Source organism: Nicotiana tabacum, chromosome 8, assembly GCF_000715075.1.
Source record: "Nicotiana tabacum cultivar K326 chromosome 8, ASM71507v2, whole genome shotgun sequence".
Taxonomy (NCBI): domain Eukaryota; kingdom Viridiplantae; phylum Streptophyta; class Magnoliopsida; order Solanales; family Solanaceae; genus Nicotiana; species Nicotiana tabacum.
This window is the reverse complement of record NC_134087.1, coordinates 24,053,508-24,125,596: the sequence shown is the minus strand read 5'-3', so window position 1 is coordinate 24,125,596 and position 72,089 is coordinate 24,053,508. Positions and strand designations below refer to the sequence as shown.

The 72,089-nt window shown below is 37.2% G+C and overlaps 5 protein-coding genes and 1 long non-coding RNA gene across 6 annotated transcripts; 2 read left to right on the top strand and 4 right to left on the bottom strand.

The window, feature by feature from the left end:
- Positions 1–1,362: 1,362 nt before the first annotated feature.
- LOC107759244 (uncharacterized) lies at positions 1,363–5,056 on the bottom strand. The gene is made up of 5 exons (XR_001642134.2): positions 4,779–5,056; positions 4,126–4,319; positions 3,403–3,523; positions 1,914–1,997; positions 1,363–1,832 (listed from the first exon to the last, which is right to left on the bottom strand). It is a non-coding gene; the product is annotated as an uncharacterized LOC107759244 (long non-coding RNA).
- Positions 5,057–6,428: 1,372 nt separating this feature from the next.
- On the bottom strand, positions 6,429–7,389 carry LOC107759245 (uncharacterized). Its single transcript, XM_016577132.2, has one exon. It carries the CDS (start codon positions 7,264–7,266, stop codon positions 6,550–6,552), a length of 717 nt encoding a protein of 238 aa, XP_016432618.1. The 5' UTR covers positions 7,267–7,389; the 3' UTR covers positions 6,429–6,549.
- A 589-nt stretch (positions 7,390–7,978) lies between these two features.
- LOC107759242 (serine/threonine-protein kinase MHK-like) lies at positions 7,979–15,553 on the bottom strand. Its single transcript, XM_016577130.2, has 19 exons — positions 15,415–15,553; positions 14,192–14,406; positions 14,025–14,104; positions 13,850–13,928; positions 13,127–13,195; positions 12,886–12,975; positions 12,562–12,700; positions 12,381–12,483; positions 12,234–12,286; positions 11,102–11,168; positions 10,753–10,861; positions 10,572–10,637; positions 10,408–10,476; positions 10,248–10,308; positions 10,071–10,175; positions 9,466–9,512; positions 9,300–9,345; positions 8,969–9,041; positions 7,979–8,472 (listed from the first exon to the last, which is right to left on the bottom strand). Exons 3-19 carry the CDS (start codon positions 14,030–14,032, stop codon positions 8,343–8,345), a joined length of 1,314 nt encoding a protein of 437 aa, XP_016432616.1. The 5' UTR covers positions 14,033–14,104; positions 14,192–14,406; positions 15,415–15,553; the 3' UTR covers positions 7,979–8,342.
- Positions 15,554–20,453: 4,900 nt separating this feature from the next.
- On the top strand, positions 20,454–22,248 carry LOC107759243 (pentatricopeptide repeat-containing protein At3g25210, mitochondrial-like). The gene has a single exon (XM_016577131.2). It carries the CDS (start codon positions 20,606–20,608, stop codon positions 21,746–21,748), a length of 1,143 nt encoding a protein of 380 aa, XP_016432617.1. The 5' UTR covers positions 20,454–20,605; the 3' UTR covers positions 21,749–22,248.
- An 8,455-nt stretch (positions 22,249–30,703) lies between these two features.
- LOC142163003 (uncharacterized) lies at positions 30,704–32,458 on the top strand. Its single transcript, XM_075220247.1, has one exon. It carries the CDS (start codon positions 30,704–30,706, stop codon positions 32,456–32,458), a length of 1,755 nt encoding a protein of 584 aa, XP_075076348.1.
- A 10,267-nt stretch (positions 32,459–42,725) lies between these two features.
- LOC142163002 (secreted RxLR effector protein 161-like) lies at positions 42,726–43,418 on the bottom strand. The gene is made up of 2 exons (XM_075220246.1): positions 43,130–43,418; positions 42,726–43,069 (listed from the first exon to the last, which is right to left on the bottom strand). The coding sequence occupies exons 1-2, from the start codon at positions 43,416–43,418 to the stop codon at positions 42,726–42,728; spliced, it is 633 nt and encodes a 210-aa protein (XP_075076347.1).
- Between the last annotated feature and the right edge of the window lie 28,671 nt (positions 43,419–72,089).

Genomic DNA, 72,089 nt, shown 5'->3' with positions numbered 1-72,089 from the left:
CTATATGCCTTTATTTATATTTTTCCGTCCTACAAAGTGAATATAAATGACTTATTCAATTAGAGATTAGCATAAAGCACAATCACAATTAAACCTAAAATTAACATAGGGCATTAAATATTATTTTGGCCAAAACTCATAAAATTAATCAATCATCCCAGAGTAATACATCATGAGTAAACTATATAAAAAACTCTTTAAAAACTATAAGTTAATATAGTTAGACAGACGCAACATGGGGTTTTAATATATAGGGGAATATAGTTCACGGGGGTTTTGGAGATACCAGATAGTTTAAGTAGGTAACTAACAAAATGGTGAAAGTTTAGGCGGGTTCTAGGCTATGTTGAATAGCCACGTGTAGTGCTACAAGGCACGTTTTTTAAATAATTAGGAGAGTGTACTACACACGCCTCTAAGAATGCAATAAGGGATTTTTAATATGAAGGGCAATATAGTTCAGGGGGGTTTTGGGGACACTAAATAGTTTAAGTAGGAAACTGACAAAAACATGATAGTTTAGGGGGATTTTAGGGTATTAACTCTTCTCTAATTAATAAGGTTACGTTTCACTTGGAAAAAATTACACTTATAGGAACTTTGAACTGTTCTTCAGATGTTGTTTAACTGAATTAAGAATTATTTTTACCAACTTGATTTATAGCCTGTTTGGCCAAGCTTCTTTTTGGCCAAAAGTACCTTTTTTTGCCTAAAGCACTTTTGGCCAAAAATTAAGGTGTTTGGCCAAACTTTTGGAAGGAAAAAAAGTGTTTTTGAGGAGAAGCAGAAACAGCTTTGGAGAAGCTTGACCAAACACTAATTGCTGCTCAGAAGTGTTTTTCAAACTAATTAGCCAAACACAAACTGTTTTTCACCAAAAGTACTTTTGAAAAAAAAACACTTCAAAAAAAAAGCTGATTTTTGTAGCTTGGCCAAACGGGCTATTAATAAGATGAAAATCCAGTTAGCTCCATGCGAATAATTTTATTCTCCCTCCGTTCACTTTTAATTGTCCACTTTTCGCGACTCTTAAGAAATAATATATAAAATATATATTTTTTAATTTTACCCTAATGATAGCATTTTTAAAAGTCTTGGAAAATGATTTAGGAAATGAGTAGTTAATGATAAAGGTAAAACGGAAAAAAAAGATTCTCTTTCTCTTGATTTCGTATAGTAGACAAGTAATAGTGAAAATATATTTTTGGTATTATGAACAAGTAAAAGTGAATGGAGAAAGTAGTAAATTACATAAATACTAGGAAAAGCACCAGTTAATTAACACTCGTAACCATGGGCAGAGCTAGAGGAGCATTAACCCCTTCGTCGAAAAATTACATTCACCAAATTATTTTTTATTTATATATAGTATATACTAGTAAATGCTGAAACCCCTTGGCTTCATCACATATTTACTTTTTAGATTTTCAACCCCTTAGTGAAAATCTTATCTCCGCCACTCCTCATAGTTATCAACTTTACAAATGAATGTCAGTTGTCCTAGTAAGAGAATCATTGCTGATAAGTCCTATACATGCAAGAAGAGAGTTCTACTGCTGCTGTTTATACAGAGAGAACATTGCATTTGGGGAACATAACAGCTATAGACAAATGCATCAACCTCATTACATCCGAGCTCATCAGTGAACATCGCCACACAGTAAGTGTCGAATTGCACGCCAAATTGCAACCCACTGTATGTTTACATCTGATTGAGACGTCTCATTGTGAAGATCGCAAACAGAATCAACACCATTTGCATGACCACCTATGTTTACATGTGGTTGCAATACCTCAGGACCAACAACAGTTGCATTCCAGTCTATGTTTACCTGTGATTACAATGCCTATAAAATGCGAACACAAAATCAACCATAGTTGCATTATAATCTATGTTTTACGTGTGATCATACCTCAGGGTTACAGAATCAACCGTGCCTATGAAAATGAAAATCCATCAAGATCAGCACCACTCCCACAAATATTAATAGAGTTGCCTGTGTCAGTAGATGTAAAAGCATCTTATTCAAGGCACCCTAAAAGAGAGAATTGTAACCTGATTTGAAAATGCACGATAAGCAGTAATTTATACTGAAGAGCACATGTAGATGCAGGGTATGGTACAATTTAGAATAAGCACGAATCAAATTTCATCTGTAAACTATGAATACGTGCATTGTACCTTTTCAATATCTGTTATAACGCCAGCTGAATGCTATACCTAAAATGAATTATGCAATATAATAACTGGATCTTATAGCCTGTTTCGCCAAGCTTCAAAAATCAGCTTATTTTGAGATGTGCTTTTTCTCAAAAGTAATTTTGGAGAGAAGTAGTTTGTGTTTAGTAATTATTTTGAAAAGCACTTCTGAGCGGTAATTAGTATTTGGCCAAGTTTTTAAAAAGTGCTTCTAAATATATTTTTCTCAAAAGTGCTTTTGGGGAGAAGCTACTATTTTCTGCTTCTCCAAAACTGCTTCTGCTTCTACTCAAAAGCATTTTTTTTCTTCTAAAAGCTTGGTCAAACAGTTCAACTATGGAAAAAAGTGCTTTTGGCATTGGAAAAGCTTGGTCAAACAGGCTATTAGTAGGGCTGTCAATATTGAGCCGTAACGTGTAAGCCATCCAAATTTAACAGGTTAGGCGGGTGACAGTCATCTAAGTGGCAAAATAGGAGCAACAGACTCGGCTATAGCTAATCATTACAGAATTTTGTAAAATAATAGATGATTACAACTATTTCTCAATAAAACAAGTTGGGGTCGGAAAATACTAGAGGACTCGAAAAAAGAAAAGGACAGTCAATTTCTTTTGCCTATAGTAGTTTACTTACTGCCGAGTGAATGATTTTTAGCAACTCAACTGTATAGCTACAGAAAGAAAAGAAACAAAAGTGAGTTCTAGTTGAACGGCTTGGACTACGACTCACTCCTCAACCCTTTCTGACCCAAATAAACTTGGAAACATGCAACAGGATCCTTTATCTACTCAACCCTTTGAAACTCGCCTAAGTTCGACACAACCCAAACATGTGACACCCTGAATCTCTGTAGCAGTAGCCATAACGTGGTAACTCTTGCCAATAAGCAAAGCGTACAAGTGAAAAATGACCAACATCAAAGGCTGTGTAAAATTATGCACTACTGCTACAATATTTAACTAAATTGATTGTTCCAAGAGACTGTAGCTAGAAGGATGAAGTGTGGACTGAATATTTGATCTAGGAAATGTCCATCAACTGATGGTGCAAACATGATGATGATGGCATGTACGCCGTACAAGTTTTAACCTGTCTTTACAGACAAAGGAACTTTAAATTTTAAAAAGCCCCTAACAAAGAAATGAAACCACCTAAACAAGAATCAACCATGTAAAATTAAGTTCCTCTAACAATAATCTCACCTTGCTACTAAATGGGCCTTTGGCAGGTAGATCTTTTTGAAGGGTAGGTTTTTATCAGTGTGCTCAAGGCAATAACGATGCATGTTGAGTATAGTCCACTTAGTTCCTAAATCATCACTTTCTGCAAACACATGACGAAAAAAAAGGGGGGGGGGGGGGATGAGAGATTTACTTCAACTTAAAGAAATTCATGTAATAGTCTTCGGATGGATACTGAGCAGCTGTCCCAAATACATGCGGACGCGCGTACAATCAGAAAGGAAAAGTAAATCACCATGTGTGAGCACAACAACAGGCTTGTCACCTGAGATGGCGAGAGTGAGCAAATTAAAAGAACCGTAGTATGCTCCAACAATGAGGAAGAGAACATGGGATGATTAGATACTGAAATAAGTGATAAACTTAGTATCAGTCTGACGCTTGTTATTGAATGGGCTAAAGATTTCCTCTTTTCTTTTCTTTTTCTTATGACTATCAGTGTTATTTGATCCAAGGTGAACTCCCCCATATTCTGATCAAGGAACTCCTCAAATAGAGACTTTTTAAACATCTAGATTTTACAACTGAGATGCTGTCCCTCCTATCATTAAAGCACGTATTGTTTCTATCTACACATTTTTTAGTACTCACAAAATGCATATAATATACAACAACTACACTGCTCTTAAGAGGATAAAAGACAGATTGAAGTGATAAAAAAGTTAAAAGAAAGTGAATTAATACCTTTGAGTGACAAGAGAGGGCTGTTGAAAGTTGTAGCAACAGCTTGAGTTTGTTGCCTCTCTGTTTCATCGTCACTATCCATTAAGTGCAGAATTGGACCGCACTGACAACAAATATGACAAAATTAACCACCTTGGTCTCAGTGGCAACTATTTCGGTGAGCTTTAGATGTCAGATGTGCATCATCAGAATCCCTGCCAAAAGGAGCATTTCAGAAAATCCGGGTAGCCCCCAACTAAGGTTTTGTTTGAGGAAATTCAAAAATAATCATATAGACCCCATTACTTGCTCCCCATGACAAACACCCTTTGTCATCCATTGCTTCACCATTTTCTTATTTTCAATTAAATCATCTGACAAACTACGTGTGTCATACAAACAGAAAGAACTTGTGGCCAAAGAGCTTGCACAGCATGCTAGTAGTCAACCGCCACTGTTGTCGTCAGGCAGTTCTCCTGGTCCAGATGAGACAACTGGAAGGGCAGACTCTACGCCTGAAAACCTACCTACTAGCTCTGTAATTGAGAGCTTTTCCATAGAGTCCAGGATTGGTGACAGCAAGCACAATAATAATAGGCAAGGAAAAGCACATGGAGTGTGGAGGCAAAGGGGTTTCAGCAGACTTGGCATTGGACACCAGCAAGAACACTTACTCTGGATCACACCAGCAAGAACACTTATAAGACTCTGGATCACACTCGATCTTTGAAGCCTGATGGAGATTCTGCGAAATCTGATTCGAAGTGGTCGAGTGAGTTCGATGTATCAGATGGTTGGAACATGCCTTTCTGGTGTAAAAGGATCATCCTCAAACACCCTCAAAATCTTGTTAACAAGACTACTTTTTCCAGATCCTCTAGGACCAATCAAGAGGAGTGTCATCTTTTTTGGTATATTATAATCGCTCATTTCATGCCACCCGCAACCTCAATCCATGATATGGGGGGGGGGGGGGGTACCTGACCCTGTTTATTATGTGTATCTCAACAGATGCATATTATTTACAAGTAACCCAAGACAAAAATTCCTTAAATAAATATGTTGAACAAATTTGAGGAGCATTATTAAATTGGTATATCTAGTTACTTATTCCTCCAGAGAAAGAGAACTAAGACAGAAAACAAATGGACTACAAATTACGGCACCTCAACATTTTATTTTTGGCTTCCTTCAAATGGTCCTTGTGAAACTGCAGTTTATCATAGCTCTTGAGAACTTCCAGATAAACATTCCTTAAACGTTTTTTATTAACCTCATCCATAGAATTTGAAGAAGCTCGAACGGATTCCTCCAAATCCATAGAACCTACTCCAACTTCTTCATTCCCCACTTCTGATCCAAAATGATCACCACCACTGCACACATTCCAATTTCCAACCACTAGTATTACATAATGTACACAGAGAGAGAGAGCCTGTAGAGAGTCCATCTTTATAGGAAAAGCAGGAACAGTAAATACCTGAGAAAAGTTGGCGAGCCTAGTGGATTTTCAAGGAAGTTTTGTTCAAGAGACGGCGTTTCTCAAGTACCAAAAATTCAATCTTTTTCATTTTTTTCAGTACAAAGAGTCTAGTTCTTTACAACAACAACAAACCCAGTATATTCCCACAAGTGGGGTCTGGGGAGGGTAGTGCGTACGCAGACCTTACCCCTACCTAGTGAAGGTAGAGAGGCTATTTCCAATAGACCCTCGGCTTAGAAAAAGATTCTAGTTCTTTAAATAAATAAAATTTATGGAAGACACGAGAATCAATCAATCAATCAACTAGTCTTAGTTCCAAATCAATTCCGTTGGGCTACTCCCTCTGTTCCATTGTACAGGGCACTCTCTTCTTTCTAGTCTATTCCAAAAAGAGCAACATTTCTTTACCACTGGAAATTTATTAGCTTTAAACTTCCAAATTTCCAATTTTAATTTTACTGACATGTTGTTATAACCATAAAAATGTCACGGCATGTTAGAAAATCACAATTTCAAGTTCAAAAGGTACCTTTTGGTATATGATAGTAGTCTTTCTTTTCTTCTTAAACTTTATGCCCAATCAAACACCTTCATATAAAATAAAACAAAATCACCATCTAATATAAAATTGAAGATTATATGAGTAGAACTATTTTTTACCTAACTGTCAACCTACTGCAACGCTTCATTCTGTACATAGGCAAAATTATGCAAGAAATGTGAATACATACAACAACAAAAAAAAAAAAATGAGAGCTATAAAGAAAAATTCATATAATGTACCCATAGCTGCAAACCCTTTAATTTTATTTTCTTTTTGTGGTCGGGGGGGGGGGGGGGGAGAGGTTCAGAAAAAAACAAACATTATATTAACTTAAAGTAGTAGATATACAAGGAAAGAACCATAGCTGGGTCATTACAAAAGGGGAACGTTGCACAATAATAATGATAAACCTAAATACTCATTCATCCAACTGCTCTTCATTTTCAGTAATATCTTCAACTACCAAATACTGAAGAGCAATGGAGTATTTTGCAGTTTTAGCCCTAGCAAAATTGTTGCTGCTACTCCTAATAAGATATGATCCAAAACCATCCGCTTTAATTGTGTAAATAGAGGAAACCCATCTCTTGTAAATGTATAGCAATCTCGGGGAGTCACTATGATAATGAGTATCAGAGAGTAAAAGCTGACATGGCAATGACCCCTTTTGATTAGCATACATCATTGCATTTTTACATAGTGCTAATACTCGAACCATAGCCAAATCTTTTCCTCGATTATTATTGTATTTCTCTTGGCATTTTCCTTCATTAAAAAAATCAGCAAAATCATCAATAATAACTGAAACTGGAGCAGGATTATTATGCATATGAAATGCAGCAAAGTATTTCTTAATTCCTTCTTCGTCCTCTATATACTTCATCTGAATACGTTCAAAAATAGTACTATCAGAGAATGGATCAATTCCCTGAGCCAGATAAGGGGGTTTTGTTTCCAGCTTACGACGGTTGCAAATGAAGACCACATTACCCTCCCTACTCTCTGTTGCTGAGTTAATAGCGAACTGGAAAAGTAAAGAGGTTTTTCCTGATGAAGGTGGACCAGAAAGGAGGAGAACTGGGTCACTACTGCGAAGACTATTGAATCGCCCAACAGGTAAGAATTTCTCCACCATTTTTGTTGGAACTTTGAATAAGAATACTTCTGTGATTTTTTGGGTTTTTAAAACTAAAAAACTCTCTCCCACGTGTCAACTGATTATGGTTAATTGTCATCTGATTATGGTTTTTCAAATTCCAGTTCTATTATGGTTTCTCTAATTAATGAGGTTACGTTTCAGTTAAAAAGTAGTACTCTGTCCATTTCAATTTAGCCGATGAAGATTGACTTGTACAAAGTTTAAGGAAAAAAAAAAATATTTTTTGAAGCATGTGATCCTAAAAGGGCAAAAGTTTATTATTTTCAAATATATATATTATTCTTTTCTAAATGAACTAATAAGCAAAATATGTTATTTAAATTGAAGCACAGGAACTACGGAAGTTAGACACTTCGATGTTGCAGAAGAAAAAAAAGACACTTGGATAACATGTTCTCATTTTGAACCTAAAATAAAAGAATAAACAAATTTACCCTTGCATTAAGCTCAATCGATATAAAAGGATAGCTCGGTGGATTAAGTTTCCCCACGTGCAGGGTCAGGGAAAGGCCAGACCATAAGAGTCTATTGTAGGCAGCCTTACCCTGTATTTCTGCAAAAGACTATTTCTACCCGTAACCTCTTGGTCATATGACAATAAATTCACCAATTACGCCAAGGCTCCCCTTCAATCCATCTAAGTAACACAAAACAAATAACAGAACACAATAAATGACATGTGACATTGTTAGATAAGAGGGATTTGTAAATTACTTCGAGAAAGGTAGAGATATTTTTTTAAAAAAAACTATGAAACAATGCAAGTTCTATCTTTCTCCCAGTTTATGATGGTATAATAATTACAACAGTATTGACTTTCACTCATCTCCTACAGAGATGTTCCCACAAGGACACCAACTATACCACGTAAAAGGGGCGTGGGTGACTCTTCAGCTTTAGAAGAAAATCTTCCGAGAATGAAAGAAAGGGCTTATCGACTTATCATAGTCCTCGTGAATAAATATTAATCTATGATGATAATGACATTTACAAATTACAAGTAATTCCTACTAATCTCTTATTTACTCAGAGTTCGCCGTTGAATCAGTAGCTCAAAGGCATTGTCTCTGCTGGAAGGAGGATGACATAGCCAGAAAGGGTCGCTCCAAGAAGTTAGACTGCAGAGATGTCATGCCAAAACCAGTGGACTGTGGAACTCCAATATTTGAGTGTGGAATTGTGCTGCAGAGAAAAGCAAATCTTAATTTCATGCCTTCATACCGATTAACAGTTAAGTTCAATTTACTATACCAAGCACACTAATATAAACATAAGGCATCATTCCACAAGCAGCTTCAGTTAATAGTTTCATGCAAAATAAACAATTATATTTCTGATAACAGAAACAGATGAGCCCACTTGCATTCCCAGTTACTGACTTGCAAAGTGCGACACACTTGGGTCTTTTTGGTGTTTGGTTTTCTCGAGGACATGTTTTTGAGGCTACCTGTTTAGCGGGGGGATGGAGAGTCGGAAGATTAAGTTACGTTCAACCTCTAATAAGAGTAAAGACATTATAATGATTCAGATGTGTAATGAAATTCTGGGTAGAGAAATTTGTTGCGGAAACTGGATAGCAGGATGATCCCATTTCTAATCTCCACAGGGAAATATAATACTCAACAACCCACCAAAACTTATGTCATTAACAGAGCAAATTTGATAAATGGATACTGACCTGAATGATAATGATAATGAGGAGTCCACTGGAGTAGATATTTGGTGATCAGGAGGAAACAATGACCAGAAAACTGAAAAGGAGTAATCAAAACAAGCCATGACACCTTTAGGTAATAATATAGAAGATAAAGATTTCAACTAACTATATAAAATACCCAGAAAGAACATAATATGCCTGACAAACCTTTCAGTATTCTAGGTTTCGAGAGTCTAACACAAGGCAATTATAGAACCCACCCACCCCAGAACAAAAAGAAAAAGAACTATAAAATTGCAGAAATGGTTAATACAACAACATATTACACTAAAAGGAAAAGTATATGAGCTACCTGATTGTTGTGAGTGATCCTGGTAACCAGGGCAGAACAGCATATCCTGCCAATGTTACCAAAACCATTTTGGAATAATATAGCCAAATCAGAAGTCTTATGAATAGAAATCTCTGAAAACAGTGACCCAAAATCTAAAAAGAAAAGAAAACCTGAGACAACTCACCGTTCCTGTACCTTGACTTTTACTTGCCATCTTTGCAGGAAATAGATCTACATAATGAGATAAAGGTAAATTGTTTCAGAAAACTACCACAGAAAAACAAGATCTTACAACAACAAAACAATAACTTGAAAAATTAAAGCAAGACATATATCAGGCAAGGACGTTTGTCTCATGTTCTCAAAACAAAAGTGATACTATGAATAAATGGTTTTTTGCGTTAAGAGTGTTTCATATGTAAGATCTAAGTGTCAGGCATGCTGTCTTTAGAACTCTGTTTCCCTGGGCATATTTGAGACGTGTTTACACTTGGATTACCACCATATCAAGAATATAGATTTCCATCTTGGTGGATACAGAGGCGTAGGTATTGCTTCTATGAAACAAGATAGAGGAAGACATTAAGACAAACATGTCAGTTGTCACAAGAGCCACAATTTGCATGAACAAAAAGCAATTGTTGCAACAGTTCTTTGATTGTTGCAACAAATTGAACCATAGACAATAGTCTATTGCAATCTAAAGTGGTTTACATATATATTACCACAGGAGACGAAAATAGGAAGCATGATGCGTGGTGAAATAATCAAAAACTTAAAAATTCATACCCAGGCAAGAGGGACTCGGGTTCACAGCCAAAGTCAAACCAAGATAGCAGTCATCCTTTACTGTCCCAAAATCCCACAGGTTCAACTCAAGATTAGGCTCAGGTCCTGCACAACAGGCCAGCTTCATGACTAAAAGCGAATAACGACACATGGTAAAAGTACTTTACGAGTTCTTACCAACATTACTCAAATCCATCTGCAATGGATCCCCTAGAGGACGAGGAATCCACATATCAACCTATTCATTAGCAAGTGGTCAATTATTCAAATCTCTACGGAAGGATGCCAATTACAATTATAAGTTGAAGCAAAAAACAAATGACAGAAAATAGTTTACATGAAAAAATGGGTGCTGCAAGCATTGGTCAGCAGTTGGCCTCCTCAATGGGTCCCACGAACAGAGTTGCTATGGCAGGAAGGGAGGGATTGATCAGCTAAAAACCATTTCCTATTTCGTGCATAAAATATGCCAACAATGTAAAGAAGCAGCTATAACAATACCTTGATCAAATCGATAGCTTCCAAGCTAGCACTTGGAATGACATCAGACAGATTGGCTGGTTTAATCTATCAGAAACAAAAGGAAATAATAAAATAACTGAATACATGATCACTCGCATGTCCGTGATAAAGGTCAAAAGAAATTGGCAGGAAACTAACAAGAAGTTCATGCTGGACTCACATCAAGACAACTAAAATCAAACAACCGTGAAGCACTTCTCAGTTCTGGGAAGCTAGTCCAGTCTGGCGGTCCAAGAATACAGCATATCTTATACAACTGATCAATTTCACTGGACAAAGAAAAAGGAAGATTATTCTCAAAGAAATAGTTCTCTAAATAATTCAACTTAAGACTGATGCGAGTCAAGTTTCAATTTTCCACAGAATCCGGACAATATGCTCCCCAAGCTCTTGGAAATAACTACATCATCCAACTGTCAGTTCCATTTGAGGTCAAAGCAGTCTAGGTTCCAAGCTAGAAGAAGATAGTAGATCTTTTTCATGTAAGACAATCTGGGATGTGAAATCACCTTTCACCAGGGAAAATTGGGCAAAGAGTGAAAAGTTCAGCAAGTACCGCACCAACTGCCCACATATCTGTGTTCATCCATAAATATGTTAAAGCAGCTGATAGTAAAGAAAAATAGGATATAAGCAAGATTATGAAATAAAAAAAATACTATTCAAAATAAACAACTATGTATAATAATAGTTGGCTGTTTCTGCACTCATTTGTAGACCTTATTCTCATGACTCGTGAGTCAAGAAACAGATTACTTAACTAACAAAAACAAACATGAAAGTTTATCCAAGAGTTCTTTGACGCATTGAAGAATTTCAAAATTAAGGCCATCAAGCTTAAGACTGAGAACTTCTAAACAACACCAGTGAAAAGAGATATACTTTTTTGGATAGACCATAGAAGAACCAATTAAAGATCCAAAATAAAGAAATCTCACAAATGCAGTGGAAAAATAAAATAAAATTGACAAAGCCAAGCATGTGAAGTAGTAGACTAATACCGAATAAACATATGATAATTTTAAGAATGAAAAAAAAAACAAGTTATATTGGTCAACAATTTTCTAGTAACCCAAAGTTTTTTTTGTACATACATTTATCATGCTAGACAAATATGGACAACACCTAAGGAAATTCGAAGTTTCTAGCAGGAGAACAGCGGTAATGGTCTTCTCTCTAGTTTTACTATTGAATCAAGCCAACAGTTTTGAAGTCAATACTTTGAGGCATGTGTTAGCATGGTGAACTTGGTCCAAGGCAATTCCTGTCACTCTCCTGTTTTCTTTCACACAACTTTCATAGAATCCATTCAAGGTTATAGTACCTTCAAAGAGCCAAGGCTAACCCTCAAAATTAACAGAAAACATTTCAAGAAAGTTAGATTGTTTTTCCAGCATAAAATATCAACAAACACGAAACATACTGCTCAGCTATGTACTTAGATTAATAAGTTTATTAGGACAAGTAGAAAACTAGCTGCGACAGTCGTCGAGATTCAAGAACAAAATTCAGGATTAGGTAATTCTTATCAAATCCTAGCTTCTAAACATACAGCAACTTATTGGTGTCAAATGAAAAATGATCCATTGTGTCCACACAAGAAAGCTTCTGAAATTGTAAGAACGTATTGATGGTGCATACCGATAGCAGGTGTGTATGATGAAGATTGCAACAAAACTTCTGGTGCTCGATACCTTTTAAAGACATTAGAACATCCCTCCATCAAAGGCAAATTTTTCACAAGCACGTGGAGACAAATGATGCACCAAACAAGAGAAGACAACTCACCAACGAGTTGAAACATAATCAGTGAAAGGAGGTAATGAAGACACTTCTCTAGCCAACCCAAAGTCAGCAATTTTAATTATGTCGTTTGTCACCAGCAAATTCTCTGGGGCAGAACATGTGCAACATTAGTTTGCACTGCCATAAACAAAGATAGTAAACAAACCACATGACATTTCAATACCAGGTTTCAGGTCCCGATGAAAGTAACCATTTTTATGCATGTGGGCAAGTCCTTGCAACACCTGAGACATCAATCCTCGAATCTCTTCCTCAAGAAAAGGTCTTTGTCGTTCTTTCATTAGTTGGTACAAGTTACGTTCCTAGACACATTTAAAAGGAGATAATTTGAAGGTTCACCTTGATATAGTATATATTCTCAAACTAAAAGCAGTAATTGCCAGAGTGGCACAGATATACACTATGTTAACTGAATTAAAGATTCTACTGCACAGACAACGAGAAAGGTGCCATCAAAGAGATCTAGCCAAAAGTCTTAAACTTGTACCATGTACTCGAGTATGAAGAATAGCTCATTGTTCTCCCTGACAATCTCCTTCAGTTTGATGATGTTAGTATGATTCAATTTACGGAGGGACTGCACAGAGAAGATTGGAAAACTTAGCTCGCGCCAAGTTATAAATGCACAAGCAACTCAATTCTAACATGGTAATTTTTTCTGAATCAATGTGTTGAAATTTTTCCTTTTAGACCATCAAATGTGAGAAAAAATAAGAGGAAACCCACACCTTTACTTCACGTAGATTAACACATTCTTCCCAAAAATAGAACTTCCTCTTCATTTTCTTTACTGCAACCTGCAACACATGAAATAAATCTATAAGTACAATCTCAGAGAAGAATCAACATCCTATGAGATGTCCAAGCACTGAGAAAAAAATAAAATGAGTCTTCCAGTCAACTCCCTCCAAAGGAAACAAAGAAGAAAGTGAAAAGGTCAAATTTTATTATTCTTTATTTCTTGTAATAGCATAGGCGTGATTAAACACTAATCTCATGTCTCGCCTCAATGTGGCATGGATCTTTAACATGGTTCTCACAAATTATTACTTATGGGACTAAACACAACATGCCCCCAGTCAACTCCCAAAAGGAACTTTTGGTTAGCTAGAGTCTACTTGAGATTTTTGGCAGATATTATTACTGTTGTGTAAGAAAGGCGCCAGTAACTTTCCATTGCAAAGGAAACCAAGGAGCAAATCCAAGCATTACCATGTTGAGCTCTGGTACTTAGAACTAAAAGAGTTTATTAATTCAGATGCGCAACTCTTCAAACATGCAGCAGATCAAAATCTTTTCTGCTGCTGCCAAACACAAGCTTCCTACTCAAGTCATAAATTTTGTAAACAGGATTTTGGAATGTCTCTTTATATCAACTAAATGAAAATAGCTGAAAAACATGTGTGGATATATAAAACATAACAAATTCGGAAACAAAGACAATTACTTACAATTTCAGATGTTTCTGTATTAATGGCCTTATATACATTACCACAAGTTCCATCTCCAAGCTCCTTCAATATTCTATATCTGGAATTATAATGTCCCACCAAGAAGCACATAAGTTAGGATCATCAAAAGGAAAACCACCTTTTAATATCCAGATAGGGTTTCAATAAGACTTACTTTTCCATTTTCGATTTACAATGACTGGCAGACCAACAATTTCTCAATGGACCTCTAACCTCCTGATAGAGGTTTCTACTCTGTAAAAACAGTGCTCTTTATGTGGTTGTTGACATATATCACTCTTTATGTGCAGCATACGATACGGTAAATGGTAAAAAATCCACCTCTCATCACTAAAAAAACTGAAAATCAACTGAAAGACTATCAACATGCTTAAATGCAGCCTTCACGAGCTGCAATCAGTAGTTATCATCTAAAAGGCAGCCACTGATTTCTGTCAAATACTTGCTATATTGTGGATAAAATAAGAGTCGGCCATGTCAACAAGATATCAAACCGGCAGCACGTCTCTTTTCCTTGAGCTTCAGTTATGTTTTATCTGTCAAAAAGTTTCAGAAAAAGTCAGAGACAACTGTAGAACATGAATAGCGCGTGCTACCTTCCGTGCTTTAAAGTATTGAACAATCTGGATTGAAAATATAAATGGAAAAACATTAAAAGCAGAAAGCTCTCTGAGCTATGTGTCAAACAACCAGAAACGGATCAAGGATTTTAACTTGATGGATCCAATCTTTTTGTTTTTATCACTGATTCATTGCACATTCAAAATTATGGGTTCAAAATGTAATATTTATTGAAATTTTGGTGATCTTTTACCCACACAGACACACACGTATATATATATATAAGGTTCAGTTGAACCCGTAGCCTGTTAGCTATATCCGCCTTTGCAAACAGCCACCGAGAGAGAGGAGACACAGGATGAGATAAAAAGATCCAAAAATAGCTAACAGCATACGCAGGCTGCTATTCTGTGGAAGAGCAATCTCCATTCACTTTCTTATTTTGTCAATACCTATGGCTTTATATTCATGAACTATGTAGCAATTGGCTTCACCTTTTTCTTGCTATAATTATAATTTCTATATGACATCTGTATCTAAACTGGAAACTGATTCAGCTTTAATTAATTTAATAAATCCCAATTTTCCTTTTTTTTCATATTTGTTTCAACAAAGAAAAGTGTTTCAACGGAGAATAACAAATCATAGACTATTTAGCATAAGCGCCAAACCAAGGACATGGTAAATTTACTACATGAATACATAAGTACATAAATACGCATCAATGTTATGATCAAATCAAACAGCAATTTTGACCAAAATATTAATTTTTTTTCCAGTAACTCTTCTAGTACCAATTCAAATCAATAGCACAAAAAGAAAATTGAATTTGAAGCAACAGGAGAATAATGCGATTGAATTTATTCGTGATTTACTGAGAAAAGCAACAGAAATTGATTCTCCAGCTACTAGAAAAAAAACGTAAAATAAGAACAATATAAGAGTAAATACAGAGAAATTTGAAGAAAAAAAATCGAGCTCACCGGTTAATGCTGGAGAAACAGTCAAACAATAAACATCTCTCGAGAGAAAAAGGAGGATTTATAGAGAGCAAATGAATGTGCCGATCGATAATGTAACAGCAAAATCATATGAAGAAGCGTTGGAGAAGAAACCAAATAGTATATTTTTCGAAATATACAAAGTAATAAAATATTAAAATAGTTTTTTAAAGATAAACAAGAGGAATTAAAAACTAGCAAAAGATTAAAGGAAATTAAATATTGCGAAAGATGCTTGGTGGTGGGAAAAAGGGAGTGGTCCTCTTTTAAGTAAGTTTACATAAAAGCCCTTCCGCCAACTTGTTTTTTTCAACTTATCCTTGGTCGTTTGTTTTATGACAACTTTACCCTCCAATAGCTCGTAAATTTACCATCCTTTGCCATTTGGGCTTCTCATGGGATGTGCTTGTGCTGCAAAAGGCTTCAATTGTGATCTGATCAAATTTGACTTGGGCTTGAGCGTGGACTGGGCTCGAAATAAGAAGTTAGGGGTTTTTTCATAAAACACCATCTTTTAGGTCTAATTAGCCATTTATAGATACCCTTTGCTATATTACGTGTTATAGATACCTTTTATGTTTTTATACAATGTATTTCATGTATTTAAGCTGTTGTATTCATTAATACAACCAAAAAATAGGCGTAAAAACTGGAATTCCAGCTAAGTTTGACATGTATTTAGTTGTATTCAAGCGACATTAACGTTAAATACAGTAACGTATCTGCGCAAAATCTGGAAGGTTAAATTGGTTAAAAACAGAAGGAAATCAAATTACATGATATTCTCCTAATTTAACTCAACGGACTAAAACGATCCCTCGTTAATCTGTATTTGAAAGATACATAATAAAGATTATAGCTGAATAAAGAGAAATACATATGAATAATACAGTTGAGTAGAACTGTATACAGTTGAATACAACAAAATACAACTTAATTCATTTGAATAAAACACTTGAATACAATAAAATACAAATGAATAAAACTCTTGAATACATGTGAATATATAAATGAATGCTACTGAATACATGTGAATACAATTGAAATATACATTCGAATACAATTGAATACAAATAGGCGATTTTGGCAATCTAGAGAGAGAAACAGCCTTATGGCTTCGCCGGCCGGCGGCCAGCCATTAATTCCGGCTGGTCAGGCCCCTAACACATCTGAGATATATTAGTAGTTCACAACACTGGTAGAAGGCCAAAAAAGGATTCTCTACCATTAATGGTGCCTATGTCCATCAACTTAGTTCACTTCTCCATACTATAGACCAGCTATGGGCAAGTTTGTTGCAATAAACAAGGTGAGAAAAGGGCAATCAACAAAGGATATCTTCTTAAACAGGCGATCAAATCGGCCTTGCTGATCTTCACATCGTGATCTGTATCAAACAAGGTGAAAAGTTCGTGGATCTGCGATGGTCAAGATAATGGAGTGATAATGGAAGAGAACTAGAGAATTTGGTGGGAGAAGAGGTATGAATCGTGGGTTGAGGGAGAAAGAGTAAAGTGTATGCAAAAAGAGAGAGAGAACGTGGTTAGTCAATTTTACTGTGATTATGTGAGAGAAAAGACTAAAAAGGAGAGAGAAAAATATTATTTAGCATATATGGTGCCTTAAATGTAGGATGTAACTATAATTAGATATTTGGCTATAAAGTATAAAAGGTATCTATAGGATGTAATATTTTAAAATGGTATTTATTTAAAATAAATAGGGTACTAAGGTTTTCTATAGGGTGTAAAAATTCCTTGAATAAACATATGAAGAAAGGAAATGATTATAGTACGCGAAGCGGACATTAGGCCGTTAACGGCCATGCTAATAGTATTTCTACAAAATATAGATAATTCATTAAATAAGGAATAATTATAGTTGTAGGTTTCCTTATTTAGGCGCGCTAAAATTGGGGAATTAAATATTCTTCCAGATCTTCAACAACGCAAATCACGCACATTCATAATTATCGTCGGATTCATTTTAAATTTTCCTTACTCTATTTTTGCGATACACTCTGGTTCAACCTTTTTTCTGATTTCACAAATCAAAAACGACTAAATCTTCTACAATTCTTCTGCAACAAACGCAATTATGTCCAAATTTCAGTAATACAAAGCAAAGGAAAAGAGAGCAGCAATTCCACCATTGACAGTCATTAAAAAGCTTTGAAACTTTGAATCCAAATTTGGGTTTTCAAAAATCATTATTTGTTTGGATTGGGTATTGTTGAAAATAATTAGGAACATGGTTTTGGAGTTTATATTTCAATTTTGAGGGGTTTTGGTGAAGATTATACTTGGTTTTGGCTGAATTTCGGATTGAAACTCGAAGAAGAAGAAGAAGAAGAAGAAGAAGAAGAAGAAGAAGAAGAAGAAGAAGAAGAAGAAGAAGAAGAAGAAGAAGAAGAAGAAGACATGGCATACATTACATTGCATAAATTGTAGAAAAATTGTAAAAAAATTGTAGAAAATTGTAGACTGTTGTTTATTTATTTTTCTTTTATTCATTTACATATTGTATGAAAGTCGAACAACATTGTATAAAAATTATATTTAAGTGGTATTATATTGTAGTTGTATATAACTTAGTAGAAATAATGTACGAAAATTGTAGATAATTTGTAGATAAGTTGTATAATATATAATTAGTTGTATGAAAATTATTTTTACTATGTATAAATCAGATACAAAATATACAAAAGACATATTGTATAAATTTTGTATAAAATTTGTATGTAAGTTTTATGTTATTGTAGTTGTATTTAACTGGGTGAAAATAATGTGTGAAAGTTGTAAAAAATTGTAGATAGGTTGTATTCCTCTATAACGGGAGATGTTGCCATATCAAGTAACTTTAGTGTTCCATACGAACATGCATGAAAATAAAGATAAATTCTGTTATGAAATTTTGTAGATAATTTGTAGAAACATTGAAATTCTGTATTTTCGTATTAATTTTTCAAATGATATGTAGTTTTATTGTAGAATAAATGTAGAAAACAAGCCATTGTGAGTCTTATTTGACTCATTCCTCACATTCAACCTATTCTACAAATTCACGCCTCTTTAAATACAATACAACCATACTTTCTTGAATTTAAAGGTATAACAATATATATAACCTAAAAAACATCTTCTCATTTGCACAAGTTAGCTCCAAAACAGACGAAGTGGAATAACAAGCTCCCATCAAAACTTTTAACACAAAAACACAAAGCTCAAATTTTATGTTATTGTTGTTGTATTTAACTGAGTGAAAATAATGTATAAAAGTTGTAGAGAACTGTAGATAAGTTGTATTCCTCTATAACGGGAGATGTTGGCATATCAAGTAACTTTAGTGTTCCAGACGAACATACATAAATAAAGATAAATTATGTTATGAATAGTTTGTAAAAATTTTGTAGATAATTTGTAGAAACAATCAAATTTGTATTTTTATATTAATTTTTCAAATGATATGTAGTTTTGTTGTAGATTAAATGTAGAAAACAAGTCATTGTGAGTCTTATTTGACTCATTCCTCCTATTCAACCTATTCTATAAATTCACGTCTCTTTAATTACAATACAACCATACTTTCTTGAATTTAAAAGTATAGCAATATATATAACTTAAAAAGACATCTTATCTTCTGCACAAGTTAGCTCCAAAACAGACGAAGTGGAATAACAAGTTCCTATCAAAATTTTTAACACAAAAATACAAAGCTCAAAAATAAACAAACAACAGTCTACAGTTTTTCTACAATTTCTGCAATAGAATGTATGTCATGTCTTCTTCTTCTTTTTCTTCAAGTTTCAATCTGAAATTCAGCCAAAACCAAGTCTGATCTTCACCAAAAACTCTCAAAATTGAGATATAAACTCCAAACCATATTCCCAATTATTTACAACAACACTCAATCCAAACAAATAATGATTTTTGAAAACTCAAATTTGAATTCAAAGCTTCAAAGCTTTTTAATGGCTGTCAATGGAGGAATTGTTGCTCTATTTTTCTTTCCTCTTATATTACTGAAATTTGGGATTGCGAGATAGAGAGAGACATAAAGAGAATTCTCAATTCTTTGCAACAACATCCAATCCAAACAAACAATGTCTTTTGAAAATCCAAATTCGAATTCAAAGCTTCAAAGCTTTTTAATGGTTGTTAATGATGGAGGGGTTATAGATTTTCGTTGGTTTTAAAAGAAGAAATCGTGGGTGTTTGAAGAGAAAATCGTGGGGATTTGGAGAGAGAAACTTGGGGGAGTGGGAATATACGGTTGAGTAAAATTAGGAGACTAATTAATACCATTAAAATCCTAAAATGGTACATATAGTAATTAGGTATATAGAAGGTAATTATATTAAAAGTTAAGCATGGAGGGTAATATAGTTTACTATATGGCATAGGAATGTAAAAATTACTATTACTTTTAGCCCGTCAGAAATTATTTATATTCGGTAATCAATAAATTGTATAAAATTTGTATAACATATAAAAAATATATTTTTTCGGATATTATTTTGAGAGCGGCTATACAATGTCATTTTCTCAAGTAATTATCCACATGATCTGTTTGGACAACATTTGGTTGGAAGTTAATGAAATGAGTATTTAACGTTGAGGTTGAAAAAGAATATTTGCAGTTAAAATTGTATTTGGACTTCGAGCTTTCTACTTTAAGTTGAAGAGGAAAACTTGTAACATAAATAATTACTCTCAAATACTATATTTCATTGTTTGCAAACAATATGTTTGTCCAAACTTTACGAAATGTTTCGAAAGAACTCGCTTTTGCAATTGGCCATTAAAAATATAGCTCAACCGAAATGTGGCCTAACCTAGCCTCCAACCGTCACTAAGTTAAGAAGTTAGTTAAGAAGAATTAATCTAAGTAGTCCACTATTCAATCGCTTAACTAATAGCTAATAATAATCATAAAATATATAATATATGTATAATCTATATTATGTATATAACCATATATAAGTGGTAAACCAAGTATACTGGTTTAAAAGCCAAACAGTAAATTAAGTCGGCTATTTGTGTAAAGATCCCTACTGTTAATTGTCTTAGGCCCGAGTATGAATGATCCATGTTCTAAAGGTACCCCGGCAATCTGAACATCTCATATCAGCTTCAACCAAACACACCTTTGTCGCTTCTCTCCGGTACTGAAAATGCGGGTGTCCGTACGCCGGCCGATAATCACCTCTCTCTTCTCCTCCCTATCTCTCCGCCCTATCTCCAGCTCCTCCGCCGCCGATCACCTTCCAGAAACCCTAACATCTCAACCGCCGTCCTCCTCCGATGAATTCACAAACCCTACCCCTCGAACCCGAACCCGAACTCCATTGGAAAAACAGTTCGAATCGTGGATTAACAATCTCAAACCCGGGTTCACACCAGCTGACGTAAACGAAGCCTTGAGAGCTCAATCCGACCCGGACCTCGCCCTTGATATCTTCCGGTGGACCGGCCAACAGCGGAACTACAAGCACAACCACGTCACTTACTTAACAATGATTAACATCGCAGTCTCAAGTAAGCGTTACCGCGTCGGAGAAACACTAGTCGAGGAAGTCCTCGCCGGCGCTTGCCCGCCGAGCCTCCCACTGTACAATTCCATGATTAAATTTTGCTGCGGCCGTAAATTCTTGTTTAACCGCGCATTTGACATTTACAAGAAAATGACAAAATGTGAAGAAGCTAAGCCTTCATTAGAGACTTATAATTTGTTACTGAATGCCCTTCTCAGTAAATTTAATAAGCTACATGTCTGTTACGTGTATTTACATTCTGTTCGATCATTAGCTAAGCAAATGAAGTCCTTTGGTGTGATTCCAGATACATTTGCTTTGAATATGATAATCAAGGCTTACTCTAAGTGTCTTGAGGTTGATGAGGCGATTCGTGTTTATCGTGAAATGGGGTTGTATGGATGTGAGCCGGATGCATTTACCTATGGTTATATAGCCAAAGGGTTGTGTGAGAAGGGAAGAGTGAATCAGGGACTAGAGTTTTTCAAGGAAATGAGGGATAAAGGATTTGTTCCGAAAGGAAGTACTTATATGATATTGGTTTGCAGTCTTGCTTTGGAGCGTCGATTTGAGGATGCTATTGAGGTGGTTTTTGATATGTTGGATAATTCGTTGTCGCCTGATCAGCTTACTTATAAAACTGTGTTGGAAGAATTATGTAGAGAAGGCAGAGGAAGTTATGCATTTGAAATTCTTGATGAATTTAAGAAGAGGGATAGCTTAATGAATGAGAAGACTTACAAGTCTTTGTTGAATGGTTTATATTTTCTTAATCAGGACTAAGTTTATACTTTGATATGTTTATGTTGTCATTGTTGGTAGTTTGATGCTTCTATATCTATTGGTTGTCTGATGAACAAAGAGTTATTTACCAGCAATCGGAATTAGAGTGCAACTTGTGCAAGGAGAACGGGCGAGACAGTATATGGCAGATTTGGCGTATGTTTCTTAACTTGTAGGGGATTCGATGGGTTATGCCACCAGATATGAAACAAGCGCTAAGCAGTTGGCAAAGTCTTCCTTTATGCATATTCTGGAACGTTTGGCTCGAGAGGAACAGCAAGTGTTTTGAGGGGAAGGCAGAGAACAAATAGATGCATCCGTAGTTTAAAATTTTGGTGTAATGTTGATTTTTCTAACGATCTTGATGTAATACTGGATCTCCTGTGTTAGACCATGCGCAGCGGAAGCAAGCATACTACCCAGGCATCAAATACATGTAAACTAGACAATGTAATAATAACGAGATTAGAAGCACTAACCTCTTGAAGTAGTTGCACAAACCTTCCAAACAGCAAGAATCCAGGGCCGCAGTCTTCTGCTAGACGATTTTGCTATTGGGTGGGCAAGAACAATACAATTGAAAGGTAAGTTATTAGGTGAAACTAGTCTTCCTTTAATAGACCCGAAATTAAGCCACAATATGGGTTCAAAAACGTGTAGGATTCTGCAAGTAGAATCCTACTCTAGCTCAAAAGGATAACTTTTCTCCCAATTTGGGCTGTTTTGGATGAACCTACCAAATTTGAGGTCAATCGGAGTTCGACAGAATTTCAGAATTCTAAAATTTTTAGAATTCTGTTTTTGGCGTTTTAAGGGTTTTTAATTATTTTGACTTGTTCAAATCACATAATATACTGATGTTTGTTAACACATGATTTCAGAGCTCAAAATATTTTTTGTAATAAAAACGTGTTTAGACAGAATTGTAAAAACAATATGTTTTTCACCAGTAAAAAACGGTACTGTTCATAATTCTGTATATTAATCCAAAATTGCAGAGCTAATATCATACAACACAGTCAAGTTTTATTAATATAACACTGTGATTATGGACAGAACGCAACTAAAACAGATTAATGGTATTAATTCACTTTTTATGCATATGTATATTAACCCATAATTACAGAATTAATAGCATTCAAAAACACAGTCACGTTTTTATAAAAAAATATTGCTATTCAGCAAAAAACATAATTTAAACAGACTGTCATTTAAATATAACACCACTGTTTATACATGTGTATATTAATTCATAATTTCAGAATTACTGATACTAATAAATACAATCACGTTTTTAACATAGAATACTCATCCCAAACATGTATCATTAACTAACACGTTTTAATATTACTCTATGCATGCTATATTACATTATCTAGTTAGATGTAAGACGACGTCTGATACCAATTGTTAGACCATGCCAGCGGAAACAAGCATACAATCCAGACATCAAATACATGTAAACTAGACAACGCAATAATAACGAGATTAGAAACACTAACCTCTTGAAATAGTGCACAAACCTTCCAAACAGCAAGAATCCAGGGATGCAGTCTTCTGCTATTTGCCTAGTCAAAACTTGGACGATTTTGCTATTGGGTGGGCAAGAACAATACAATTGAAAGGTAAGTAATTAGGTGAAACTATTCTTCCTTTAATAGACCCGAAATTAAGCCACAATATGGGCTCAAAAACTTATAGGATTCTGCAAGTAGAATCCTACTCTAACTCAAAAGGATAACTTTTCTCCCAAGCTACTTTTTACCCAAGTTTGTCCAGGTTTTTACTAGGTATAGCATGAACCACATAAATAATAAGAGGCTACTAATTATAGTATTAATTCGAAATTAGCATGAATTAACTCTTACTATAATTAATTGCAATTTATTCCACTAAAAAATTGCAATTGAACTCCTCAATATGAATTTCGAAAATTCATTAATACTTATTTTAACTCCCCATGTTAAGATTTCAAATACCAGTTAATTAAATTAAATCACTAAAAATTTAATTTAATTAACTAATTAAATCCTTTATAATTCCGCTTAAACTATTTCATGTGACGGATACAAAATTCACCGGCCGAGTTTTCACATGAAAACTTATAAGCTTACATAAAAGGGGTATCATCAAACCCAAAACCGAGTCATGGATTCTATCTACTAATTATTATTCACAAATGGTGCCGGAAAAAAAATATCAACGTCCACGGGTACTTCAAGTCTCGTCGTTCGTTTCAGCAAGCCTACACCGCGACAAGCCTTGAAGCAGGGGGCATTTGTAGACAAATAAAATTTTATTAAATTTAAATCCACAAGTAATTTGGATTTAATCATGTATTAAATATATATTAGTCCAAATGATACTATGGGCTAGTATAATCGGGTCGATTATTTAAATCTAAAATGAATTGATTTAAATAAAAATCCAATATATTATTGGGCTAACCCTCAAATTGGTCTTCTATTAAATGGGTCGGCTCATAAGCCTCAAACCCAATGATCCACTAGGGTTTTCTTGGAGATTACTCCACCCCACACCTATATAAAGGGGTCAAAGGAGAAGACTAAGGGATAAACAAGTAAGCAGAAGGAAAGGCTAAAGAGGCTTTGAAGAATAACATCAAGGTCTCCATCCATATCTGCAATCGTCGTCTTTGGTCAAATTCCAAAGGCGAACTCAAGTCATAGGCGAACAACTTCAAATCTTCCGTTCGTGATAACCCAACACCAAATCCTGGTTCGTGACGAGCTTCAAATTGTTCGTGACGTACTACAAATCTGAAATCCGTCAAGTTCAAAATCAAGCTTTCAAGCCCTTGAACCATCATCCGTGAGGAGAAGAATCAGAGGACTACATCTCTTTAGATTTAGAGATATTTTAGTTATTGTAACCCCATCACTTGAAATTAAATATAATATTTGTCGCTATATTTCTTGTCTTGATTATTATTTTTCAGGAGCGAAATTTAGTTGTTACAAATTTTGGCATGCCCAGTGGGACTATCTCTACCTCTCATCTCTTCTCAACTCTCAACATTCAAGATCACTAAGATGGCTTCAAAGAAGATCAAAGTTGCTGACTCCAAGTTTTCTTCTTACGTTGAAAGTATGCTGAACGTTACTATGGGGAGTCTTGCACCAATCACTTAGAGCAAGGCGAGCGTCTTGGGGCAACAAGCACTCCAAGTATCGTTTGCACCAATGCATGCTTTGAGATCTTCTTCATTCGAAGAAGAAAGGTCCTCTGCTAGCAAGTCAGAGAGAGGAGATAATATTGCAGAAGCTGTGGAGAAAGCTCTTGCTCAACTTACTTTATACAATACCAAGAGTCACCTTACCCAACCTGATAATGAAGTCTTAAGTGTTGGTTCTACGCCAATCTCGCCATATGACATGTTCCAAACTGAGTTCAATCCGTGGGAAGGTCTCGGTTATTCTTCATCATCTACAATAATCATGGAGGCAATGATGACTAACACTTCGACAATGGAGGAGCAACTTGCAAACCTGACAAAGGCGATTGATGGGTTAACAAAGTATGCTCAAGATCAAGATGTCCGTATCGCAAAATTGACAGGCATAGTTGAAAGCATGATGGATAGAGAATCAAGTCATGCACCTGGAAAGCTTCCTGAAGTCTACGAGAAAGCTGATCCTCCAACAAAACAAGTGCCATCCGCCAAAGAACTTCATGTCTCCTCTGAAGGATCAATTCCCATATAAAAATTGAAGGAATTCATTATGGGAACTATCAAGGATAAGTATGAGGTCGCTTCAAAGTCTTCTCTCACATACGCAAAGATGTATACTGCAAGAATCGATAGCCTGAAGATGTCTGGCAGCTATCAACCTCCCAAATTTCAACAGTTCGACGGTAAGGGAAATCCAAAGCAACATGTTGTGCACTTTGTTGAGACATGCAAAAATGCAGGGACTTATGGAGATTACCTTGTCAAGCAGTTTGGCCGCTCATTAAAGGGGAATGCTTTTGATTGGTACACCGACCTCGAGGCTGGATCCATTGATAGTTGGGACCAATTGGAGCAAGAGTTTCTCAATCGCTTTTATAGCACGAGGCGTACTGTGAGCATGGTGGAACTTACGAACACTCGCCAACGAAAAGATGAACCAGTTATTGACTTTATCAATCGATGGAGGAATGCAAGCCTTAACTGCAAAGATAGGCTAAGCGAAGCTTCTGGCATAGAGATGTGCATCCAAGGGATGCATTGGGGACTTCGTTACATCTTGCAAGGAATTAAGCCTAGGACATTTGAAGAACTTGCCACCCATGCTCATGATATGGAGTTGAGCATGGCTTCTGCGGGAAACGAAGGGCTGCCCATCTACGAACCTCGCAAGGGAAGAGATAAGCAAGAAGTCAAGAAATGGAGCAAGTTCGTACCCAAAAATGAAAGCAAAGAATCCATGAACGTCAATGCCTCTCCTTTGAAATTTACTACCAAGGCGAGCAAGAAACAGAGTATAAAAACAACTTCCTCTCAAGATAATGCAAATCAGAAGTTGACTCTCAAAGAGATGCAAGAAAAGGAGTACCCATTTCTAGACTCTGATGTGCCTGCAATATTTGAAGAACTCCTCGAGTTAAAGCTTATTAAGCTACCAGAGATGAAGCGACCAGATAAAGCTGGAAAAAGCAATGACCTGAATTACTACAAATACCATCGGCTTGTAGGTCACCCTCTTGAGAAGTGCTTTGTTTTCAAGGACAAAGTTATGGATTTGGCTCGTCAAAAGAAGATCGAGCTCGAAGACGAAAAAGCAAGCACAAACCATGTGTCCATTACCTTTGGCTCATTCGATCCAATTGAGATATGCACCTATTAAGGGAATGAAGATGAAGAATTGTTGGAGGATGACAAAGTCCGAGTTGATCAACCTGATGAAGAAGGATGGACCCTGGTGACTCGTCGAAGACGCCGTAAATTGAGTCTGCAAAAAGGATCAACGAAGCAACCTACGAGGAATAAGATGGTGAGAAGACTAAAGAAGCTACAAATTGTTAAGAACCCAAAGAAGGTGGAGATAGAGACACACCATCACCAAAAGCCACACCACCCGGTAACTTTGGGAGAATTTTTGCCGAGTTGGTTTCGCACGAGGATTTCTGACGATGATGACAAGGCCTTGTGCTGTAATGCTGATAAAGAAGAAGAGGAAAAGAATGAAGTCAAGTCAACACTCTCACCATCACTGTCTAATAGTCTTGTTGAGTCCTCCTTCCAAGAAGCAGATGTCACGACCCAATTTTCTAACCCGATCATGATGGCGCCTCTCGTGAAGACAAGGCCAGCCAACTAACCCAAATCGTATATTTAACAATTATTAAATATAAATGAATAAATAAATACAGCTTAACGACAAAAATAACCAGTGTTTAAAGCCCAACATAACCCGACCGGGGTGTCACAAGTCATGAGCATCTAAAGAAATCCTAAACACAACTACAGGGCCAATAATATACAAAATTAAATTCTGAAATTCTAAAGACAATGTCCGGTGCCGCGAACGCTGGCGGTAACCTTGCTCAGCTACAATAGTAATACCTTCAATGAGCTAATATCCCGTTACCGGGTGATCAATACCTGCAGCTGCACGCGAGGTGCAGGGAGTAAAGTGAGTACTCCGACCCAGTGAGTAATAAAAGTAACTACAGTCTGAAGATAAGAAAATCCAGTAAATACACAAAGTAAGCTAAAATCCAAATATACAACAACATATGGAACTGAGCAGCTAAACAACAGTATAAATACAAATACATGAATGCAATGCAATGCATATGATGGTACATTCCAGTACCTACTGCGACGTGTAGCCCGAGCCATCCATATTAATTTATCGTCGACGACGCTCACTGGGGGTGTTTACAGACCCCGGAGGGGCTCCTAAAGCCCAAGCGCAATATCTTGGTCAGTCATTGTTACCTGACCGGTCAGCCCATTGTTACCTGACCAATTTACATCATACAATACCATTGTTACCACTGTTTCAAGTATATCATACAGTGCCATTGTTACCACTATTTCAAGTATATCATACAATGTCATTGTTACCACTGTTTCAAGTATATCATACAGTGTCATTGGACTCCGGAGGGGCTCCTACAGCCCAAGCGCAATCTTGGTCAGTCATTGTTACCTGACCGGTCAGCCCGTTGTTACCTGACCAATTTACATAATACAGTGCCATTGTTACCACTGTTTCAAGTATATCATACAGTGTCATTGTTACCACTGTTTCAAGTCACTTTATAATCAGTCCAGAAAATAATATAATAAGCCCCTTGGGCATTTACAAAATAGAAGTTTCCAGCCCGAAATACATTTAAAATGTCATTTGAGTTTTCAACACTTAGAATTACGGCTAAGTTTGCAAAACAATAATTAAAACCTTGGACTGAAATTAAATGATATTAATCCCCGAAGGATTCAAGTCGGCACAAGGCCCCCAAACGTGGTATTAAGCCCAAATATCATCAATACATGTGCGTATCAGTCGCCAATATACTATAATTATCACTCAAGATGGACCAAGTCACAATCCCCAATCATATACGACCCCGCACCTGCCATGGGATGCGTGTCACGCCTCAATATAGCATTACTATGTGAAAGTCCGGGGTTTCAAACCCTCAGAACAACAGTTGCATCAATTACTCACCTCGAACCGGCTACTTCTTTAGCTCGCGACGCCTTTGCCACTCGAATTGGCCTCCACGTGCGTCGAATCTACCCAAAATCGCAACGAATATGTCGCATTATGCTAAAGGGACAATACCCAATCGAAAGCAATCGAAAAATATCGAAATTCGCGAAATTTGCAAAACCCGAGCCCCGGGCCCACTTCTCAAAATCCAGAAATTTTTACATCAAAATGTTCCTTATATCTCCACGAGTCTATACATACTAAATTCACAAGAATCAGAGTCCATTTGACCCCTAAAATCCCAAATTTAGAATTTCAATTTTAAGCCCTATTTTCTTACAATTTGGCTATATTTTCATGAATTTCAAGGATGATTGCACAATATAATCTTGTATTTAGTTCATAGGACTTACCTCCAATCACTTTCCGTAAAAACCCCTTCAATTCCCGTCCAAAAGCTCTCAAGGTTGCTCAAAAATGATGGAAAAATGGGTTGGGTTCGCGGATGAAATGTTAATATTTCAGAAGTACTGTTCACGGGTCACTATTTACGACACTGTTTACGGGTCACTATTCACCCGTCACTGTTCACGGGTGACTATTGACGACACTGTTCACTGGTCACTGTTCACCCGCGCGGTTACTGTTCACTGCTGCAGAAAATACGGCAGCTTTTTATGAAATTTGCAGCACAACTATTTTTTACTAAATGGCTCTAACTCCATCATACGAACTCGGAATTAGACGATTCTTGTTCCTATGAGTCACAAATAATAATACAAACACAACCCTTCAATAAAAACTCAATTCGGAGCTCGTTTGCCCAGTTCAATACCCATTTCGCTCGTTAAACAATTAACTCACATTTCACGTCAAAAACCCAATCGCGACTTGATGAAATTAAACAAAAATTTCCAGATCAGTCCTATAATTCATGATTTAAATTTTGGAAGTCTCGAAATTAAATTTGAATCTCTAGAACTACAAATGAACCTTTAGATCATTACATTTATGCTCAAAACGACAAAAATCTACCAAAAATGACCCGTTGGGCATCTGAAACACACCCGAGGCCAGTGGGACCTCAACCAATCATGCCCACATAATTCATAACATCATTAAGACCTGATCCAATCATCAAAATATCTCAAACAATATCAAATTATCCAAAACTCATCGAATTCAAGCCTAAGTTTCCAAAAATTTCCGAACATACACTTTCGATCAAAAACCCGACCAAACGATGTCCGAATAACCTGAAATTTTGTACACACATCACAAATGACATAACAAAGCTACAACAACTCTCAGAATTCCATTCCGACTCCCAGATCAAAATCTCATCTATCAACCCGAATTCGCCAAAATACTAACTTTGCCAATTCAAGCTTAATTCTACCCCGGTCATCACAAAAATATTCCGGACACACTCCTAAGTCCCAAATCACCTAACGAAGCTATTCGAACCATAAAATTTGCATTTCGATCCCTCTAACACATAAGTCAATATCCGGTTGACTTTTCCAACTTATGCTTCCTTAAGAGAGACTAAGTGTCTCAAACCTTACCAAAACTAGTCCGAATGACTTCAAATTTTGCACACAAGTCACATTCGATATTACGGACTTGCACCAACTTTCAGAATCGCATTCCGACCCCGATATCAAAATTTTCACTTCCGATCGAATTTTCTCAAAAACCTTCAAATTCCTATATTTAGCCAAATGACTTCAAAATGACCTCCGGACATCCGAATTCACTTCCGATTGCGCTCCCAACTCCAGAATCACCATACAGAGCTATTCCCAGATTCGGAATCCCAAACGGACATCTATAACTCTGAAATGCCTTCCAACCCAAGTTTATGAAATTCTTCTAAAATACTAACTTCCACAATATACGCCGAAATGCTCACGGATTATCCAAAATCAAATCCGGACATACGCCCAAGTCCAAAATCATCATTCGAACATGCTGGAACTTTCAGATCCCAATTCCGAGGTCGTTTACTCAAAATTCCAATCTTAGCCGTTTTCTTCAACTTAAGGTTGCCACAATGAAAAGTTTCTTTCCAATTTGACTCCGAATTTCTTGAAATTCAATTCTGACCATACGTACAAGTCAATATACCTAAAATAAAGCTGTTCATGACTTTCAACTGCTGAACGACGCGCTAGAGCTTAAAACGACCGGTCGGGTCGTTACAGCAGATGTTTGTAATACAAAAATCACCTTCACTGAAGACGATCTCCTACTTGGTGAGGCACCACACAATCGCCCTTTGTTTATGGTGGGTTATGTGCTCGAGAGGAGGATAAACAGAATCTTGATAGATGACGGATCTGCAGTTAACATTCTTCTCATTCGCATAATGAAAGAACTCGGCATCTCAACAGAAGAACTTTCTAAAAGCCGACTGATGATTCAAGGATTCAATCAAGGAGGACAAAGGGCCATAGGAGCTATCAAGCTGGAAATCACCATGGGAGATATGCAATCAACTGCATGGATGCATGTGATCGATTCAAATACTTTATACAATTTGTTGCTTGGCAGCCCGTGGATACACGAGAACAAAGTTGTCCCATCAACTTACTACCAATGTTTGAAATATAATAAATATGTAGTCGAAAAGAAGATAGTTGTTGACGACAAGCCGTTCTCTGAAGCCGAGGCATACTTCGCTGATGCAAAGTTCTACTTGAAGAACCACATCATGAAGGGAGTAAAAGTTGATGACATCACGAAGACCAAAGGCAAGAAAATAGCTCCTTTATTTCGTTACGTTCCAAAAGTGAAGAAAGATGAAGGAGAATCATCAAGCCTCCAAAAAGGTGCACTAAGAGAATTAACCCTTCCTATCAAGCAGAATGATACCATAAAGTTATCTTCAAAGCTACTGGGAAATTTTGTGGCCCCTAACATGCCTCAAAATAAGGCACTCCCTTCGAAACGCACAAATGAAGGTTTTGATCCGAATGCTTACAGGTTGTTCGCAAAGGCTGGATATGATCCCAATGAACCATCTAAGCTAGGGAAGATCCCACCTGAAGCTACTAGGAAAGCAAACATGATGAAGGATAATGAGCATGTGGTGAAGCAATCACGTGAGGGTCTAGGTTACAAACAACCCCCACCAGTTCGCATCTCCATTAGAAGAGCAAGTATTAACTATATCACGACGGAAGATGAACCCGCTGATCCTAATAAAAGGCCTTCTGTCTTTGATCGACTTGGAGAACCAACTACAAGAACTTCTGTATTTGAGAGGTTGGGGCCATTGAAAAGGAAGAAGAACAAGTCCCAAAGAAATTATGAAAAAATAAGAAGACCTTTGCCATCTAGAGTCCAAAGTATCTCCAAAGAGTGTCAAAGTCTGGTCCCTTCCAGAATTAAGCGACAATCAGAACTTTTGATTTCATGCGAAGAGGTACTCAAAGTGAAGACCCGCATAATGGTCCACACTAGAGAGCGTGACGAAGATGAAGAAAGTGTAGGATCTTCATATCACATTACTACGAATGAGGAGCAATACACTTTATCCCTAAGGAAATTTGACGAATATTTGGGAGATGCCTCTTGGTGTGGCCATATATCTTTTAACGATGATGATCCTAAAAAAGACGAAGATGTCGAGGACGCTCCTGCGGAACTAGAAGAAGGAATTAAAATGACTGTTGATGCATTGAAAGAAGTCAACCTTGGCACTGCAGAAGACTCCAGGCCCACCTATGTAAGTGCCCTATTAACCACAGATGAAGAAAACACTTATGTGGAGCTACTCAAAGAATATAGAGATGTCTTTGCTTGGAGCTACAAAGAGATGCCTGGTTTAGATCCTAAGGTAGCAGTTCATCATCTCGCAGTCAAGAAAGGAGTTCGTCCTGTTAAGCAAGCCCAAAGACGCTTCAGGCCAGAATTGATCCCATTAATCGAAGCCGAGGTCAATAAACTCATCGAAGCTTGTTTCATTCGGGAGGTTAAATATCCTTCATGGATTTCAAGCATTGTTCCTGTGAAAAAGAAGAATGGCCAAATTTGAGTTTGTGTCAATTTTAGAGACCTCAATAATGCATGCCCTAAGGACGAATTTCTGCTCCCCATTCCAGAGCTTATGATTGATGCCACTACCGGATACGAGGCGATGTCTTTCATGGATGGATCATCTGGCTACAATCAAATACGTATGGAACCAAAAGATGAAGAGCTTACTGCGTTTCGCACTCCTAAAGGCATTTATTGCTACAAAGTAATGCCTTTTGGCTTGAAGAATGTTAGCGCCACATATCAAAGGGCAATGCAAAATATCTTTGACGACATCCTCCACAAGAATGTGGAATGATATGTGGATAATTTAGTGGTGAAATTAAGAAAGAGAGGAGACCACTTACAAGACTTAAGAATGGTGTTCGAACGACTCCGGAGATATCAACTTAGAATGAACCCGTTGAAATGTGCCATTGGAGTTACTTCTGGAAAATTCCTTGGCTTCATTGTTCGACATCGAGGGATTGAGATAGATCAAGCCAAAGTTGACGCCATCTTGAAGATGCCCCAGCCCAATAATATACATGAACTGAAAAGTCTACAAGGAAAATTGGCATACCTTAGAAGATTCATCTCAAATCTAGCAGGGAAGTGCCAACTTTTTAGCCGACTCATGAAGAAGGGTATACCTTTTGAATGGGACCAAGCTTGTAGCAGTGCATTCCAAAACATCAAATCCTACTTGATGAAACCACCAGTTCTGGAAGCCCCTATACCAGGAAAGCCATTGATTCTATATATTGCAGCCCAAGGAAGGTCAGTGGGAGCCCCTTTGGCCCAGGAAAATGGTGAAAATAAAGAAAATTCCCTCTACTACTTGAGTAGGATGATGACCCTAAATGAGATAAAGTATTCTCCGATCGAAAAATTGTGTCTAGCGTTGGTTTTCGCAATTCAAAAGCTGAAGCACTACTTTCAAGCTCATGTCATCCGTCTCGTCTCAAGGGATAACCCGATCAAGTTTGTTATATTAAAACCCGTCCTCAATGATCAATTAGCAAGGTTGTACCTCCAATTTCAACAATTCGAGATTGTGTATATCCCACAAAAAGCTATGAAAGGACAAGCTTTGGCAGATTTCTTGGCAGATCATCTAATTCCTGATGATTGGAAGTTGACTGATGAACTACCTGATGAGGATGCGATGGTCATCGAAGTGCAACCACCGTGGAAAATGTATTTTTATGGTGCCGCACATCGTGAGGGAGCTGGTGCAGGTGTTGTGTTTGTCACTTCTCAAGGGGAAGTCTTGCCATATTCCTTCACCTTAACACAATATTGCACCAACAACATTGCGGAATATCAAGCACTCATACTTGGGTTTGAGATGGCCGTCAATATGAGACAACTCCAATTACATATTTTTGGAGACTCTGAGTTAGTGATCAATCAATTGCTAGGTAGCTGGGAGGTCAAAAAGCTAGAATTGCATCGTTATTATGATTATGCGCAGAAATTGATTGGATGGCTTGGCAATGTAACTCTTCAGCATGTGCCAAGGAAGGAAAATAAGAAGGCTGACGCTCTAGCTACTCTAGCTTCAACATTGACTCTGCTCGGCAAGACACAAATCACTATCTACCAAAAATGGATAGTGCCGCCAGATGAGAACGAGGACGAAGAAAGCAAGCTCGAGCATTTGGTAGCCGTCGCTGAAGCTGTGAAGTTTGATTGGCGACAAACCATGATCGACTACTTATGTTATGGGATACTTCCAGAAGATCCAAGAAGAAAGACCGAAATTCGTCGGCGTGCCCCTCGCTTCCTTTACTACAAAGACACTTTGTATCGAATATCATTTGAGGGAGTTCTCTTGCGTTGTTTAGGGGAAGATGAAGCAACTCAAGCTATGCAAGAGGCACACTCTGGAGTTTGTGGATCACATCAATCCAGGCCGAAGCTCCACTTCCACATTAAGAGGATGGGTTATTACTGGCTGACAATGGTGAAAGATTGCTTAGATTATGCTCAAAGATGCAAGGCTTGCCAGTTTCACGCAAATTTTATACACCAACCTCCTAAAATGTTACACCCTACTGTTGCATCTTGGCCATTTGATGCTTGGGGATTATATATTGTTGGACCACTTCCAAAATCTTCTGGAGGACATCTATACATCTTGGCCACAACTGATTATTTCTCAAAATGGGCAGAGGCCATCGCTCTCAAGGAAGTGAAGAAAGAAAATGTTGCAAACTTCATTCGAGTGAACATCATATATCGTTTCGGCATTCCTAATTATATAATAACAGATAATGGCAAACCGTTCGATAACAAATTGATGACCAAGATCTGTGAACTTTTTGGCTTCAAGCAACGTAATTCGTCAATGTATTATGCTGCTGCAAATGGACTAACCGAAGCATTTAACAAGACGCTTTGCAACTTGTTAAATAAGGTCGTCTCCAAGTCTAAAAGAGATTGGCATGACAGAATGGAAGAAGCTTTGTGGGCATATCGTACGACTCATCGCACGCCGACACAAGCAACTCCTTATTCTCTTGTTTATGGAGTCGAAGCAGTTCTTCCTCTTGAGCGTCAAATACCGTCCTTGTGACTCGCTGTCCAAGAAGGTCTTACTGAGGAAGAAAACGCTCGCCTGCGCCTTGAAGAACTTGAGTCCTTTGATGAAAAAAGGCTAGAAGCTCAACAAAGTCTTGAATATTATCAAGCTCGTCTTTCTCGTGCTTTCAACAAAAAGGTTCGCTTGAGGTCCTTCCAAGTTGGCGATCAATTTCTTGCAGTAAGAAGACCTATTATCACCTCTCGCAAATCTGGGGGCAAATTCACTTCAAAATAGGATGGTCCATATGTTGTACAAAAAGCCTATTCAAGTGGAGCTTACAAGTTAGTTGATGCAGATGGCATGAGAATTGGCTCTATAAATGGGAAATTTTTGAAGAGGTACTATCCTTGAAGAATAAACGCTCCTCGACGCACGAGCCTAAACTGTAAGTCATGAAGCTCCTTAATGCACGAGCCTAAACTGCATGCCACTACGCTCCTTGACACAAGAATCTAAACTGCATGTTGCAATACTCCTGGCCCGCATGAGCCTAAACTGTGAACGACACCCAAAAAAAAGAGTCCGCTAGGTCGAAAACCTCAAAAGAGGCGGCCTAGGCAAAAGTTAGGACACAAAAAAAAAACTCACCTATTTTGAACTACGTTATGACTTTATCCTCTTCACCGAGGTATGTAGGTAGCTTAGAGTTTCATTCTAAGTTCAGTCACATAAGTTTCAAAAAACAAATGTGAGGAATACATGATCTGGAACTTTGACTAATCCAGAAGGTCTTATGCCGCAAAGACTCCTATATGCATGCGAATCTGGAAGTTTACTGCAGTCGCGTCAACTTAGCGAATTTCCTGTTGGTAGACCGAAAAAAGTTCTTCCATGAAATTCGTAGATACTTTAGGTCTCTGAGTTTGCTTTCTAACGACATGGACGGATTGCAATTCCGACACTCCAACCTCAAGATACAATTATTTTCGCCGAAGGTACGCAAATCTGAAAATTCACTATAGTTGAGTCGAATTCGTGAATTTTTTGTTCATAGCCCGAAAAGAGTTCTGTTATTAAATTTATATGAGTTTTAGATCTCCGTGACTTCTTTCTAACGGTATGTACGGATTGCAATTCCAACACTCCAAGCTCAAGATACAATTATTTTTGCCGAAGGTATGCAAATCTAAAAATTCACTGCAGTTGAGTCGACTTCGTGAATTTTCTGTTCACAGTCCGAAAAGAGTTCTATTATGAAATTTATATGAGTTTTAGATCTCTGGGATTTCTTTCTAACGACATGGACGGATTGCAATTCCAACACTCCAAGCTCAAGATACAACTATTTTTGCCGAAGGTACACAAATCTGAAAATTCACTGTAGTTGAGTCGACTTCGTGAATTTTCTGTTGACAGTCCTAAATGAGTTTTGCTATGAAATTTATATGAGTTTTATATCTCCGAGTTTCTTTTCTGACATCGCAAATGGCTTGTGATTTGGATGCTCCTATCTTGAGATGTGATTTATTTTGCGCAGAGTGTGCAAAGCTGTGAGCTAAACACGGGCCAGACGTGTAGATCAACTTTGAAAATTAATTCCAGCTGATACAAAAGGAGATTCGTGCTAATTTTTGATATGTTTTAGTCCTATGAGTCTAGTTTCGGTAGAAGCAAGCGGCTTATTATTTGAAGTCTCTTACAGCAAAATATGAATTCTTTTTCGCGAAACAACAAAACCAACATACAAGACATATGCTGAAATTTAAGAAGGAAATAATTGGGAGTAATAGAGAGAACCGGGGTCTCAAAGAGAAATATCACATATTAAAAAAATAAAAAATAATAATAAAGATACTTTTATTGCTCCAAGATATAAGTACTCCATTACATGATATTAGTTATAAAAAAAATCGCAAGTCAAGAATCCTAAGCAAAAAAAAAAAACTTTAAAATCATGGAAAAGGTTTGAAGCTAAGGATTTGTTGGCGGCTTGTCTCAACTTCCCCTTTTAGGAGGGACTATTTCTCTGCTTCATCGTCAGATAATGGATGATTGGCTTCAATGGTATAAATCTCCCCTTCTGTAACGTCAACGTTCTCTTGACTTTTAGCCAAATTCACCTGTTGATTGTCCAAGAGTGCAATGATCTTCTTCTTTCTGGAGGCCAAGGAAGCTAGCTGTTGTTCAACATTCGCAAGACTGGCTTGAAGTTTTTCTACAGACTCGCTCACTTTTTCATATTCCCATTTTGCATCATTAAGGCGTCGTCGTGCATCAGAGAGTGACTCTTGGTGAAATTCTTTAGTCATCTTGGACGATCTTAAAGCATCGTAATCTGCGTACGTCTTGAAGAAAGCCTCGACGAGAGCCTCTAAGGTAGAAGTATCAATAACATTTTCTTTCTTAATTTCCTCAAGACTCAAAGCAATACTTTCCTCCAACTTTGTGAAGCTATCCATAGAATCAAGAGAGAACTCTTCGATCCATTCGCACAAGGTATGCCACATCGTGTTAACAAAAGAAAGTTTAATATGGGAAATAGTCTCTTGTGGCTTAAAGTTTGGAGCATCAAGATACAACGACCATGGAGTAGGCTCGAAGGCTTTTAGACGTTTTGCTTGACTTACGGAAACCTCCATCTTACTCGTCATGGCTGGCTTGGAAAGCACAACATCTTCTGGAATAACAAGGTGCGACTCTTTGGGTAGACTCAAATTTATCGACGAAGCATGGTTTGCAGCGTGATGTTCAGCACCATTAAATAAAGTGTGAGGACTTTTTGCGGCCACACTGAGGGAATTTAGGCTTGTAACACAGTCTTCCACCGTGTCTTCACCAAGCACGTCATCATACAACTCATTGACGCCCAACTGCAAAAAAAAAAAAAACAACAATCTTTAGTGTTCAAAAAAAAAGAAAAGAAAGGGAGTAGATTTGAAGGAAATAATATTTACACGTTTCTCCAGTTCAGACAACGACATCGTTGAGCTAGGGTCACCTTCTACGAAAAATCCAGTATCGATACTAAGAGCATCCAAGTCAGCAAACTCACTATGGCTCATGTCCTTAGCCTTCTTCTTTGAACGATTCCCATGTATGTCTTGACTAACATCACTCTCGTTCGAACTGGAAGTTGCACTAACATTCAAAATCTCATTGGGCAAAGCAGAAGCTTGAGTCCTTTCCTCGTTTGTTGGCACAACGTTGTTTGTCTTCGCAACATTTTTGTTTGGTGAAGTAGGAGGCTCTTTCCTTTTGCAAGGATTGTTCGTCACATCTACAGTGGCAGTAGTTGTCTTGGAAATCAACAAAACATGTTTATCTCCTTTGTCCACATGGGCTTCCCCGCCCGTCGAAGGGGTAGACTTGGGTAAGACCTTGGTGCTTGGCGAAGGATATTTCAATCTTAACTTGGACTTGGACTTGGACTTGGAAGACCCTTCGTGAGTGTTCTTTTGACGTTGATCATCTTTGGAGGATAAAGGAATATCATCTTTCCTTGGAACTTTCAAAATGATATGAGTACTTTGTCGGGAAGAGTGCACTCGACGAGCTGACCACCAAGCTGCATACTCACGAGTCATTAGAGGTCCCTCTTCTGATGGATGCGTAGGGACAATAACCTTTGATGAACCTCCAAGACGAACACAGGAGTCCCAGAATTGCACTAGCATTTTCAGTGAGCCGTTATAGGGTCGCTCTATGAGGTTGCCAGGAACATCTTGACAAAAGCCGAATTGACGACTAAACCTATGCGGGCTATAAGATTCCACAATATGAATGTCGTCATGACTAAGGGTGATGAAGCTTGAGCGAAGACTTATAAAAACGTCACTCCAAGAATTCAATTGTTCGTCACGATCGATAAGATGCAATTCCCTACTTTGTAGCATAGCCAAATGGTGAAGCTGTTGCGCACTAACTTGTTGAAACAACTCACGAGCATTACTAAGGTCAAAATGCTTGGCCATCTTCTCGCCAGAAACCTTGCACATTTGTGGACCTCATTGTGGACGCTTAACACGATAGTAGGTGTCAAAATATGCTCCTATCCATCCATATACGTAATGAATAGGAAAGAGTGCTTTGCAGACACCCAAATCTTGAGAAGTGGAGACATCCTTCAAGCCATGATAAATACTTGCAAGGACGGGAACCGCCAAGGAAAACTTCTCTCCATGAGCCATCAGACTCGCAATTTTGAAGACACTAGAACGAACGTAGTCGATCTTCTTGTTGGGAAACACAAATTTGCAAAGCCAACATGCAAGGAAAGCCGCCAAATAAGTCTCAGCTCTAAGTGACTCCTCCACTCCAAGCTCAATAAATGGGGCATTCTCCTCATCGGTTCGTGGTAGGAAGCTCGCATTAATATTCCCAGAAGGATTATGATTCAACTTCGGCCTTGTAGTCCGATTCCTTAATGACTTTTGTGGATGCTTGGCATACCTACTCGGGCCTCGAAACCAAAACTCCACCCAATCATGAATGGAGACCTCGTGGACATCATACTTCATGAGTTTGTAGAATGCCGAGAACAGGTGCAGACAACTTCTTGGGAGGAAAGGTTTTCCTTGATCGTCTTCTTGTGTCAACTCCTTAGCCGAGGGGATAACTTCGTCGTAGAAAGACCCATGCACCGGAAGGCCTCCGATTGCTCGCAAGTCCCACAAATAGATGGAGAGTTCACCAATGGAGGTAGAAATTGTGTTGGTATATGGACGCCAAAGCTCACAAAAGGCACGGAGGACATTCTCATTGTAGTCATATGTGAACAACGAAACAAAGATGGCGTCATAGACCTTAATGCCATCCAGAGTCAACTTGTTACGGGCAAGAACATCTTCTACCCACTCCCAATATTTGGACGTATAGCGAACTTCACCAAAGCCGGAAGGAGGAACACTCCAAGTGGCGAGACGTCCATCATAATCACGATGAAAAGGACTAGCAGACGCGACCTTTTGATGGGTGGAGGACTTCAAAAGTAGGACCTTCATATTGGTTGCTTTGCCCGAAAATCTGTCCAATGCATCCTTCATCTCTCTAGTAGACCATTCTGCAAGATCAAGGGAGGCGTCAAGCGGCTTTCTAGCGAGCAAAAGCACCTATCACCGGAGGATGAACTTTTAAAGTTAGAACTTGGGCGCGCGGATTCTGCTTGTCGCTAATAATATCAAGGTGTGGGTATGGTGTATCATGGTCGATGAAACGCATCCTTGCTGATGGAATTCACAGCCCTATGTGCTGCTCTGAGAGTCTGCGAAAAAAAAGAAGGGAAGAATCTATGAAAAAAACAGCAAGACAGAATGGGGCAGCATGTCATAATATGTTGCTTAAATTCGAGAAAACATCTGGGAATATATCAGCATATTCTGATTATGATTTTTACCTATGTCGTACTCCGGAAGTCTAGTTTCCGTCACCACAAACCGCTCGCAATTTCGGCATTCCTACACCAAGATATGATTGTTTTGGTTAAGACGCGCAAAACTGAAATGTCGAGCGTGACAGAACTTGAACCAAGATTATGAAGCTCACCTGGGATGATACAATACGAATTTAAATCCAAATTTTTGGTATTTTGTAGTACTCCGGGCGTAGTTTATGTAGCCGTAAACCTCTCATGATTCGTTCCTACACCAAGATATGAAGTTTTTGTGAAGATGCGCAAAACCGAAAGATCAAACGCGGCAGCACGTGAAACAAAAATTCAAAACAATACCTAAAATGGTACAGAAGGATTTTTGTTCCGGTTCTTGGATATGTTGCAGCCCTCCGTGTCTTTTTTTAGCAAAATCAAGCGGCTCATTATTTGAAGTCTCTGACAATAAGATATGAACTTTTTGCCACAGACATGCAAAGTTGAGTAATATAAAACGACAGATTACGGACTGAAGTTTAAATGTTACCAGAGGAGGTACAAAATGTATTTTGCTCTGATTTTTCTTATATCCGTATTCCTACGAGTTTAACATCAAAATGATCAAGCGATTCGTGTTTTGATGCTCTTATGCCAACATGCAAAATTTTCTTTTGAGGGGTACAAACTGTAAATAGATGCCAAAGCAAAATTAAGGACAAACGGCAGAAAACCTTCATGGAAAACGTTCTAGGACCTCTTCTATTTATAGAAGTGTTAAGTCAGCTGTTGTTAGCTTGATGAACAAGAACTTTCCTTTAGAAATAAGATTCAATTGGTCGTTGACTAGCAAGCCTCATATGGAAATTTTGAGACAAAATTCAAATTGGTGAAAAAGGAAATAGACCTAACGCGTGAGACAAACATGGAACACAACCAAAAAAAAAAGAGACAAACATGGAAAGTTGTCTGACAATTTGCAAGAATTCTCCATTACTAAAATTTGCAATTGCTACTTCCAAATCAAATTACATTGCACACACGTGTTCTACAACCAAAGTATTGGAAGGTTAATTTTTGTTTGGAGTTTGTATTTAGCATTTCACATAAATGTGCAACTCGATAAAAGTTCAAATTTGACCGGTAGAAGTCACCACAAGTGCTGGAAAAAAAATATCAACGTCCACGGGTACTTCAAGTCTCATTGTTCATTTCAGCAAGCCTACACCGCGACAAGCCTTGAAGCAGGGGGCATTTGTAGACAAATAAAATTTTATTAAATTTAAATCCACAAGTAATTTGGATTTAATCACGTATTAAATATATATTAGTCCAAATGATACTATGGGCTAGTATAATCGGGTCGATTATTTAAATCTAAAATGAATTGATTTAAATAAAAGTCCAATATATTATTGGGCTAGCCCGCAAATTGGTCTTCTATCAAATGGGTCGGCCCATAAGCCTCAAGCCCAATGATCCACTAGAGTTTTCTGGAGATTACTCCACCCCACACCTATATAAAAGGGTCAAAGAAGAAGACTAAGGGACAAGCAAGTAAGCAGAAGGAAAGGCTAAAGAGGCTCTGAAGAATAGCATCAAGGTCTCCATCCATATCTGCAACGTCGTCTTTGGTCAAATTCCAAAGGCGAACTCAAGTCATAGGCGAACGGCTTCAAATCTTCCGTTCGTGATAACCCAACACCAAATTCTGGTTCGTGACGAGCTTCAGATCGTTCGTGACGTACTACAAATCTAAAATCCGTCAAGTTCAAGATCAAGCTTTCAAGCCCTTGAACCATCATCCGTGAGGAGAAAAATCAGAGGACTACATCTTTTTAGATTTAGAGATATTTTAGTGATTGTAACCCCATCACTTGAAATTAAATATAATATTTGTCGCTCTATTTCTTGTCTTGATTATTTTTTTCAGGAGCGAAATTTAGTTGTTACAAAGCTCATTTAATGAATTAGAGAAAATATTTTATATATTCAGTAAAAAAATATCTTTTCTCTACTTGGTCCGTTCAATATACACTGAGTATACTAGCACAAGAAGTTGGAGTAAAACTACTCCCATAATCAAGACAAATTATTCGATAATCTTGTGCTACAATCATCAAGATATTTTGTCCAACACCATCTTTGATTGTGAACATAGTTTATTAATTATGAGAACTAACAATTTAATCTTCTGTGCATAAGCTAAGACTCCATACACTAAATTGTCTACTACATAACTTAAAGGACACACATGTAACAAATTATCTATTTAAAATAGTACTTTATTGAATTTAATAAATTAAATAAACAATTGTTCCATAAAGAATAAAATATAATACTATGTCTAAACTGCATGGTTAATAGTATATCCCAACAATCTCCCACTTGGACTCATAACCATGCGTCTACTACTCTAACACCCATTCCTTCTACATACTTGTCAAAAATCTTCTGTGTCAAGCTCTTTGTAAACGGGTCTGCCAAATTGTCCTCTGACGCAATCTTCAACACTCTTGCATTACCTCTCTGAGTTATGTCCCGAATTAAGTGATATTTATGCTCAATATGCTTACTCCTTTTATGGCTTCTTGGTTCCTTCGAGTTTGCAACTGCACCACTATTGTCACAATAAAGTACAATTGGTGCTTGAACCGAAGGAACCACATTAAGCTCTTTCAGAAAGTTTCTGAGCCAAACATCCTCTTTAGCTGCCTCAGATGCAGCCACATATTCGGCTTCCAAGGTGGAATCAACAACACATGATTACTTGATGCTCCTCCAACTTATGGCTCCACCTCCTAAGGTAAAAACATATCCTGAGTTAGATTTTCTAGAGTCTTTATCTGACTGGAAATCTGAATCAGTATAGTCAATGGGTGCAAGATCACCTAAGTGATACACCAACATATAATCCTTAGTCCTCTTCAAGTACTTGATTATATGCTTAACAACAGTCCAGTGTTCTCGACCAGGGTTAGACTGAAATCTACTAACCATGCCAACAACAAAGCAAATGTCAGGTCTAGTACATAGCATAACATACATAAGACTCCCTACAGCCGAAACATAAGGGACCACCTTCATCTTTTCTATATCATTTGTCGTTTTTGGGGACTAATCTTTTGACAGGGAGATTCCATGTCTAAAGAGGAGAAACCCTTTCTTGGAATCTTGCATGCTAAACCTGGTGAGAATAGTATCAATATAAAGTGTATGGGACAAGCCTAATATTCTTTGCTTGCGATCTCGCATAAGCTTGATCCCAAGGATATGTGCTGCATGTCCCAAGTCTTTCATATCTAAACGTGAGGACAACCATTCCTTTACTGAATTCAACATGCTCACATTATTTCCTATGAGCAAAATATCATCTACGTACAAAACAAAAAATGTAACTGTATCTCCATTCCACTTCTTATAGACACAAGACTCATTTTCACATTGATCAAAACTGAAGGTCTTAATCGATGCGTCAAAATAGGTGTTCCATGCCTTAGAATCTTGTTTCAATCCATAAATGGATTTCTTTAATTTACACAATATGTGCTCATTGCCACTTTTTATGAAACCAACTGGTTGTGCCATATAGATGCACTCATCAAGACTTCCATTTAGAAAAGCGGTCTTGACATCCATTTGCTAGATATCATAATCGTAATGATCAACAATGGATAAGAGAATCCTAATGGATTTAAGCATGGCTATCGGCGAAAAGGTTTCCTCATAATCGATCCCTTCTTTTTGATTAAACCCTTTTGCAACAAGCCTAGCTTTAAAAGTTTGCACTTTTCCATCCACTCCTCTCTTTTTCTTATAGATCCATCTACAACCTATGGGTTTGACTCCAGTAGGTGGTTCTACAAGATCCCAGACTTGAATGGAGTACATGGACTCCATTTCAGATTTCATAGCATCAACCCATTTATCAGCATCTGTATCATGTAGTGCTTCACCGTAATTAATAGGTTCTGTATTAGGCTCTTGAGGGATTCTATCATAAGATTCTCCCAAGAGCGCAAATCGGAGAGATTTTCTAATAATTCTCCCATTACGACTAGTCACTACAGGTGGAGGCTAATTTTGTTGTTGAATCACAACATCATTTCCTGGAATTGAAGCCTCAATGTTATCCTCCACACCTTGCGGTACTGGGATATCATTAACTTCTTCCTGGAGTGCAGGTTGCATAACAATTTCAGGTTGTTCAACAATATGAGGTTGCTCAATAATCTGAGGTTTCTCAACATTACTCCCACTAATTTGGGGTAGTGGGATGTCAGGCAATTGCTCTTGTGCAATCTGCTGCCTATTGACATTTCTCCCACTACGATAATGCAGTGGTGTAACGACCCGACCGGTCGTTTTGAGCTTTTGCACTTTTCTCGTCAGTTCTCGGGCATGACTTGCCCTATGTGATGTTTTACAACCCATGCAAATCATTTATTTTGGTTTTCAGGATAATCGGAATGAATTTGGAAGAACAGTTCCCAGTTTGAAGCTTAAAATTTGAAAGGTTTGACCAATATTTGACTTACTTGTATATGATCGCGGATTGGAATTTTTATGATTTGGTTAGCTCCGTGAGGTGATTTAGGACTTAGGAGCGTGATCGGAATGCTTTTTGAAAGTCCGTGGAAGGTTTAGGCTTGAATTGGCGAAATTGATATTTCGGCGTTTTTCGGTTGATAGGTGAGATTTTGATATAGAGGTAATGAAATTCCGGAAGTTGCAGTAGTTCCGTTGTGTCATTTTGGATGTATGTGCAAATTTTCAGGTCATTCGGACGTGGTTTGATTGGGTTTTTGATCGAAAGCGTATTTTGGAAGATTTTTTGAAACTTAGGCTTGGATTCGATGCGTTTCGAGTAATTTGATGTTGTTTGAGGTGTTTTGATGATTGGAACAAGTTTGAATAAAGTATTATGTCATGTTTGTGCTTTTGGTCAAGGTCCGGGGGGCCTCGGGGTTATTTCGGATAGTTAGCGGAGAAATTGGAATTTGTGTTGCAGCTTCAGATTTGCTGCTTCTGGTATTTTTGCGTCTGCGGTTTGTGGACCGTAGATGCAGTGCCGCAGATGCGGGTGTTTCATCGCAGAAGCGAAAATGGGTCAGGTGAGCGTGACCGCATAAGCGGCTAAAGGGATCGCATCTGCGGAAGAGGTTCGCAGATGCGGCTTGGGCCGGTTTAATGAACTCCGCAGAAGCGGATGTGTTGACCGCATATATGCTACTACAAAAGTGGATTTTGGACCGCAGATGCGGTTATGTCTGGGCAAAATGTATATATGTCTTATTTCGCGATTTTTGAAGGTTGTACTCGGAATTGGGAGCTTTAGGCAATTTTGAAGAGAGGAATCAAAGAGACTTCGTGGAGGTAAGGATTTTGGACTTAAAAACACATTTCTATGGTACAATTTCATGAATTAAGGCTGTAATTAATGGGTTTAAAGGGATAAAAATGGAAGAACTAGGGCTTGGAATTTTGGACTTTTGATTGGGGATTTGGAGGACCATTTGGGGTTGGATTTGAGAACTTTTGATATGTATAAACTCGTGAGGAGATGAAGAATCTAATGATGTGAAAATTTCTGAGTTTTGAGAAGTGGGCATGGGGCTCGGGTTTTGTTAATTTCGGGATTTGTGTCAGTTATTGATTGTTTTCGCTTGGGATGTGTTCCCTTAGCATATTTAATGTTCTCGTTCTGATTTGTGGATAGATTCAGCACGCGTGGAGGCCGATTTGAGGGGCAAAGGCGTCGCGAGCTAGAGAGTTAGCCAACTCGAGGTAAGTAATGATTGTAAATGATGTCCCGAGGGTTTGAAACCCCGGATTGCACATCGTAGTGCTATATTCAGGTGAGACACATGCTTGATGACGAGCGTGGGATCGTGCACTATTGGGGATCGTGACTTGGTCCGTCCCGATTGATAATATTATCGCGTATTTGACTAAACTTTATTTGTTATCATCATGATTTGGGCTAATTGCCATATTTGGGCTTCGTGCCAACTATTTGAATCATTCAGAAATTTTTATCACTATTTCCTTACTGTTTTGACTTATTATTTGAACTCAGTCATGCTATTTCCCACTGTTTTACTACTCAGCCATTTTTACTCAGTTTTGAGACTTCAATGATATTTTAAATGATGTTTTGGGCTGAGAAATACTGTTTTTACTAATGCTCGAGGGGTTTATGATGATTTTTTGGATTGAGTACGGCCGAGGGCCAGATGTGAGGATACACTGATACTGATATGAGGCCGAGGGTCAGAGATACATATATACGCCACGAGGTGGCTTGATTGATATGACGCCGAGGGCCTAGATTTGATGCCACGAGATGGCTTGATATTGCGCTTGGGACATAAGGGGCCCCTCCCGGAGTCTGCACACCCCCAGTGAGCGCGGGTACCTAGTGTGATGTGAGATTTAGCTCGAGGGGCTGGTATTGTTCTGAGACTGTGCCCGAGGGGCGAACCTTATGTGTTTATCTTTTCTTATTTTCCTGATATTTACGTGTTTAAATTGTATGTTTGTGCCCAAGGCGGATATCTGTGCTTATCTGTATTAATTGTTCTGTATTCATTTGCATAACCGTTGCAAAAGTCATTTACCAAGAAGTTTCAAACTGAACTAAGATGTTTTCACAGCTTCACTATTTTCTTACTGGTTTTGAACTGCTTCTATACAACATCCTGATATGCTTTACGTGATTTCTTGCCTTCAGTCTTTGTTTACATTTGTTACTCATTGAGTTGGAGTAATCACTTTACTCCCTGCACCTTGTGTGTAGATTCAGGTATTTATACACCCGATAGCGGGTTTTGGCTGATCGGAGGCAGAGTCATCGGAGTTTAGCAAGGTAGCTGCCGGCGTTCGCAGCACCGCTTTTCTCCCTCTTCATCCATTAGTCTTGTTTTGTATATTTCAGACCTTTCAGTTGTATTTATACCCTAGTAGATGCTCGTGACTTGTGACACCCCAGTTAGGGCTGTGTCGGGTTGTGCTTCCGTATTGTTATCGTTATTTTCGCTATTCAGGGTTATTAATCATGTTTAGACTAATTTTGTGTTGCTTAACTATTTTAAAAGGCGAATTGGGTTAAAATTTCAGGTCTTGTCTTCACGAGAGGCGCCATCACAACCGGGTTCGGGGTTGGGGTCGTGACAAGTGGTATGTCAATACTGGCTTCCGGGATATGTTCTAGAGATGAGTCTTTAGTTACTCCATTGTTTAATTTCTGTAAAACTAGTTTACTTCTAGGAATATGGTTCGTTAGATAGTCCTTTTCTAAAAATCTGGCATTTGTCGTAATAATTACCTTCTTTTCTTTGGGACAATAAAACAAACTGCCTTTTGTTCCTTTTGGATATCCAATAAAAATGCATACTTCTATCCTTGATTCCAATTTATCCGCTTTCCCTTTCAGCACATGTGCTGGACAACCCCAAACCGGAATATGCCGTAAAGTTGGCTTGCGCCCAATCCACAATTCTACTGGATACTTTGAAGGAACCAAATTTAGAATGTAGTTTGCTGTTTCTAAAGCATATCCCCAAAAGGAAGGAGGCAAATCGGAATAACTTAACATTGATCTAACCATTTCCATAAGGGTCCTATTTCTTCTTTCTGCGACACCATTTTGTTGTTGTGTTCCTGGGGCAGATAATTGAGATGTAATTCCATTATCTGATAAGTATTGTATGAATTCCACAGAAAGGTATTCACCACCACGATCAGATCGCAATGTTTTGATATATTTATCATGTCGTTTCTCCGTTTTCGTCTTAAATTCTTTGAATTTCTCAAAGCATTCAGACTTACGTTGCAATAGATAAATATATCCATATTTTAAGTAATCATCTGTTATTGTCAGTCACCAAATATTCCTAGAAGTAAACTGTCATTGAGTATTCAGACTTAATGTTATTTAGTTCTTTTGGTTGTTGTAGCACATGAGGAGATATATCAAGAATAAAAAGGTCATGTACTCTAGCAGCAATGTAGATAAAATGTTTATTAAACTTAATAACATCAGAGTTATTAGCAAAGTAAACATTATAACCAGCATCCATTATTTTCGAAACTGAAATCAAATTCCTTCTAATAGAAGGTACATAGAGAACATCTTTTAAAACTAAAAATCTATCACTACTAACGAAACTCTAATATCTCCTAAAGCTAAAGCTGGTGCTGGCTCGCCATTGGCTTGAAAAATGCAAACTTCATTCTCACTTAGCCGTCGCATTTCCTGAAACCCTTGCAAAGTAGTGCAGATGTGATTAGTGTCTCCCGAATCTACACCAAAATATGGTAGCAACAACTGCTAAACAAGTTTCAATGACATTTAAATTTGAATTGCCTTGCTTATTCAACTTTGCCAGATAGGCAGGGCATTGCTTCTTGTGATGCCCAGGTTGCTTACAATGATAGCACTTGCTTTTGGGCTTTTTCACACCAGCCGCACCACCAGGTGCTAGAACCTTTTGAGCCTTCTTCTTTTTCTTATTGACTTTCGACTTAGAAACCGAAGCTTTCTCAACATTGAGTGCCACAACTGGAGCTTGTTGTTTGATAATAGATTCTGCCGCTTGCAGCTCATTCAACAATTTCGCTAATGACAAATTCATTTTGTTCATATTATAGTTCAAGCGAAACTGTTGAAAACTGTCAGGCTGAGTCTGCAGGACCATCTCAACTTGAGACTCTTTATCAATCACAGCTCCAAGGACCTCCAGTTAATTCAGAAGACTCATCATCTTCAGAACATGGTCCCTGACCGATGATCCTTCAGCCATCTTGGTGTTCAAAAGGGCTTTCATGACTGTCTGCTTAGCTGCACAATTTTGCTCACCGAACATCTCTTTGAGACTTTCGAGCATATCATAAGCAGACCCTATAGACTGATGCTGATATTGCAAAACATTCGCCATAGAGGAAAGAATGTAAACATCGCACCATCTCATCAGCCTTAACCCATTTGTCATAGGTCTTAACCTGATCATCAGTAGCATTTTCAGGTTTTTCTGGGCACTCCTCAGTGATAACAAATTTGTAACCTTCAGTAGTTAGGACAATATCAAGGTTCCTTTTCCAGTCAACATAATTCGGTCCTTCTAACTTGTTTTGGTTCAAAATTGAGGTAAGTGGGTTGAATGAAGACATGGTTAATCTGAGAGATATTCACATTAAATAGATCATTAGTTATGTATTTAGAATGATTAAATTCAAAAAAGCACATTACATATATAACCATGCCCATTGAATAGTTAGATTCGTTAGGGAAACTTAACTATTCATGCAAAATATATGAGTGACATAAGATATTAACCCCATAAATTTAAACAGGACCAACTCAGATGTAGAGTAAACTGTTAATTTAAGATAGGTAAATATCACTTTTATAAACCCTAGTTTCATTCAATCAACATGTAACTCAGTTGGAGAGTTAATACAAGTAATGAAATAACTAGAGGCAAAACTACAGTAATCATCTATAATGAATTTATCCGATGTGGAAGAAGACTATGTCAACATATATATTCATTATATTACTGTAAAACATGATTGAAAACAATGAGAATTAAACCCTACCATCACAGATTTCTATTAATATTTTTTATTAAAAAAATTCCAGAAAATAGAAAAAAAGGCCAAAACTCCATCTAAACGACCCCGAATGCCCGAAAAACGACGTACATCATCAGTAAAGCTAATGTGTTTTTTAAGTTGGGCCGTTTCCGATGAACCTACCAAATTTGAGGTCAATCGGAGTTCGATAGAATTTCAGAATTCTAAAATTTCTAAAATTCTGTTTTTGGTGTTTTAAGGGTTTTTAATTATTTTGACTTGTTCAAATCATATAATATACTGATATTTGTTAACACATGATTTCAGAACTCAAAATAATTTTTTTTAATAAAAACGTGTTTAGACAGAATTGTAAAAACAATATGTTTTTCACTAGTCAAAAACGATACTGTTCATAATTTTGTATATTAATCCAAAATTGCAGAACTAATATCATACAAAACAGTCAAATTTTATTAATATAACACTGTGATTATGGACAGAACGCAACTAAAACAGATTAATGGTATTAATTCACTGTTTATACAAATGTATATTAACCCATAATTACAGAATTAATAGCATTCAAAAACACAGTCACATTTTTATAAAAAAATTGCTATTCAGCAAAAAACATAATTTAAACAGACTGTTATTTAAATATAACACCACTGTTTATACACGTGTATATTAATTCATAATTTCAGAATTATAGAATTAAGATACTAATAAATACAATCACGTTTTAACATAGAATACTCATCCCAAACATGTATCATTAAATAACACATTTTAATATTACTCTACGCATGCTGTATTACATTATCTAGTTAGATGTAAGACGACGTTTGATACCAATTGTTAGACCATGCGCAACGGAAGCAAGCATATAATCCAGACATCAAATACATGTAAACTAGACAATGCAATAATAACGAGATTAGAAACACTAACCTCTTGAAGTAGTTGCACAAACCTTCCAAACAACAAGAATCCAGGGCTGCAGTCTTCTGCTATTTGCCTAGTAAAATCTTGGACGATTTTACTATTGGGTGGACAAGAACAATACAACTGAAAGGTAAGTTATTAGGTGAAACTATTCTTCCTTTAATAGACCCGAAATTAAGCCACAATATGGGCTCAAAAACGTGTAAGATTCTGCAAGTAAATTCTACTCTAACTCAAAAGGATAACTTTTCTTCCAAGCTACTTTTTATCCAAATTTGTCCAGGTTTTTACTAGGTATAGCAGGGACCACATAAATAATAAGAGGCTACTAATTATAGTATTAATTCGAAATTAGCATGAATTAACTCTTACTATAATTAATTGCAATTGAACTCCTCAATATGAATTTCGAAAATTCATTAACACTTATTTTAACTCCCCTGTTAAGATTTCAAATACCAGTTAATAAAATTAAATCACTGAAAATTTAATTAAATTAACTAATTAAATCCTTTATAATTTCGCTTAAACTATTTCATGTGACGGATACAAAATTCACCGACCGGGTTTTCACATGAAAACTTATAAGCTTACATAAAGGGGTATCATCAAACACAAAACCGAGTCATGGATTCTATCAACTAATTATTATTCACAAATGTTATTCGTTATTGTCCAATCTATTAGGCATATACGAACTTTAAATAGAGCCGTACCTTTTGATAAATCAAAACAATAAATAAATTACATTGATCATAATAATTATATCAAGATTAGGAGTATAAGCTTATTTAATGAATTAGAGAAAATGTTTTATATATTCAGTACAAAAACATATTTTCTCTATTTGGTCCGTTCAATATACACTGAGTATACTAGCACAAGAAGTTGGAGTAAAACTACTCCCATAATCAAGACAAATTATTCGATAATCTTGTGCTACAATCATCAAGATATTTTGTCCAACAACATCTTTGATTGTGAACATAGTTTATTAATTATGAGAACCAACAATTTAATCTTCTGTGCATGAGCTAAGACTCCATACACTAAATTGTCTACTACATAACTAAAAGGACACACATGTAACAAATGATCTATTTAAAATAGTGCTTTATAAAATTAAATAAACAACTGTTCTATAAGAATAAAATATAATACTATGTCTAAACCGTATGGTTAATAGTATATCCCAACAATCTCCTACTTGGAGGACTCCTATCTAATTTTTTGTACCCTTATTCATACCAGCTTGATGCTGAGCTTAAATTAATAATGATGCCTTTGCTTATCAAAAGAATTAGCTCGCTTTTGGACATAAATTTTTGAAAAAATGAAGTCAAAATCTATGGCCAAACGAGAGCTTATAGTGCAAATCCAGATTTCTTGGTTTCTGTTCAGAGGCATCTTTTTCCACCATAGCATATATAAGGTGAAGAAAATTTACTTAGCCTTATCCATTGATTTGCTTATTTTACTTAGCCTAATCCATTGATTTGCTTGTCTTGATAATAACAAAGTTGAATCCATACCTACTGCCTACCTGGGAGCTGCGCATGGGCAGCTCAAGGGAGGCTAATAAAGCAAATTTTTGAGGCCTCAATATTTAATAATGAATCTCATGACTTTATTTTCACTTAGATAAATATTGAAATTTGTAAGAAAAAAGGAAAAAATATAACAAAACTTACATATAAAGAAAAAGATTGCTTAGTTAACCGTAAAAATATTTTAGAACTTTGATATAAACTACTCAAATCTTCGTACTTATTAAATAAAGCGTTCTATAACAAGATCTAGGTGACATATTACAAACACATGATTTTATGTGGTAAAGTTTGAATTAACGGATTTGTCTTTTTCTACATTGCACTTCCACATGTGGGAGAGGGGTAGGGTACAGGAGGTGTGAGGTGCCCGCTTGCTGCCCTCTCACCCCTATAAATTGGAAATCAGAATTCAAAATCCAATAAAACCAAAATCAATTCCCAATTCAGTATAAATGCTCGTTGTACGGTTTACATCCCTTATTTTGTAAGCTGCAACGAAGATAGTTGCGTGAAGAATCGAGAGAATTGAGTCGAATCATGAAACGTTCCGTCGAACTATCGCGAAAGTATAGCTCACAAGCACTTTTTCTTTATGTATATGGTCCAACGAGATGTTCACTGACCTAATGACGCACACAAGATGTACGAAATGCGACTGATATCTTAGCAGATAGCTTTCTATTTTCGGTGGTTGGACTCTTCTTATGGTCTAGCATCAATACTCCAACAAATTGAAAGAAGATAATCTCAAGACTGATATCATTGAGAAGGCTGCGAAAAGATGCAAAATAGGCAAGTTAAGGGCATGCCCGTTGTAGCTGCCTTTCTCAAAGCAGTAGAGGACATGCCCCCCCAATCCACTCGTTGAAGAGGAAGAACAGAAAATGGAGTTGAAGATGTTACTAGATCTCTATTAATTTTAGTTATGGCTATTTCATTTATCAAGCTTGATCATCAACGCATCCCAATTCCCAATTGTGAATCTAAACACTTCGTACTAGTATTGGTTCTAGTTATTTAAGTCGTGAAGACATTGTCTGTTTTTTGTCAATGTATTTCGAGTGAGCTTAGTTTGGTTGATGAGCATAATGTTTTCTATTACCTGATTTTAGAAATCCATGTCTTTAGGAGTTTATTTAAAGAAGTAGAGGGGCGTATACATTAATAAGTTATGGTGCACGTGAACCTCGTGTTATAGGTAAAAAATCTAGAAAAATATATATGCATATTATGTTTATTGGAATTGCAAAATTTAATGGTGCATTGATTTAGCTTAGGTCACAGAAGACTTTGTCACTCATACCTACCATTTTTTACATTTGTAACCCCTTTTTTAATCTCCTTTTCTTTTGTTTCTTTCTGAAAAAAACTAAATTCAATGAACATCTTATTTAAAAAGCTTAATTATCATCAAATAATATACTTCTTGTCTCCTAATTTATATGACAAACTTTTTTTTTAAATCACTCCCAAAAGAATGACACTTAATTTAGTAAAAATTTAACTTTAAACTTCATATTTTATTCTTAATGAGATACTTTTTAGCCACATAAATTTAAATGGTTTATTTTAAACCACAATTTAAAAAATCTTCATTTCATTCTTAAAGTTTTGCCCAGTTAACACCCTGAGGATAGTAGAAGAAATCAACAAAAAAATGCCTCTCAATTGACTCCTCCATGGAGTATGAATGATCCATGTTCTCTGTGGGAAGCTCTGGTAAACGAACCCAAATTGCTGAGTAGGTTAGTTGTGTGGCTGATGCTATGAATTTGGGTTCCCATTTATGAACATATAAAAAATGATTCAAGATGAACCATGGGCCTCCATGTATAGCTTTTAACATGTTTTCTTCCTTTCAAACTTAATAAGAAAGAGGTCGGAGCCAAGATCGATTAAGGGCAGATTTTCAGTCGGGTGCCATAGGGATGTTAATTATTTTTTAATAGTTGATGGGCTATCTTCCTACCAAATACTTTGATTATAATTGAGTATTTCCAAGGAAAATATAACCGGCATTGATCCTTTGCCAATATAGGGACAAAGATATCCTCTTCATTGTGGGTAAGTAGACTTTCATCTGATAGATCAACTATAGATGTTTCACATGGTGAAATAATAGTGTCAATGGAGAGTGATGTGTTGGAGAGTAAGGTTTGTAGAAAAGATGCAGAAGATATTGTTGGAGGATGATCGTCTATTTGCATAGGGCTAATATCGGGTGGTTCATTTAGCGGGTTAGGTGAATCAGGGTGTTGAACTGATTCAGACATTGATGAGGGAGTTGTGTAACTATTTGTTAAGTTGACTTTTCTCCTTTGTTGCAAAGGACTAAATAAATATAGTCCTTTTCTTTATGAGAAGGAAATCGCGAATCATGATTGTTACCTGGAGCTTACCATTTTTTCTCTTCTTTGAATAGGCTTTTAAATCCTAACCCCATGTGTGGAAAATCAAGTAAAATGGTGAAAGTTATTTTTTCCTAAATAATTTGATTTGATATAAATGTCAAACTCCCTTCGAGAAATTTCAAACATTATTTTACAGTATAATTAAACATTAAAAATGAGTAGTTTAATATTTGCAAAATTCGTCCGTAAGAAAAATTATTTTATTCACAAATTTATTTTACTTGAAACTTTAAAAATTATCTATTTCTTCCTCAAGAGGAAGCAACAATAGTACCATGGTGATAGAGTTTATGTTGGATTATGGGTCGTGAGTCGCTCCATGTGGGCTGACCCAACCCGGTTAGGCGAGACAAGCGAGGGAGGTTAAGGGAAGTTATCACTAAATCACAAACTCCCACTAAGGTGAACGTGCAAAAAGGAGAGTGGTGGATTATCTTCCTTAACCGCTATTACTCTGCCTATTTATATTAAGGAGAAAACACAGAGCTTTCAAGTGTTAGAATTTTTTCTGACTAGTCCTTTCTATATGAAAAACACAAACAAGTTAGGGCATCTAATTGGTGGAATAAAAACTCTGTTTCCTGGAGATAATACGATTGGGGCTATTATTTTGGTGGTGAGTTTAACAATTATTCCGATGCATTGTTGACGGGTATGGTAATGTTGTTCTCGCTCCGTGATTATTAAACTAACAATGACATCAGAGCCAGTGATACTTTTTTCTGGTATACATCTTCTCAGTCGGTGCTATATTTTTTAAGACTGCTACTACAATTTTCTTTGACACTGTCACAATAAAAGAAAGAAAACATCACAATTGTTTGATAACAATTCTAGAACTGTGAATCCTTACTAGAAAGGGAACAAAGTTTGTTTTGTAGTATAACTAATAAACAATTAGTTTGTTGACGTCATATGATTGCTTTTTGGCTAATGTCCAATCCATTGTTACACTAGAAGTTTTCTTCATACTTCTCTTTTGTCTTTTAGTATTTATATTTATTTTAACATTCTTTGCCTCTTATGGTGCTTTAGAACAATTTTTATTTTAAAGAAGTTGCTTAGCACCATGTTATATCATAGAAAACATAAGTTAGTATTTTTTGTGAAATTTTTCTTGACATTCATAGAAAGTAATGATGAATTCTTTTGTTGCTAAAAAGAAATAATTAAATTTGAAAAATTGTCACATTTATTTCCAGGAAGTTTCCATAAATATTGTTATTTGTTAGACCAATCTATTTAAGTGATGACTGGTTAAATATAATTGGTGGAATCTTAAAGCTTATTAAGTCTATGAAAGCCAGGCAACAAAGTCTACTGATTTCTTGAGGAATTTCTCCAACAAGTAAATTTCTTCGTAATCTTAAATACTTTAGTTTTTGTTATATCAAAAAGGGGTGAAGGGAAATTACCTGAAAATTGGTTAAACAAAGTACAAGGAATGAACGTTTGGTAATCGTAATGTCTATCATTGTCTGTTTCAGTGAATTAAAATTAGTATAGTCCTAATTCCTCAATTGATAGCCTTCTACAAGTAATTGTGATATATGTTGTCACATTGAGTGGTTGTAGCCATTCGTATTGTTTCCTTGGTCCTATTTCAGATATGGCTGAACATGGACAAGTTCGAATTACCAAGTGGGAGTTCTCGAAGTCAAGAAAGGGGACAACGTAGAAGGATACGTCGTCGCAGGACTTATTTATATAATGATTTAGACTCGGAGCCTGAAGTTATCAGGAATATCCCAAGGGCGAGGCAAAATGAGTTAAGAGATCGAACGACTGAACGTAGGGAATGATGAAAGAAATTTAGGGAGTTTAAGGAATTTAAAATAGGTCTTGATTCTTCAATTCATGAACATGTACACCTCTTTAGGTTAAAAAGAGCTGAATTGGCTAATTATATAAAAATTATTGATTGGAAAGCATTAGCTATTTTAGCAAACTCTCTTCGAGAGCCTTGGGGTGAAATTTTAACTGAGATTTATTATGATATTTGACCTAGTGCACCTTTTAGCCTATATTTGCAACAGTTAGTGTTCGATTGGTATATGTATGTCCTAGCAAACATGTAAATTATTATTATGTGTTTTATCTTAATGAAATTTAAATTATGTTATTTGTCTCACCAGTTACATACATTGCTTATTATATATTTTTTGTAATGTATTGAGACTTGAAATAAAGTACATACTAAGAAGTAATTTTAATATTAATTAAAATATTTAGATATAGATGATGAATGGAAACTTAGTGACCTCCTTTCGATTCTATACTAAATGTAAAATTAATATTACAATTAATTTACTTGAGTGTGTAATCACATGCATAAATTGATTGTAGTATATATATTGATGAGTTAAACGTATAACATTATCTCTAATAACAGACATGACATCAAAAAGTATCATTGCTGACTTGAACAAGGGTGACAAACTGAATGGTGAAAATTACGACATCTGGAGTCGTAAAATGTGGTATGTACTCAAAGAGCAAGATGCTCTTGAAAGTATTAACCATGCTATGAGTCACCCAGAGGAGGGTAACACTGCCCAACATAGGAGGGATCTAGAAAAAGAATCCACTACACGTGAAATTATTGTAAGTTCAGTTGCTGATGATCTCATCCATAAATGTGAGCAATATCCTACTGCTCAAGCCATGTGGGCACATTTAAGAGAGGCATATGGGGGTATAACTGTGACTTGCCTTCGATAGTTGACAATCAAATTTGACACATACAAAAAGCGTTATCATCACAGTGTCAAACAACATCTAAAGGTGATGTCAAATATGATTGCTCAACTTAAAAGTGTTGGCCATGTTCTCTCTGCTGAGCAGCAGGTTCAGGCAGTGATTCGGTCTCTTCCCAATAATTGGGAACATCTGAATATTAACTTGACCCACAATTATAGCATCAAAACTTTTGATGATGTTGCCCATCATGTGGAGCTTGAAGACGAGCGACTTGGTGCTGCTAAAGCTATACCTAATGCCTTTGTGGCAGAATCAAGTGGTACAAAGATATCAAGCTTCAAGCATAAAAGAAACTAAAAAAAATTACGGAAAGGGTAAGTAAACTGGAGAAAGATCCTCCAAGAAAAGAACAAACCAAATTCCAAGAAAGGAAAACGGTTCTACAAGAAGAAAGACAAGAGTAAGATAAAGTGCTACAATTGCCAAGTTCCATGGCATTTTGCTCGTGAGTGCACTGAGCCGAAAAAGGTAGCATTTCAAAATGCATCTCTTAGTGATGTATATGTTTCTAGCACTGTTTTACAAACTGAATCTTATCTTGTGTGGATTGTAGACTCGGGGGCCACCGACCATGTGAGTAGTTATGAGAAGCGTTTATAGAGTTTCGTCGAGTTCTACCTGGATCAAAGCATGTATATGTGGGAAATAATGCAAAGCTTAAAGTTAAAGGGACAGACACTTGCAGAATGGACATGCGTGGTGGTTGATCATTGATGTTGCATGACGTCCTATATGTTCCAGAGATTCAACGAAACTTAGTCTCTGTGTATGTTCTTCTAGATTTAGATTTCAATTTGAACTTTAGTCGCAATGGTCTTAGAATTACTCAAGACAATAATTTTTTGTTATGATGGTTTTATTGTGTTAGATTGTAATTCTTCTACGTATACTATTATGTTGACCATTGTGCTATGACATGTTATTCTAGTAATAATGGTGTTGATGTTATTACATGGTATGCAAGATTAGGTCATATAGGGCAGGATTGAATTAATAGATTGGCTAAGGAAGGACATTTGGGTTGTTTCTCTAAAATTGAAATGCCAACTTGTGAAAATTGTCTTGCCGGAAAGATTACACGTAAACCATTTGGAAAGGCTAAGAGAGCTTCCATTGCAATTAATCCATTATGATATCTGTAGTCCACTGAATGTGAGGGCTAGGTCTGGTGATTTATATTTCATTACATTTATTGACGATTTCATGCGCTTTGGTTATACCTATTTGATTTCTCATAAATCTGGAGCACTAGATTGCTTTAAGAAATATTTGAATGAAGTTGAGAACCAATTAGATAAAAGGATTAAGACCTTAAGAACCGATAAAGGGCGTGAATATCTATCAAATCAGTTTGAAGAATTGTGTAATGAAAAAGGCGTCACCAGACAGTTAGCAATTCCGTACACACCTCAACAAAATGGTGTAACATAAAGGAGGAATAGAACACTCCTAGACATGATAAGGTCCATGATGGAACATGCAAATTTACCTATCTCCATTTGGGGAGATGCGTTGTTGACTGCAACCTACATATTGAACAAAATGCCTTTTAAATCAGTTTCTTCTACTCCTTATGAGCTATGGACTGCTCATAAACCAAACTTAAAGGATTTATGACCTTGGGATTGTGTTGCATATGTAAAAGATTCTTTTAGCAAGTTTGGTAAATTAGGTCCAAAAGGCAAGAAATGTATCTTTATATGATATTCAGAACACTCCAAAGGGTATGTATTTATTGGTGGATTAGAGGATGAAATTGTTACTGAGATTGAATCACGAGATGTCACATTTCTGGAAAATGATTTTCCAAAGAAGGGTGAGGTACAGAATGGAGAGCTTCTTTATGAAATGTTGAACTCAGATAGTCAGCAAGTGTCTTCTGACACAGTTGATAATCAAATAGATCAAGATCTTATTCTTGATCCGAGTGGAGTGGGAACTCTCAATCCCAAAATCCTTCTGACGAACCTAAATTTCAATTGCGAAAGAGTGCCAGGAAAAATATACCCAAACGTACTTATGAAATTAAAGATTATGTTTTCTTGGTATCTCCCACAGAAATGAATGAGCTAAAGTCTGTGACTGAGGCTTATCGAGCCTTGCAAAAAATGAGTGGATGAAAACAATGAAAGAAGAATTAGAGTCCATGAAAACCAACAAAGTTTGAGATCTAGTTGACCTTCCGCCCGGGCGCAGAGCCATTGGGAACAAACGGGTTCTCAAAGTTAAATGCAAAGCAGATGGGTCAATAGAAAGATACAAGACACGATTGGTGGGAAAAGGCTTTACTCAAGAAGTTGGAATTATAGATTATGAGGAAACATATTCACCAGCAGCAAAGTTTAACTCAATTCACTTACTTTTAGCTATTGTTGCACATTTGGATTTGGAATTACATCAAATGGATGTGAAGACAACTTTTTTCAATGGAGAACTAAATGAATAAATCTACATGGAGCAACCTGTAGGCATCATCATTAAAAGCCAAGAAAAGAAGTTCTGTAAATTGAAAAGATCTATTTATGATCTGAAGCAATCTTCAAGGCAATGGTATTTGAGATTTCACAAGGAGGCGATCTCGTATGATTTCACCATGATCAATGAAGACCATTGCATTTATGTGAAGAAGTCCAATGGGATGTTTGTAATTCTTTCTCTTTATGTGGACGATATTTTATTAGCCAGAAACAATTTGGAGTATTTGAAAATTTTCAAGTCATGTCTTTCAGAGTCATTTGACATGAAAGATATGGGTGACGCAGACTATATCCTTGGAGTTAAGATCCAAAGAGACCATTCCAAAAAGTTATTGAGTTTATCGCAAGAAACTTATATAAAGAAAATTTTGGAGCGTTTTCGCATGAATAGTTGCAAATCCATGGATACTCCTATAGCGAGAGGTGAAACTTTAAGCCTTGAAATGTGTCCCAAGACTGAAAATGAAAAGGAAGACATGTCTTGAGTTCCATATTCAAGTGATGTCGGGAGCTTGATGTATGATATGATGTGTACTCGCCCAGACATTTGTTATGTCGTAGGTCTGGTTAGAAAATAGTAATACAATCCTAGAAGAAATCATTGGAAAGCTGTAAAGTGAATTTTCAGATACTTGAAGGGAACTGCAGATTATTCACTATGTTATAGTGGAAATGATTTATACTTGAGAGGATATACAAATGTTGATTGGGCTGGTGACTAGAATGATAGAAAATTAACATCCAGTTATGCCTTCTTACTTAATGGTGGTGCTATATCATGGAAAAGTAAGAGACAAACCTGTACAACCCTTTCAACGATAGAAGCTGAGTTCGTGGATTGTGCGTCTGTAGTACAAGAAGTCTAAAAGTTGTTTGGTTGAAGAGATTCTTTGAGTATTTGGATATTACAAAAACTCTCAGGGTCCCATGACTCTATATTATGATAGTCAAGCGGCTATTGCATATACAAAAGATCCTAAGTATCACAGCAAGACCAAACACATTGACATTAAGTATAACTTTGTGAGAGACATTGTAGCAAGTGGAGAGATAAATTTACAGTACATTCCTACGTGCAACATGATAGCTGATCCTTTTACTAAGGTGATATCTAGAGACATGTTTGAGAAATATGTTATGGCTCTAGGTTTGCAAAGGATATGAACATATTTATGTATTGTAAAATGACTTTAGTGTATTCTCATCAATATTTGACTCTTGAATTTAAGCTTATATCTCGTATGCATGTGATGAATGTTTTGTTGATAAACAGTGTTGAACAAGTCGTGAGATAGGCTCTATCAGACGAGCAATCGCCTCTTACGTCAAGAATCGTGAGGAGATGAGACCTTATAGAACTTTGGATAATACGAGGTTATATTCACTTGTTGTAACGACCCGACCAATCATTTCATGAATTACCAAATTATTTCCCCCATTTTTGCTTCTTTATATGTTGTTCAGCTGTATTTCATCACATCGTGTTGGTTAGTTTGGGTCCGGAGTGGTTTTGTAGAGAAATGAGACACTTAGTCTCTTAAGTTGTTGGCCTTTTAGTTGGAAAAGTCAACCGGAAGTTGACTTGTGAGTAAATGATCTTGGAATTTAGTTTTTATAATTCAGATAGCTTTGTGGGGTAATTTGGGACTTAGGAGCGTGATCCGAATGTGTTTTGGAGGTCCAGGGTAGATTTAGGTTTGAATTGGCGAAATTGGAATTTTGGTGTTTTCCGGTTGGTAGTGAAAATTTTGATATTGGGGTCGGAATGGAATTTTGGAAATTGGAGTAGGTCCACTGTGTCATTTGGGATGTGTGTGTAAAATTTCAGGTCATTCGGACGAGGTTTGATAGACTTTTTGATCGAAAGCGGAATTTGGAAGTTTTGAAATTTCTTAGGCTTGAATCCGATCATGACTGGATGTTTTGATGTTGATTTGAGCGTTTCGAAGGTTGGAACAAGTTTTAATGATGTTATGGGATGTGTTGGCATGTTTGGTTGAGGTCCCGAGGGCCTCAAGTAAGTTTCGGGTGGTTAACGGATCAAATCCTTGTTTTTAGAAGTTGTAGATTTCTTCAGTTCTGTGTTGCAGAGATTTGGCCTTCGCATTCACGAGAGGACTCTCACATTCACGAAGGGATGTGAAGTGAGGCAGGAGAACTTCCCTTCGCGTTCGCGATGTTGGTCCCACATTCGCGAAGGGTGAGGCAGAGTATGCATCGCGAACGCGAAGTTTGTCCCCCATTCGCGTAAAGTAATTGGAGCAGCTGGGTCCCCAGGATTTTGTGCTTTGCGTTCACGTAGGTATAGTCGTGTTCGCGAAGGCTTGGGCTGTTGAAGTATCGCATTCGCGTGGAGTATGTCACGTTCGCGAAGGAGGAATATTTGGTCAATGGATTTTTGTGCTTCGCGAATGCGAGGCTTTGACTGCATTCGCGAAGAAGGAAATTTCACCTGGGCAGAATGTTTAAATAGTTGCCTTCACGATATTTGGTCTATTTCCATCATTGTTGAGCGATTTTGAAGCTTTTTGAGAAGGATTGAAGAGGGAATCGAAGGGAAACACTTGGAGGTAACATTTTTGAACTCAATACTCGATTCTATGATGATTTCTAGCTAATTAGATATGAAATTTGTGGAATTTAAAACCTAAAATTGGGGAATTGGGGCTTGAAATTGGATACTTTGATTTAAGGATTTGAGGGGTCGTTTGTGGTCGTATTTTGATGTATTTGGTATGATGAACTCGTGAGAGTATAAAGATTCTAGTTTTGTGATTTTTATCGGAATCCGAGACGTGGGCCCAGGCGTCGGGTTTGGCCAATTTCAAGATTCTTGGTGTAAATTGGTTATTTTCAAGTGGGCTTTGTTCCCTTAGCATATTTTGATGGTATGAATATGTTTTTGGTTAGATTTGGAGCATTCAGAGGCTGAGTCGAGAGGCAAAGGCATCGCGGGCTAGAGTTTGGACCGGATTGAGAAAAGTAATGATTGTAAATGCTGTCCCGAGGGTATGAAACCTCAGATTTCACACCTTTGTGCTACTTTGAGGTGACGCACCTGCTAGATGACGAGTGTGGGTTCGTGCACCGTTGGGGATTGTGACTTAGTCCATCCCGTATGACTGTTAAGTCGCGTATTTGATTGAAAACTGTTTGATATCATTGTGTTTTGGAAAGTATTACCATGTTTTGGGCTGAATGCCATATTTGGGCCTCGTGCCAACTGTTTTGGACCCTTAGAGAATTTTTACTACTATTCCTCACTGTTTTGACTTCATATTTGTACTTAGTCATGCTGTATTCTACTGTTTTCATAACTTAGTTCTGTTTACTCCGTTTTTGATATTTTAAATGATATTTTGGGCTGAGCATCATGTTTTACTGTTGCCCGAGTGGCTTGAAAGGATTCTGACTGAGTGAAGCCAAGGGCCTATATTGTGAGGATTATTATAGGATCAGGCTGCGCGCCGCAGCACGTGTACTAATTGTGATATATGAGAGGCCAAGGGCCTGATTTGTTATGCCACGAGATGGCTTGTGATAGCGCTTGGTCTATAGGAGTTCCTCTGGAGTCTGAACACCTCTAGTGAGTGCGGGTACCTAGTGTGAGATGTGATACTACCCGAGGGACTGATGTTGTTTCATGTTGTTGCCCGATGGGCTAATTATGAGTGATTGTGAGGTAGCCTGAAGGGCTGGTTTCTGTTGATATTTTTCTCGAGGGGCTATTTATGATTTTATCATGTTGACTCACTGTTTTCTTCACTCGTTTGAAACTATTGAAAAATGTTTTAAAAGGTTTTACTGAACTGAATTATTTTTACGAGTTTTACTGTTTTACTATATTGTTCTGGACTTATACTGTTTTGTTGTAGCATTATGACGTGGTGTTGCGCCCCCTTTTTTCACTCCGCAGGGAGAAAAGTTCGGGTTTCAACATTCATGGGGGAAATAACTCGTTTCCTTTTGGGAATTGAGTATTTAAAGAGTCGCCACCTAACGAGTTATGGTGCGTTAGGGCACCTAAAGTGATTAACTTTTGGATTGGTTTACATTACCAGAGATTAGGGTAAGGGCTCGAAATGACCTCGAGGGGAAGGTGTTATGCACCCCTCTTGGTCCACAACTGTGGGCCCTGACCGAACTTACACTTAAGAATTTGTCCATGAACAGATAAATAGTTGAATCAAATAGGTTGCAAGTAATGCACGTTGTATAATTCAAATAATAAGATAAAGATTTGAACAAGTTGTATAAAACAAAATTTTAAACAAAAAGGAATTTTGGGAAAAGGAGGAGTCCTAGGTTGGTTAGCCTATAGGATCACCCCACCCAATGTCCGGTAAACACTCCTCAATGAGAGGCTACACGTGACATTAGTGCGTAGTTATCATATCCCATATCTACCTTTCCCACCCCCTTAGTGGTCATTAAAGCGAGTGTTGGTCAGCAATCTCTATTGCGTGCTGTTACCCGTCCCTTCTTAATGGTCCTGGAGGAATTTAGGACCTCTACCTATAGGTGGTTCTAGACAGACCCCTAAGGTTTAAAGAAGAAAATACTAAGGCGACATGCAAGATCAATTAGGACCTTAGCACATAAGGCGTGAAAGAATCAATTAAAGGCTCAAATTTACCTCCACAAGCAATGCACATAATCTGCACGACTCAAACACAAATATGGGCCTTTTGTTAAACAGTATCCTAAGACATGATGTCTAAGTGAGTATCAAGATACAGAAGATAGACAGTTTATTTTATAAACTTAGAAGTAATGGCTCTATCAGTTTGCCTACTGATTTATTAAGCCAGTAAAGGGGGTAGTAAACATAAAGTGAAAGAGAACCCAATAGTCAGCCTTAGCTTGCAGCCGGCTGACTTTAGACAGTAGTAAGTGACACAAAAGAGAGCAGAAAGCATTTTAGTGTGAAAGAGAGTTTTTTGAACCAATGTTGTTCGTGTTTATGTTACTGAGAGAGTGTGTCTATATAGTAGTTCGAAATTAGATAAAAATAAGGCAAGAATCATAGTAGCATAGTAATTATCGAACCAAATACTAATCAAAAGCAAATCAATGCCAATACTCCTTTAATTAAGGGGTAATCGACCAACGGTAATATGCAGAAATGATTAAGGAAAAAAATCAAGTAGTGCATAAGGTACAAAATAGACAATTAAGGGTAAGTACATAGGGTTTTAATTAAGGAAATAGCTAATGAAGAATCAGTAAAATACTCGGTTAAACAAATAAGGTAAGAAAACAAAATAAAGTTGCAGAATATGGAAATAATCGAAAATTAGCCTATAGTAAATCATGGAATCAAGGATTCGAAATTACTGATTTAAGGAGAGTAATATGGATTCCCATGAATAAGCAAATAAACAAGTTAAAACAGGAGGATCGATAGTCTAAAGGGGAGTTTTTCAAATCAAGCCAAGAAACAAGGAGCTCAGGGTCAATCAAAGAGAGAGTTTTATCCTATAAAAGAGTGAGATAGGAGTAACCAAATACAGCAAGCAAAGAGGCAAGTATTGACCAGTCAAGATGAACACAAACATACAAAGGTGATATAAGTTAGTCTAAAAACTCAGTAAGAACCTATTCGAGGCAAGATAGTCACATAAACTCAAACAAGAAACAAGCAGTCATGCTAATACACAGAACCAAACGAAGAAATCTAGAAAATTAGGGCTTTCAATATAGGCGAGTTGAAAAGGTAGTAAAATTATAGAATTTGTCGAAATATGCAAGAAATAGATGTTTAAACATAAAGAATCAGTTTAAACAAAGTTTTTAAAAGAAGTTCCGAAACCCTAATTTTAGAAGAAGGTGAAAACACTCTGAAATCAATGATTCTTGTAAAAGAGTTCCAAGAACAGTGTAAAATACTAAAGAAACCAACTCGAATCATCCTAGATCTATACAGATCTAAGAGATACAGGAAGAATTTAGGGTTTCAGAAGAAATCCATATAGAGACGAAAGAACCTGTCTAGAATCCCAAGGATCGTAACAAGTACAACATGATTTTGGTCGAAATCACACTGGAATAACTAAGAACAGACAAGTGACGAACCCTATGTGCAAGTCGGCGTGGCCCTGGGCCCTTGAAGACCTTAGAGAAGGCAAGCATGGTATTAGAGAAGCCATTGGAGGCTTAGGAGTTGATGGGAGATCACCAGAGAAGACCGGAGAGGAGAGGTCGGTGGTTTGAAGGGCTAGGGTTTGGCTGAGTTACTGAGAGAGGAGAGGAGATGAGAGAATACAGAGGCGGCGGATTTGGAAAATGAATTAGGGTTAGGGGTTGTTTAGAGTCAAAAAAGGTAAGAACAGAGAGGGCCGTTGATCTTTTAGATCAACGGCCAGGATTTAATAGGTTTTAGGTCAGGTAGGGGTAATTAGGGCCTGGGTCGGGTAATATGATTAGGAATTGGGCTGGGGTTGGGTTAAAATTGGGCTAAAATTGAAATGCAAATCTGGCTATGTTTTAAATAGCCAATTTATCCCTATATAATTTATAATAAATAATAGATAATTTCTGGAAAATAATTTTGTGTAGTAAAATGATTTAAAATAGATATTTAACATTTTAAAAATATATAAGTTCAATTTTATACATATAAATGTAATTATACATTAACAGGGCTAATATTATAATTATATGCAATTTAGCTTTAAAAATACAAAATATAATTATAAAAAATGCATAAAAAATATTTTAACCATATTTTGGAATAAATATAGAATTTAGATGATTAAATTATCACAACAACCATTTGAGAGATAATTATTGGGGATTTTATGAGTAAAGGGGAAGGAAATAAATCAATTTTAAATCTTTAAAATTATAGGAAAATTATAAAAGCCTTGTGCATGTTTATATATGCATATATATGCTATTTTAAAAGTATTTATATATATATTAAAAATATATAGGAAAAAATTGGGTATCAACAACTGCCCTCTTTACCTAGGAAGGATGAAAGAGTTTTCGGGTAAAGAAATGATGGCCAATTTTGACCGGGCGGGATATTTTACAGGAATCAAGCCATATATAGTTCTGGATTCATCTGCGGAGTATGCCGATGAAATTACCGCAAGAACGGACACGCGATACGGAAGCGACTATGGTGAGTGGTTCAAGATCAGGACGGTTGGAGGGGACTGGAGCGAGATTGCTCCTGCTAGGATAGCGAATGCTTACTGGTTACCTGTTGATAAAAGATGCTACAAATGTGAATTTGTGAAAAATTAAACATGATGCAAATTCCCTTTGGACCATGAATGTTGTCTTCAAACGGTTAAAGATGACGTCCTCAGACCATGACGTCCTAGGCCATGAAGTGTTAGGTGAGGGATTCACAGGTCATGAAATGATGTTCTCGAGCCATGAACATGGTGCCTCCAAACCATGACACCTTTGAATAATGGTATGCAAGTTTGAGAGATCCTCAGGCCATGGCATGGTGTCTTCCAGCTATGAGGATGGTGCCTTTAGACTATGACGCCTTTTGGATAGGTTGGTGATATTTCAGCCCATGATATGCAATAATATGATGTTAGCAAGATAAGGTTTAGTCTTGTGAAATGGAGGGGAGAGCTTAACCCGATTGAAAAGCAAATAGATAGTATTAGAAATAGAGCAATATTTGTGCAAAGAGCGACAATGGTTAGTCCCATGCAGATGGGGAGGTAATGATTAGCCTCATGCAAATAGGGAGGTAGGGATTAGACTCATGGAATCAAGGATTAGACTCATGTAAATGGGGAGGCAAGGATTAGCCTTATGGAGTCAAGGATTAGACTCATGCAAATGGGGAGGAAAGGATTAACCTCATGCAAGGAGGGAGGTAGGGATTAGCCTCATGCAAATGGGAAGGCAAAGATTAGCCTCATGCAAATGTGGAGGCAAGGATTAGCCTCATGCAAGTATGGAGGCAGGGATTAGCCTCATGGAGTCAAGGATTAGACTCATGTAAATGGGGAGGCAAGGATTAGCCTCATGGAGTCAAGGATTAGGGTCATGCAAATGGGGAGGCAAGGATTAGCCTCATGCAAATGTAGAGGCGAGGATTAGCCTCATGCAAGCATGGAGGCGGGGATTAGCCTCATGGAGTCAAGGACTAGACTCATGCAAATGGGGAGGCAAGGATTAGCCTCATGCAAGGAGGGAGGCAGGGATTAGCCTCATGCAAGTATGGAGTCAAAGATTAGACTCATGAAAATAGGGAGGCAGGGATTATCCTCACGGAGTCAAGGATTAGACTCATGCAAACGGGGAGGCAAGGATTAGCCTCATGCAAATGTGGAGATGAGGATTAACCTTATGCAAGTATGGAGTGCAAGTATGGAGTCAAGGATTAGACTCATGCAAATGGGGAGTCAAGGATTAGCCTCATAGAGTCAAGGATCAGACTCATGCAAATGGGGAGGCAAGGATTAGCCTCATGGAGTCAAGGATTAGCCTCATGTAAATGGGGAGGCAAGGATTAGCCTCATGGAGTCAAGGATTAAACTCATGCAAATGGGGAGGCAAGGATTAGCCTCATGCAAATGTGGAGGCGAGGATTAGCCTCATGCAAGTATGGAGGCAGGGGATTAGCCTCATGGAGTCAAGGACTAGACTCATGCAAATGGGGAGGCAAGGATTAGCCACATGCAAGGAGGGAGGCAGGGATTAGCCTCATGCAAGTATAGAGTCAAGGATTAGACTCATGAAAATAGGGAGGCAGGGATTAGCCTCATACAAGTATGGGGGACAGGGCTTAATCCCATGCAAAGAGCGAGTGGCAAATAAGAGTAGTTTATGTCTTAGCTGGAGATGTATACGGTGTCTGATGGACGATGAGATAGTGAATTTGCTTTGTGTATATATGTTTGCGAGTGCTATCGTTACGTCAAATGTACCCGCGTTCAAAGAAAAGTTGTAAGTTTTGTGGGGGAGGTTGGTTCGTGCTTCTGTCCACTGACCTTGCTTTACTTCATTCTGAAAGCCTTTCGAGTTCCCCTAGGTGACACCTGACTGTTATGGAAGTAGAGTTTTAGAAAATATGCAATATTTGAAAAAAATAGATTTGTTTTAGAAGCGTATTGATATATCAAGTAATTTTGATGAACTAGTGACTATGACACATCTCAAAGACGTTGCAGCTTTCTTATGGAATTTTGAGGATCCTCCTTAAAATTCTTCCCCAGTTTGGTAGATGATCTTTGACTGTTGCGGATAATGGATTGAGAATCCTTCTCAAAATTCTACCCCAGTTTCCTTAACTGATTATTGACCGTCTCACACCTGTTGGTGTTGGCTGGACTTGCTCCGGAATTTTGAGGATCCTCCTCAAAATTCTGCCCTAGTTTTTGCTCTTGGGGGAAATGAAAATTTTATTATAATATGACCGAACCCATAAGGCTGCCTATGTATCCCCTCTTAAATGGGAATCAGGTCAAGCGTAGTTCAATTACATCAGAAGAGAATGTAAAATAATCTAGGGATAGTATCTTTTGACTGCGTCTGAATTGACTGGTTTTGGCCAGACTTCTCCGTCCATTTCTGCAAGTATGAGTTCTCCTCCTGTTAGTACCCTGTGAACCATGTATGGATCTTGCCAGTTTGGAGAGAATTTCCTTTTGGCTTCATCTTGATGTGGGAAGATTTTCTTCAATACCAACTGCACTGGTGCGAACTGTCTTGGTTTGACCCTTTTGTTGAAAGCTCTGGACATTCTGTTCTGATAAAGTTGGTCGTGACACACTGCATTCATCCTCTTTCCATCGATAAGGGTCAATTGTTCATAGTGACTCCTTATCCACTCTGCATCGTGGAGTTCAGCTTTCTGTATGATTCTTAAAGAAGGAATCTCCACCTCAGCTGGAATGACAGCCTCGGTGCCATAAACCAACATGTAGGGAGTTGCCCTGATTGATGTGCGAACCGTGGTACAGTACCCCAACAGAGCAAATGGTAGCTTTTCATTCCATTGTTTGTGATTCTCTACCATCTTCCTTAGTATCTTCTTGATGTTTTTGTCGGCGGCTTCTACGACTCCATTCATATGAGGTTTGTAGGCTGTGGAATTCTTGTACTTGATTTTGAAAGCTTCACATATAGCTTTCATTATATCACTGTTGAGATTGGAGGCATTGTCGGTAATAATAGACTCGAGAACTCCGAATCGGCAGACAATACGATCCTTGACAAAGTATGTGACGACTTTCTTGGTCACAGCTTTGTAAGATGCATCCTCTACCCATTTTGTGAAGTAATCAATGGCTACCAGAATAAACCTGTGTCCGTTTGAAGCAGCGGGCTCGATTGGACCAATAACATCCATTCCCCAGGCGGCGAATGACCAAGGTGAGCTTGTTGCATTGAGCTCATTGGCGGCACTTTTACCATGTCGGCATGCACTTGACATTGAAAGCATTTGCGGACATACTGAATGCAATCCGTCTCCATGGTCATCCAGAAGTAACCGACCCTGAGTATCTTCTTAGCTAAGATGAAACCATTCATGTGCGGACCACAGGTCCCAGCATGCACATCCTCAAGTAGCTTAGAAGCTTCCTTTGCGTCAACACATCTTAGTAAACCCAAATCAGGAGTTCTTCTGTACAAGTTCCCTCCACTATGGAAGAAATGATTTGACAATCTCCAGAGCGTGCGTTTCTGAGTGTGATTTGCATGCCCCGGGTATTCTCCTTTTGATAAGTATTCTTTGATGTCAAGGAACCAAGGCTTTCCATATGCTTCTTCCTCGACATGAGCACAATATTGTCACACCTCCTTTTTACCTACACCCCGTAAAGGGCATAAATGTAAGGGAGTTTTTCCAATTAAAGGACAATCGAAACGGGATTGTTTATTTCTTTAAAAATCAGAGTCGCCACTTGAGAGATTTATGGTGTCCCAAGTCACCAGTTTAATCCCGAGTCGAGGAAAGATTGACTCTGTACTATAGTCTGCGAACACAGAAATCCGGGTAAGGAATTCTGTTAACCCGGGAGAAGGTGTTAGGCACTCCCGAGTTCCGTGGTTCTAGCACGGTCGCTTTGATCATACTTGGCTTATTAAAATTGTGTAATTACTGATTTTAGAACCTATGTACATTTATCCTTTACCTTTTTTAAATCACTTGATCATTCGTAATTAAAGAATTGAGTTACGCGTACGTGTACTCTTTTCTTTTGGCGCGTCAAAAATCATGTCATGCGAACGTGTCCACGATTAATGACGCTTTGTTAATTATTAGGAGGATTTGGCCGAAGTTGCGCGAACGCATACATCGAGTTACTTTTAGAATTAAATCGCCACTATGTTACGCGAACGTATACACAATCACAATAGTAGTCTAAGTTAAGCCTAAAGCAAACTACGAGTGTTTACGGTTATTTTATACTAAGTTAATATTAATGCAAGGGCCATAGATTATTCGCTAAATGGCACGCCTCGAATTATTTTAAGAAAATTGTTATATAATTTAAAGGCAAACTAAAGGTGCTCCTATTTTTAATTTAATTTAAAAACTAGTTATCACAACCACGTCACGGAAACCGTACCCGTAGTTGTAATAATTTAATTACGCCTAATTTAATCATTAGAAATATTTCCATTCACCATCCACACAAACATATAAAATCTACAACCAAGCAAAAAGAACAAAGAGAATCCAAAGTAAGTGAAAATACGGAAGTTACAAAATAATAAGAGAACATGTGACCGGAACCATTTTGCTTAATCAGTACATCACCACATTCCATGATAGGTTTGTATGCATGCTTTAAGTCATTAAATGGGTAATTAAAATAAGAATGCAAAATATCTGTTACCAAGAGAATTAGTGTTACATGTATTTTGAAGGAAAATAATATTCTTTTTTTTATTTTTTAAACTAATCACTATGAATCTTTCATTCAATAGCTAACAACAAGGATCAACATGGTTGTTAAATACTGATTCTTTCGCCTCAAAATCCAGAAAAAACCACCCCAAACAAATACGCCAACTTCTTATCATTTTGAACCAAATTTGTTGTACAAA

Bases quoted from the DNA above. Each gene is read 5' to 3' on its own strand.
- LOC107759243 (XM_016577131.2), top strand. From the start codon at position 20,606: ATGCGGGTGTCCGTACGCCGGCCGATAATCACCTCTCTCTTCTCCTCC.
- LOC107759242 (XM_016577130.2), bottom strand. The intron at 12,701-12,885 runs GTACAAGTTTAA...AAATGTGTCTAG, and splicing joins TCTTCATACTCGAGTACATG to GAACGTAACTTGTACCAACT. The intron at 8,473-8,968 runs GTCAGTATCCAT...TTTTCTCTGCAG, and splicing joins TCATTATCATTATCATTCAG to CACAATTCCACACTCAAATA.
- LOC142163002 (XM_075220246.1), bottom strand. From the start codon at position 43,418: ATGAAGGTGGTCCCTTATGTTTCGGCTGTAGGGAGTCTTATGTATGTT. The intron at 43,070-43,129 runs GTGGAGCCATAA...CCACCTTGGAAG, and splicing joins ATATGTTTTTACCTTAGGAG to CCGAATATGTGGCTGCATCT.
- LOC107759245 (XM_016577132.2), bottom strand. From the start codon at position 7,266: ATGGTGGAGAAATTCTTACCTGTTGGGCGATTCAATAGTCTTCGCAGT.
- LOC142163003 (XM_075220247.1), top strand. From the start codon at position 30,704: ATGGTGGGTTATGTGCTCGAGAGGAGGATAAACAGAATCTTGATAGAT.